A 52285-nucleotide genomic window follows, 5' to 3' on the forward strand; every position below is an offset into this window, starting at 1 on the left:
CAAATAAGGCCTTTGATCATGTGAAATTTCTCTGGGAGCCAGAAACAGTTCCAGAAAACCTCCATTTTTTGGTCTGAGATCTCTTGATGAAGCGCCTTTCTCAGTGACAAGGTGACAAGGATCTAATCTCTCCAGGCAACAGGCAGACATCTTTTCAATCTCTGGAACATCTCCAGTGTACATGAGATAATCTTACACCACCATGGGATTGCAATGAAAGCACTTTAATACAGCAAAATGAGGCCACTTCTGCAAAACAGTGTGTAGTACCCCACATATACAGTATTTTGGACAGAATTCTTCAAATTTCCAACTATCAAGGGAACTGCAGTTAAATAATTTGGTGGTGAATATAAAAAGAAAACAATACATTTCACTCTGATCAGAATGGAAGCACCTTTTTAATGATGCAATTTTACTTCACAAAACAATGAAAAAAAATGAAAGAGTAGCATTGCCTAAGTATAAGCAAGCACTGGTTTTGTAGTTGATATTGTCTTATCAGGTATGCTTGAGCATAAAAGAATTGATCCCACAGGGATAGCATGACAGCATTACACCAATAGGAATATAGTAGAGGCAACTTTGTAGTTATTTGGATAAACCTTTTGCCATTTAATAGATTTCTGCATTAAAACAAAGAATCTCAGAACAGAAAGCAACCTTCAAACGCCTTGTTTTGCATTCCTTCACATTTCTTTGAAAGTACTTTAATATAAAAAGCATAATTTTATAACATTATTAATAGGCACATTATCAAAAGTGCAGGAGAACCAAACAGAACATTTTTTAACCTGCTCTATTATATCTGCAGTAGACCTCTTTGCTCTGTTCCAAAACCCAGAAAACAATTATATGAAAAGAATCAATAAATCATTGTTGGTATCTTTCTACCTGCCGAGCAAAATATTGGTTTCTATAGATTGAACAAGCAGCTTTGTCATAAACAAGGAATCCATTTCATCTTTACCCACCTCCTCCCCATTAAGAAAAGCATGCACAGATCCTTTCCCAACCCCCAATGTAAAACCACCAGTGGGAAAACATCTCCTTTTTAAAAGAAACATCTATGCTGTTCATTCATGTTCGGATATATTGGCATATGGGATTATCTCTTAAAGATCAAGCCCTTCAAAGCATTCATGATTCCAGAGGAAAAGTCAAGATTTCCTTAAGATCAAAAGTCCTACAGGTCAGCCACAGTAGTCTGGAAACCAGAACCATAAGCCTGTCTGTACATTCCTGCATTCTTCACATTGTGTTCACGGACAAAGTCATTGCAGTGTCTATCCACTGTGTGGGCCGAGGGCGTGGACCACATGTTCCATGCATTTCCACCACGTTGACAGCAGTCGCGAGCATCACGGGGCCTAGATTGGTTTGGGAATGGGATGGGGCACAGTTAGTATCTAGGTATAAATAAAGGGAGAGAATGGAAGGTGGAAGATGCAGTTGAGGAAGTCAGGCTAGCAAGCGCAAACTTCTTGAAGAGCAAGCACAGGTTTAGGAAATGGACTTACAATTTAAACCCTTCATGCTGCTATCAGGATGCACTGGCTTTGAAGTAATCTATACAAGAATTAACTTTGAATACTTCTCTATTTTCATCTAGCACTTTCTCTAACCAACAAATAAAGTAATAAATTAATATATAACATCTCCCATGGATTATCACATTCTACACTTAAAGCCTATGAAGTCAGTGTCTACAATATTTCCTTTGTGTATAAACACAGCAATATATTTGTGAACTAAATCAGGGATAGGCAGAAATACTCCCCAGCTGTCAATAAACTATATTCTCAGCATTGAACAAACTGGTTAGAGCTTCCAGAAATTAACCTTCAGCTTCAATGCTCATGAACAAAAGCGAGTGCATTATACATACATAGCAGCAATGAAGCATTTAAATCATATGATAAAATGTTCAGGATTTACAGAGTAGTATTAACACAATAACTATGTACTATTTTAAAAAAATCATTTTGAACCTAAAGCAAGGACACAAAATGAAGCAGTTCAACATAAAGATTGTGGTTATATTTGGTGAAGGATTAGAAAAAGTACTTCATGCACAACATGCTACTGAGAATGCACCGGTATAGATTTTGCTTGTCGAACATGGCTCCTTTTATTTTACTGTGCCTAAAGTCCATTTTAGGAACATGCAAAATTAAATTTCCAGAGCTGAATCAACCAGATAAACAAGATGGTATGTATACTTTACCTATGGTATTTCTCGTTCCAATGTAATACAATAAGACTTGTTGCCTGGTAGAAGTAACTTTAATGTACTTTAAAGCACAAAGCTATTGAAGATGTGCCAGTTTTTACTGATTAATAGATTTGGAGGGTATTATTAGCTACACTAATGACATTCAGATAAAAAAGAAGCAGGGCTGGGAGCTTTTCTTCAGCTTCCAATTTACTCTTCCCTTTTGAAACCTGATATTTGCATAAGAAACTTAATTGGAGTAACTCTGCCAAGCTATATTAAGCAGTCTGTATGTTTAGAATGAGGACTTCTCTAGAAACAAGGTGATTATCCAGTGCTTGGGTCCTTAAGGGACCTTTAGTATTATCACATGACCAAATGAAATTTTCAGTTTTATTATGTATGTATGTATGTATGTACCCTGTTTCTCCAACAATACGGCCTCCCCCAATAGGAAGCCACAGCATGTTTTATAGGCATGAAATGAAATTAAGCCCCTCCCCCCAAATTAAGGCCTATATTAAAACATGCGAAATGGGGGGAATGGTGGGGGCTTGCCGTTAGGAAGTACTTTTGTTGCACACCCGGATATGGTGCTGCCTGCGTTGACCCCGATATGAAGTGCCCCACGAACGCCGAGGTCAACATCCAAGCCGTTGCCACCCGCCCACCCAAAGATGCAAGGGGGGAAATTAAGTCACCCCCAAAAGACAGCCTAGCCATTTTTTCGGGGCTCAAAAAAAAATAAGACCCGGCCTTATTATATGAGAAACACGGTATGTATGTATAATATTATGTTTTTATTTGAAGTCATGCAATTTTCTAAATTAGAAAATCATATTTTAAAGCTAAACATATTAACACATGTATTGATCTGAGATTTTATGAGTCCTAATCACTAACATTTTATAACAGGAACTGAATGCATGTTTAAATTTGAGGTGCCTATTATGGTACATAACTAAGAGAGATCTATCATCCACCAGACTCTTTGAAATTACTGATTTTTTCAATTATAATTTAATTAGCAAATGAGGGTATAAATTTTTAAGTCAAAAAGTAAGTTCAAACTTCACATGTACTCTTGAAAATAGATGGTTGTGCATCCTGTAGAACAGGATCTCCAACCCCGGGCTATGGACTGGCACCAGGAAACAGCCCGTCAGGAACCAGGCATGCAAATGAGCGAAGCCCCATCTGTGCATGTGTGGGACCCAGAACATGCAAAACCAGTTGTCCCCACCCCTTGGTCTGTGGAAGAAGCTCCCTCCATGGAACCAGTCCCTGGTACCCAAAATATTGGGGGCCATTGCTGTAGAATGTATGAACCAGTTGATATGTATATCTGCCTGTGGGGGTTTAACCGTCTGATTTGTTTTAGATATGTGTAGTGTGAGTTCCTATCACCAAGACTGCAAAAGACAGGAAAGCTGAAGTAAGATCACAACATTGTTGTGATTTCATTTAGTGTTTCCTTTGCATAATAACCTAGTTGCTGGTCCCAACAGTGGTTGCTAAACAAGGACTACCTGTAAATTTTGGTATTTAATCCCTACCTATGTTTTGAGAAAATTATGTTATTATTTTTATCTTCATTTACTGAGTCTGATAAAAGGGTGTTTTGACACTAAAAATACAAAATATGATAACTCTTACTATTCTAGTAATGTTGGGAAAGATACATAACACTCCCAAAATCCCAATGTTCTAAAATGTTCACAAATGTTGACCATTGGTTAAGGGTATTCAAAGATAAGTAGAAAAAATAATTAGGGTTGTAAAGAAATGATATACTTTTTTATATTTAAGCCTCATACAGTCTGCTAAGCCACAAATGGTTTGTTTGTTTCATTATAATGTATAAAGTTAAACTTTTATAAAAAGATATGTAGACTAAGTTTATGGCTAATTATTTTGTGTAAACCAGGCAAAATTTGTAATTCCTAAATTACAACTGTTGGGTTTGTATTAGATTATTCAAAGTTATATAGTAGTCACCTACAATCTTAGTTCTGTTATGGATTGGGGAAATATTTCAAATAATTTTTCTATGGTGAAAGGAAGAGGTTCAAATGTAAGTATGCTAGATATGCTGGCATGCCACTGATGCTGTTTTTCATAAAAATGAGGGATTTAATTAAAGCCAAGTATCAGTAAGGTTAAATTCAGAACATCTAAGTTATACCACACGGGTGGTATACAAACCTAGAATATGGCAATAAAAGTAATGTAGATTAAAAAGCATGCAGAATGTTAAGGCATCTAGAAGTAGTCTTCTTTAGAAACAATTTTAATCAAGATCACACTTGTTTTATTTATGTTAAGGATCTGGTTCTTTATCATATTAATTCATATTTCACCAAGAGAATATTTATTTTATGAGAAGTTGATGATCATGACTGTTAATAAGACATCAACCGTGTTTTGAAATGATACAATTGCTGATCACCTGTTCAAGGTTTTCTTAAAGGTTTGAGGGTTAAGAGATATTCAAAATAGTCTATATATCAATTTTCCTTAGGCTCCAGATAAATATCATTCTGGATTTCTTTCAGAATAAATGGCATAGGCAGAAGAACAGGTAACTCTTTTGCTAACCTTTCTTGTCTGTTCCTATATAGATCCAATGGTTTTTTTTTAATCAACAAAAAAGCACTATATACCACATTTAAATGTGGAATTTGGAAGACAAAGACTTGGATAGGTTTCAGCTGTTTCTTGGGAAAACAAACTAACCTCAAAAAGTTGGTAGCATGAAATGTAAGTCAATGTTACAGCTTATGTACTTTGCTAAGAATAGGAAAAATGTTCATGGGAACTATCTGAATGGTAATGCAATACACTTTCTTAATAGGTCTGCAGCATTTTAGTTCAAATACTGGTGGTGTGGAGCCTAATTTCAAGATTCTAGCAATATAAAGAACCATTCCTTTAATAAATTGATATTTGCCCAATTAAAATGGTTTAAATTATTATAGTCTTTGGAGCACTGGGTTTGGAAAATGTTCTCTAAAGAAGACTGTTCATAAAGGAATGGCAGGAGGAAACCGAAAGCCCAATCATGGTCACGGCCCAATTAAAAGAGGCAGGAAAGAAGCTGATGTAAGAAAGCCCTTGTAAACAGCACCAAGACATTCAGGTCATTCTCCACTAAGCAGGCATCCATTCCACGTCAACACATTCTGCTTAACCTCATTCCAAACTTTGCAACTCAGCACACCCAACTGACTCTACAGCTCCAAACATATCTTTACTGCTTTCCCTTCCTCCACTGAACACAACAACTCAGCCTGTTAGAAGGATCACATCTACCATATAGATTTCTTAAAACGTAGGCCTATTAATCCGTTCCCTCTGTTAATAAAAAGAATGGCATGCTTTTCTATCAGCTTTGGTGGCAAAATCAACTATCTGTCGGCGGGAGAAATAGAATTGGAAGAGCTTTATAGCTCCCGCTGCCTTAATAAAGTTCAAAACATTCTCAAAGATCCATCTCATCCCTGGGAACCATTTTTTTGAACTATTACCATCCGGCAGACAGTACAGAATAATAAAAACAAGGACAAATAGGCTGAAAAATAGCTTCTACCCCAGGGCAGTAACCCCATTGAATTCTACTGTATAGTGCAATATTAATGCAGTATCAGGGGTTTTCAATTCAATGTATAGAATGTGAAGGATGTATGTTTGTGTTTATTTTCACAGCCATAATGTACACTGAAGATGGTATTTAATTTTGTTGTAGGAGGTGCAATGACAATAAAGTAAACTAAAAACTAAACTAATCGCCAGTCTATTCAGCACACCAGTTTGGGGGAGGGGCCGCTTTTCTATCAAGGTATAAAAAGGATTGCTTTGCACTTTATACACTGGCCTCCTACAGCAGCAATACCTTTTGAACACAGATCTCATCTATACTTTAGAAGAAAACTCAAGGCTCAACAGGGTTAGGAAAACACAGGCAACGCTTTAGGTGCTGTGTATAGACCTGCTATAGCTTAGGTTGTTCTTGTAATCATAAGGTCTAGAAGAGATCATTACAAAAGGAGAGCATAAACAGGGCGTGCCAGAAAATGACCACTATTCTGAGGCTCCCACTGCAACTTGCAAAGCTCGTTTTCAAAACCTAGGCTTTCTATGGGGTGGGTAAGTAATCATCTGCAAGCAATATGCATACCACATACTGGTAATCCTCGACTTACAACAGTCCATTTAGTGACCCTTCAAAGTTATGACGACACTGAAAAAAGGGACTTAAGACCTTTGCAACACCCCCCCTCCAATGGTCACATGATCACGACTCAGATGCTTGGCAAGTGGTTCATATTTATGATGGTTGCAGTGTCTCGGGGTCATGTGGTCAGCTTTGGCAAACTTCTGACAAGCAAAGCCAATGGGAAAGCCAGATTCATTTAACTACTATGTTACTAACTTAACAACTGCAATGATTCACTTAACAACTGTGGCAAGAAAAGTCGTAAAATGGGTTTAACTTAAGAAATGTTTCACTTAGCAACATAAATTTTCGGCTCAACTGTGGTCGTAACTCGAGGACTACCTGTATACCCTTTTCCAGCTATTCAGAGTGGGGAATCACACCCAATTCTGATGTGTTGACATGTTTAAGGAAAGAAACACTTAATAAGTATATTCATATTGTAGTCATATAGAGAATGTATATGGGATGTACGTATGTGTATGCATGTACTTTTGTGTGTATATAAGATGTGCATATATACACACACGAATACATGTATGTGGGGAAGGGAGAGACGGAAGCAAAACAAACTTTACTGAAAATCCCAATTTGTAGCACATATCTAAGTATGCAGGTTTTTAAATCACACTCTTACTTTTCTCAGAAATGATATGAGCTTGAGACTGCACAAAATTGTAAAAGCACAGCTAGAATTGTTTGGAGCTGGAGTCTTAAAAAGACAGGCAAGGATCAATAACCATGAGCACAGCAATTATATTGAGCTTATACAAGACAGGTTACCATACCAGTATGACAAATGAGAATAAAAATAAATAAATACCACCACCTTACACCACCACCATGAGAAGGAAGAAACTGATTGATCAAGATCTTAGAGAAAAACCTCCAATTTCAGACACTGGATAAATCAAGGGCAAAAAGAAGAGAGAAAGCATCTTATTGATTTCAGCTTTGGATTGCAGCTGCAAAAAAACAGCTTCAGATATAAAATTAAGGTCCTGACCTTGTTGAATTCAACAGATAGAATTGCTGGATTTGCATTAGACAATTTTCTGTGCTTTAGTATTTGGTATCACACGTTATTTAAATTTGTATTTTCAACATACCTCCAAGCGGTTTAAAACAAGACTAAGTCAAATTGTAATCATAAATAAAACGGAACCTCTTAAGATAACTTCAAGTCAAGGTATCTGCAATGCTCCAATATGCTTTTGAAGTCAAAAGGAAGTTTGTTTTCTTGAACGTAATGGATAGCTCAGGATTGAACCAAGAAATAGTAATTTAAGCCAAACTCAGGCTCTTATTTGTAGTTGTTACTGCATGCAAACTCTTCTTCATGCAGAATTTGGAACCTGCATGGGGAACCTATGCTACTGATCAGTTAGCTAGTTTTATAGTATTTTACAATGAAAAGAAGATAGGATGACATTCTACAAACATTACTTGATCGCTCACTGCTGTGAATATTCCCCGGATGATACTGTGCAAATGCTTTTATTCAATCTTCTCTGCAGCAAGAACATTTGTCATGAGTGCTGGCCTGCTGCCAAACTTAAAACTCAATTTTTATTTTTTGATGACACAGTATAAACAGTGTCCAAAATCAATCATGCAAAAGATATCTGAAGTGACCAGCAATAACCATTCTTTCCCAATGTAGAACAAGATGAGAGATCAGAGTAACATACCATTTCTTATCCTGTTGGTTTGTTCCAGAATTCCGGGAAATATTTTCTATTTCAACTAAGACTGGCCCAGAAGGAACTGGTGCTACAGAGGGAAATGCACTCCGGTTCTGGAAAAACAAAAGAGAAAAATGCTTTAGTTAGCAGGCTTTACAACGAATCCTTGATTTAATGGACCATTCAGGATGAGGGAGATGTCTACCTTTTCTGAAATGTCTGCAAATATACACATTCTTGCAAAGGGTGTAATCTGCATCACTTTCATAATAATATCAAAAAGAACATTCTCGTGAATAAAATGAATTTAGCAGGGTTTTTCCTGTTAAATCTTCTGCTAGTTTTTTTTTGTTTCTTTTTTTGATGCCATAGATGTGTGTCCTAATTTGGGAGTGTGATCTCCGTATAGTTTGCCCATAGAATCCAGTAAATGGGCTTTAATAAATTGAAGTTTCACCTGCTTTAAAAAGTACACTCTTTATACAGACTGAAGGAATGAAGTGAAATTTCCAAGAATGAATATTGTATCCCAGAGCATTCAATACTCGAGGGATACAACATTTGCACTACTTCAGTAACATTTAAAGATATTAGCAGTAGCAGTAGCACTTTAGACTTATATACTGCTTTACAATTCTCTCTAAGCAGCTTACAGATATTACTTATATTGCCCCCAACAATGTCTGGGTCCTCATTTTACCAACCTCAGAAGGATGGAAGGCTGTGTCAACTTTGAGCCGGTCAGAATCGAACTCCTGGCAATGGAATGGAGAGTTAGCCTGCAATACTGCATTCTAACCACTGCGCCATCATGGCTTTTAGCAGTAGTTTTCCCTTTATCATTTAGAGAAAAAGCTCTCTTTCTGGTCCAAGAAAATGGGTGAAGAAAAAGCTATTTCAGTCTACAAATGTTTGTTTTAACTTAAACTTCTAAAGGCATGTTATCAAATATTTCCACATGACACTTAGTAGCATTCAAAAACCATTTCTTAATTTTGGGGTTTAATAAGTTAAGTTCAATTCTCAGACAGACTTACTTGCTGTGGTCCATTGTTTTGAGCGAAAACATTGCCTGAATGGCTGAAAGAAAGAAAAAACAACAACAGTTTAATTTCCCAAAGACTGAACTGTTATATGAAGACGTATTTGCTCTCATATTCAAGAAGATGGAGGTTAAGTTTAGAAGTTTTCAAGGAGATGGTGCAAATACTTCAACTGAATTTCTGCACTGAATAAATGATTGAATGGCTCCTTTCAACCCATTCCAAGGCACTTTAAGGAGCATTTTGTGAGAAAACATAACACAGGCAGTTCTACTTCCAATTTCTTCCCTCTGTAAATCCCAAAATGTTCATTTTTAATACACGAACATTCAAAATCCCATGAGTTTAAAATGCTTAGTTTGCTTTTTCCATTAAAATTCTGACAAAGTTTTCTAAGATCTTTTGAGATGGCAGATTTAAAAAAGTCCATCAGCATTAGGAATATTTAAAAAATAATAATAGAGGCTGAGAAAAAAAATCAATTTTTCCATTACATATGAAGGATTCCCATAGGAAAAATTCATGGGATAAAATTAACTATAGGAGAACCCTAACATGTATAATTGATTATCTTACCTAATTCCTTCAGATGCATGAGGATTAGCTATAATAAAATATAAAACAAAAATGTTATTGAGTTTGTACAATTGATCAAATAGAACATTTTTTTTTAAAAAATAAACTTTTTCAAAATATTATGAGTGAAAAATATTTAAAAAGCGAATGCTGCGGAAAACTGATAATATAGTTTGCTGGATAGCACCGGAGGTGGTATTCAGCAGGTTCTGACCAGTTCTGGAGAACCAGTAGCAGAAATTTTGAATAGTTCGGAGAACTGGTGGTAGCCTTCCTCCAGGGGTGGGGAGGGAAGAGAGATTTTACAGGATCCTTCCCCTGCCACGCCCACCAAGCCACACCCACCAAGCCATGCCACGCCCACCAAGCTACACCCACAGAACCGGTAGTAAAAATTTTTGAATCCCACCACTGGATAGCACTACAGGTAGTTGTGAACTTACGATTGGTCACTTAACTGTTCACTGTCAGAATGGCCTTGGAACACGTGCTTTATTGTTCTAAAGCACTTTTGATCATTGTAAAACTGGTATGGTGGGTGGGCCAGATGGCCCTCTCCCTGCCCCACCATGCCTGGGAAGCCCAAACTCCCTCCCTCTCTCTCTCCTTCCTTCCTTTCTTTCTTTCTTCCTTTCTTTCTCTGTTTGTTTCTTTCCATCCATCTTATCACAGGGTTACCCTACGTGACTTATATTATTATCAAGATAAACTATATCAATAACATACTACAAAAATGCAATACTCTTGGCTCAAAATGTTGCTATTCACTAACATTTTAGCCAGATTTGAGGCTTGTTCCTCCAGGGCATGGGAGGATTTCCCCTCCCTGCATAGACATAAGGTGAAATCCTTTACTGTACAGGACCTCTCAAGTCTTCCATCTGCTTGCAACATGCATAGTCACTTAACAGCCCTAATTGGGAGAAATGGGATTGCAGTTGTTGAGAGAACCATGGCGTCTTGCTTAATGATCACGTCCCTCAACAACTAAGATGCCGAGCCCAATTTTGGTTGTAAGTGGAGGACTACCTATGTGTAATCTATTATTTTACCCAGATATTACCAATAACTAAGGAAGTACTATTTAAAATAAATGCTGAGGAAAATATATGTTCACAGTCATTAGTATGATTCAAAAATGATGATCACAGTTCAGTAATCCAAAGAAGGATATGTCTTGTTTCTTCCATGTCAACCACCCAGCAAACTGTTTCAAAACTGTCATGGAGATCAGAAGTTGAAAGAAAATGTAATAATTTCTACCGAGGTAACTTGAGCAAAGAAAGATGTGCCTTAAAAATAAAAGTCTGGTTACCTCTCATTTGTAGTGTCCTCCTTGAATATCGTTTACTAGGTCTTCTCTCAAAAGATGCTGATCTTCTGGCTTTATTAGTCTTTGTAGTCTGATACTCTGTTTTCCCACTACATGAAGGATACAATGAACAAGAAGATATAAGATTTATATAGCTAAGTTGCTCCAACAGACAACACATAATTGTTTTGCATGTATATTTAAGCCAGCCATGAATAGTTACAAGGTTCCATAAGTATATGAAATTGTAGAACTTTAAAAATTATCTAGGAGAAGTATTTTGGACTTGTCACCAAGCATACAACTCCCATCCTATTCATTAAAGTAGAAACAATTTTTTTCAAGTCTATATGCCAGCTGGAAAAAAAATTGCCACCATGCCAGTGAGGTCAAAAATAATGTACGTTTTGTAGCAAAATTAAAAACAATTGCATATAGCTGGGCTTTGCATAGAATCACAGTGTTTCAAGGGATTGGTTAAATAATCTTAATTAGTTTAAATGTAATTTAACTAATTAATTCCTAGTAAAGTCAGGAAAACACCTTATAGCATCCCTCAGAAATGTTTATACAGGTTTTGCTTGAAAACACCTAGAAAAAGCAAAACCACTGCCTCCCAAGTTCATTGCTTTTGCTGTTAATCCATTTCTGTAGTTCACATTTTTAAATGATACGTTCATTTAAAGAAGTTGAAGTTGGTTGGGGTTAGACCTCCTACTTTCAAGGTTCAATTCCAGAAAGGCAATGGGACACATTTATTTGCTTTCTATTATTTGAGAAACAAGCAAAAGGGAGATATGGTTAACCTGTATCTGAATCGGGACCCCAGCCGAATGAAGCTTGATCGACTTGAGCCTTTTTGAACAGGTCCACGGAGGCGGAAGAAAGCATGATGCTCAACAGCACACTTCCACAAATGTTTGCAGGCTTTTGGATGCTCCAGCCTAAAGACAAAAGTATGTTCCTGCTCTTTACCCTTAAAGAAAGATAAACATCAGAGAAATGTTGTGGAACAGAAGGCACATAAACATTGGCTTCACTGCTTAGGACAAATATAATACCATTCACTGAAATAAAAGATGGTTTGTTCCAAACACATATCCTGAGTAATTAAAGTGATGTTTACCACCATTACAAAAGATTGAAGTGAATATTTACTGATTTAAGAACAACATTGCCTTTGATATTTTATAAGGCTGACAGTGCAACGGTTTCGTTTTGCTGTTTTGACACAAATAAACTGACAAGATAATGGATTCCCTTTTTCTTGTGCAGCAAGACCAAAAAATAATTGCAACTGTTAACACTGTTGCTTAAAATGAATAATCACCCATATCATTTTAAAAATTCCATGCTTCCACAGAATGTAATAAAGTGCTTTTGTATTTTACCGACAGATTTAAACAACCTAATTAATACATGCTGATTTAAACACTGGTGTATCAGTGTTTTAATAGCTTTGTTACCCATGGGCAATTATTGACTTTCATTACTATATCAGAACATTGTTTTGTACACATCTGCAACAATCGGTATGTGCCCACTCACTAGCATTTTATAATATAGATAACAATATAATATATAGATACGATATAGATTATATAGTTATAATATAATGATCCCTCATACACTTTTATTATAGGGAGCATGTTCTCTGGTGTACATACAGTTACACATATTTTATAAAGGGGTAATGCAAAGCAATTTTAAATACTTCCAAATCTATCACCATCACCTGTTCATGAGCTGTCCCTAGTTAAGCTTAGCAATAAGATTCTAGTTCTGCCCACAATGCAGAAGACAATTGTAATAAAATAAGAAAGGAAAAGAAAAAAGAATCATTTCTGGACTCTTCTGAAGAAAAAGCCAGAGAGTGCCTGCATCAATACATTTGTTTTTAACATCCTGCTTTTTCTCTTGAGAGCTCACAGTAGCACCCATGGGATTCCACCAGCAATGAGATCGTCTGGGTTGAGACCAACTGACTGGTCAAATGTAATACAGCGAACACTACTTGAGTGAGAACTTTTTTTCTGCATATCCCCAATCCAGGTCCAAAAACTTAACCACTACACTATACAGGCTTTCTGCCAGCGCTTACGGCTTAATGTAATATATAAATACAGACACATTATTAAGTCCTTTATGAAATAAGCTTCCTAAGCACTGTGCAGGATCACTTAAAAATACAATAGACTTGCACATTAGAAATAGATTAACATGCTGATCTAATACATATAAAATAAAGCAAATATGAAATTAAAACATCAACAGGCATAACAATTAAATACCGTGCTAGAGGAAACAAAATAAATCATAAATTACTTTTAAAATCTGAAAGGTTTAAAATACCGTATTTATCGGGCGTATAACACGCACAGGCGTATAACACGCATCTTCATTTTAAGGGGGAAATTTCAGGAAAAAAAAATTTAAAAAAAATTCTGCCTGCCTGCCTTAGTTTCTGGTTGTTTGGGAGCAGCTTCGGCTGAGAATAATAACTATTCGCCTCTTTTACTCAGCCGAAGCTGTTCCGATTCAACCATTAACGAAGGCAGGCAGGCAGGCAGAACGGAGCACTGCGGGCGGGCGGGCGGACGGGGTGGGGGTGGGGGGAGAGGCGACAGGAAAAGCCCCCCGGCTTCTTTGAAGCAGTTTCTTCCTGTGCTGGTGGAGGAGCGAGAGAGCAACTGAGAGAGCTGACCCAGAGAGAAGGACAGGCTTCGGTTGCTTCCTCCCTCCCCTTCTTTCATTTGTGTCCTTGATCCCCATCCCAGCAGCATTCACGAAGGCTTCTTAACATTATATCGGCGTATAACACGCATACATCATTTGCCCCCTATTTTCAGGGGGAAAAAGTGCGTGTTATACGCCGATAAATACGTAAGTAGAGATGTATGTATGACACACATGCCCCCTTGAAAATATCCAAGAACAAGGGGGCAACACCAAAAATATCTTTCTTATCATCCAATCCTCAGAATGAGGCAATATTTTAAAAAGGTTCCCATAGATTAGTCTTAGATACAGAAAAATATGAGAACTTTCAACTCTCCATTCAGAAGAGAGAGCAAACCTATGGTGTTGATTCAACTGATTCAGTGACCATAAGGTACATACATCTGGCATAACATTAATACAATAAAAATAAGTTTAAAATAAGTTTAATTTCAGAGACATTACTTTCCATAGAAGATCAGGGGAGGAAGATTTTTTTCTTTTACCTGTTCATCATCTTCAACCACCACTAGTGTTAATTTATTCTTTTTGAAGTCCAATCTAGTAATCTTTGGCCTGCAATAGGGAAAATAGTGTGTATATTTTTACTACAATTTATTCATAGAGTAAAAAGAAAAAAAGTTGGAAGAAGTATTTGTAATAGAAAGAACATTTCCTTGAGATAATGTAAGAGTTAAAAAAAATCTTACACTTACAATTAAAAGATGCTTTAAATCTAAATACCAGTGTTAACCAATGTTAAAGGTTAACTATTAGATGTATTTATTCATTTTATTCATTCACTTGAAGCTGTAAACCATTTTATGCAAATAATGCCACAATTACCACATATATCCCAGTTTTCCATGATAATAAACCCAAATAATATCTATCCTAATGTGCCCTAGTTTTCCCCCCAACATTTACATCAATTCTGCACAATCCAAATGAGATGCAGTTATGTCAAATAAATTATTTAAACACACACATCGATACTTATTTCTCAAATTTGCTATTTGATATATTCCTTTGTAAATGTCATCCTGATTATGTCATACAGGATACCAATATAAAATGTTTTAGTTGCTATAAACTTCACCAAAAGCCTTACTCAGAGTTAAGACTATATAAACTCTAAAGTAATGTATGCAAGTTGATTCCATCAAATTGATTTCAACTTAGATATGGATATTATGCACTTCAAGGCTGAAGAAATGCCCCCTTTCTCCTGTAGTTTTTACTACTAACTGTCCCTCATATCCTTCTCCCCTCTATGCTTATTAACTCTTATTTCTGTTGATTTACAGATCAGAGCATTCTGTGGTTGATAGGCCTATTTACTGTTCATATATTTAGGCTAAGTGTAGTACTTTAGTAAGGATTGTGTTGTCTCCCACTGACTTCCCCCATGATAGATATATCTTGAAGTTACTTTTCAAGGTTTCCCCAAAGGTTTCATGATCCTGGCACTGTGACTTTCGGACTGCTCAAGTTTTCCTTGGCAGTCTAGCCATAGATATATAGGTTATCCAACTTACCAAAAGAACAATCCAATCTTGGTATCTCCTTCAAATACAAGGACACCTGTTGGTGTTAATCCAAGGCTATAATCGTTGCCATCTCTTGCCTAATAATAATTAAAATTAGGTTGAAATATTCTTTCAGGTATGATTTTAACAGATTTTCTTAATATAATAATTCTTCTATTTATTGCTATGATTTTGCAGCAAAATGAGTCACACACACTGTATCTAAATTAAAACATGACCTAGTGAGTGAACAATCTGTTCCACTAAATTCCCTGCTTTCCAACAGAACATTTAGGGATGATCTGTACTTTTCATAATATTTTATCTTTGCATTTTAAATTATTTATTACAATGGTATTACCACTGAAATCTTTCCGTAACTATGTTGCAGAGAATGGAATGGGGAAGAAAACAATGTAAATAGCAATAGCACTTAGACTTCTATAACACTTCACAGTTCTTTACAGCCCTCTCTTAAGTGATTTACTGAGTCAGCACATTTCCCTCAACAATATGGGTCCTCATTTTACTGACCTTGGAAGAATGGAGGGCCGAGTCAAGCTTGAGCTAGTCAGAATTGAACTCCTGGCAGTTGGCAGAATTAGCCTGCAATACTGCATTCTAAGCACCATGCCACCATGGCGCCATATTACTTATGTGGAGAGATTCTAGCTAGCTTTGTGATTTGTCCTTCCTTTAAAATGGTTACCAGTTAGATATTATTTCTTAAAAGAAAACCCCTATGGATTCCATCATATTTTCCATCAAACCCTTACAACATTAAGTGTTGGTTTATACTAATACATTCATTATGTGTGCTTTCAGAGTCAGAAACAAATAAACAGCTTTTAGGCACAGATGATTGTATTAAATGTACTGTTATAACCAACAATACAATAGTACATTCTATTGGGATACATTAGAAAGAGCCTTAACTGGTAGTTACATGGCTTTTTTCCTTTGTGCAACATCCCACCAAATCTATTCTGGAGAGCCTCCTAACATTCAGAGATTTGTGATGTCTTGTGAGACAGATAATCTGATATAGCAATAGTATCATGATGGAACAAACCCCCCACCCCAATTTTCTTACACCTGAATTGTGTTTTTTCAATATTAACAATATAACCCATTTCTCAAAAGATTTGTTACCACAATTTTACCTTTACTATATGCATGTCTACTCCATACATTTCGAGCCATTTTGCTTTGTTCAAATAGTTTGTTTCTGCCTGAGCTGGTGACTGACCCCTGAAATAATATATGTTAACATAAAAATTACAGCAAAACTATAAAATCCTTACAGAGAAAACTGATGACACATAATTTCAAAAGTGCCCAGGAGGACAAACTAAAGAATACCTTCTAATTCAAATGTTAATCATATTCCAGGGCTGTAGATGCTTATTTTGCTTAGAAATGTAAGGACTGGGAAAGTATTACATTGCATAATTAATCTGTGGAAACCTGTCCAGTTGTTCTGATAAATTCAGATATGTTAAATTTGTGGACTGGTGTTTAAAAAATACCAGATGGTTTTAAGATCGTTGGTATTTGCTCCATAGAGAAATGTAAATGGCATAAGATCGAAAAACAGCTTCTTCTTTATCTGGCTTTTAAGTACAGACCCTAACTACTCTGTATTTTGGGGCCATTCAGATTCTTGATCCCTATCCTGGGGAAACTCTGGTGAAAACTGAAAAGAAATTAAAGATAAAGCTAGTAAACATACTACTGTGACATAAATATTATCACAAAAAGACATTATATTCTATGTAATTGTCTAAATGATATTTGAAATAATTATTAACTCATTATGGTCTCTCTTGTAGGGATCAATTACAGATCTACAAATTTTGACGAAATCCCAGTTTAACCTAAATATTAAAATAAATCTCAATAGCACGCCACAATGGATAGAAAATAATACATACAAGTACAAAGATTATACAGGAGGGGCAATTTGTGGATATTTGTAGTCCAGGACTTAAGTTACCTGTATTCCTTCCACTTCTCAAAAATGGCCAGTTCCATCTCCTCAGTTTGGCTGGGCACAAATCTGAATTCTGACACTATCTCCGGGATGTGCTCAATGGGATCATAATCCCCAAGTTCAGCTGCAAAATAGCAGGGTATCTCAGTCACTCACTCAATAAAAATAGTCTCCCTCTCTGTTAGATTGGTTGGAACTGTTAATATCCAAAATGCTCAGGTAATGGAATCTTTCACTCTCTAGAGGAGGGGTGTCCAACCTTGGCAACTTTAAGACTTGTGGACTTCAATTCCCAGAATTCCTCAGCCAGCTTTGCTGGCTGAGGAATTCTGGGAATTGAAGTCCACAAGTCTTAAAGTTGCCAAGGTTGGACACCCCTGCTCTAGAGGGTTACAACTGTTAACTTGCTGTGTCTGGGCTATCATGAAACGAGAGAACATTTAGCGTTGATAAACATGTTTATCTCCTACACTGGTCTCTTCCAATGTCATGCAAATGGAATTTTGCTTGTCCAATAGGGATGCTCCATATTCTTATTTTTCCTGTACTCTCCCACACACATGCTCTAAATCTGCTGAAGAGAAGAAAATCTGTTTAATTAGAAATGCCTCTTTCTCTTGAGGACAGCCAGTGCAGCCACTGTCTCAAAGGAGTATCACCAGTTTTTTGTGTCTTGCTATTGTTATTTGTGTTAAAGGTATCTTGTAATAAGGGATACACTTCTATAAACCTAATCTACAGAATTAGGCTGGAATATGGGATACATTTCTCCCAAATTAAGGCAATTTTATTTAAATTCTAATCGGTATTTTCAAAAATGAAAAGTTTTACATTGGTATGTGTGAAACAGAATATACGTCTATGTAATTAATTTTTTCAATGTTTTCTGGTGTAAGTTGGCATCCTAAGACCATCCTTGCACATTAGCAGTGATTCAGAAACTCTGGAACCACCACTTCTTCATAACTTTTCTGAAATACTGAGGATGATCTTGGCTACGTAAACATAATTTTTATTGCCTTCCCCTTCTTGCATTTGGGCTCATTCTCCTCTCAGCTTAATGTACATGCCATGCAGTTAAATATGGCTTGGTTACACATAATTCTAATAAAAAGAGCTCTGCAGTTTGCATAAAGAACAAAAAAATAAAAGAACATATAGGGAGGTTTATTCAAACTAGTAGCAAATAACGGAAACAACAGCACTTATGTAACTTAAAAAGGAATGTAGTACATTTTAATGTCATATATAATGAATTATGCAAGCAAAAAAATCAACTTTTGCATTTATAAGCAGCTTAACTTATTTATAACTTAATTGATTTATAAGGTTTTGTGCAGGTAAAAATCTTTGCCCTTTGCAGTTTTGATTTTATACATGGGGAAAAAATTACACACATACAAGCAATTCCTGAACTCTCTTTAATCCTAGACAAAAATTCAATTATAAATCAGTTATCTACACTGAGAACTATCTAAATCCAAAAAGCACTTTACTAGCACTAAAGCCTCCAAAACTGCTGCCCTATAAACATTCCACTGACTTTTGTAGAAATTATTTCTGCATAAATTTTAAAGACTTAAAACAGGAACAAGATTAGGTGAATTATATATATAAATATTAAGTAAATATTATTATGTGAATGATAAAGATGAGGCAAAATGATTTAAGGACACCATATGACAAAAATCACACATAAAATTGTACACATTTCTTAAAATTCAAGAAGCTAATTAAAGCTAAATCAAGAAAATGACTTTTATATTTATGAGAAACAATAAAAAATAAGTAAAATTCTGGCAGTTTCAAAAGAGGGCTTGGGGAACATGGCAAAAACCTTGCCATACTCAGTACAGGACTCCAACTGTCAGCCAGGTTTGTAGTTGGCTTTGTTAGAGCAATCAAAGTTGCATTTTGCGATTCACTTGAGTTTTTCAGAACAAAATTCAAATAACAAAAATAAATAACCAGACACTGGGTTCATATTACCATATGTGGTGGACTTGCACAAAGGCAAAAAAATAAAAAATAAAAAAAATCAACATTAAAGATAAAGAAGAAAGAAGACACAGAACATTTTTATCTTGGGATTTGTTTTACCAATGGTTAGATAATAAATATAGAAATTAGAAGTTGGAAGAGTATTATTATATACAAGTAAAGACTATTATTACTATTATTATATATTATTATATATATGTAAAATCGCCCAGATAATACACTGTCTATTAAATACCTATGTATGTTAAAGAAAAATATGTGTGTGTGTGTGTGTGTGTGTGTGTGTGTGTGTATGTATATATATATATATATATATATATATATATATATATATATATATATATATATATGTATATATATATGTATATGTATATACATATACATATACATATACATATACATACATACGTATACATATACATATACATATACATATACATATACATATATATATACATATATATATATATATATATATATATATATATATATATATATATATATATATTCATATTCTTAAGTTTTGGTATTTATATGCATGGTATTCAGCTTTGTTCAGGTATTTTCCACGCATTATAGTTGTGCTTTTTGTTAGCAGCACGTTATGGCACAACTCATCTGCCATCATCAGGCTTCAGATGAACACAATACAGAAGCCTGATGATGGCAGATGAGATTCTGCCGAAACGTTGCTACAACTTTAAAGCACAACTTGACGTAAAACATACAACTCAAAGCATACTACTCTAATGACGTGGGAAAATACATACATACATACATACATACATACATATATTACTGAAGAAAGCTTTCTATTCCTATTTAATTCCCCACCTAAGATAAAGATCACAGCTCTGCGAGCCTCAGAATTCCATTCATACTTCTTAAACATGATGGGTTGCAAAACAGTTGTTCAAAGCTGGGATCTTGGTGGTTAACATTAGTTGACATTGCCTTATCATCTTTATAATCCTGCAGTTGGACTGAACATGAAATAGATCCTTCACATATAAAAGTGACCAAGTATGTAGATGCGGTTTGCTACTGGCAAAAGAAACCTGTTTGGCTTGAAGAAGTCCTTGGTCTTAAGCAACACACCCACATAAAGTTCTCCAGTCAACTTACCCTGTAATATGTAAGCTGCTAATTGTACCGCTGTTTCAAAGGGACATTCCAACCTATAACAAGAAAAAAAATGTATCAGGCAAATTGTTCTAATATTCTCTTTCTTTTGGGCATTTATCAGTAACCTTAATCCCAAAGGACTGGGCTGTAGACTGTGTAGAAATATAATTAGATTTTAAAGGAAGGGAGAAGGGAGGAAGGGAATAATTAGTTCCAATAAATTGGCTAAGCAAGTTTACATATGGTGATCAGAAACCAAACTAAAACAAACTTAGTACAATGAGAGCTACAATAAGAAGAAAGGATGGTAGGTTGTGTAAATTCAGAAAAGCATTCAAAAAGTCATGATTAAATGCAATACCATATCTTTCTTTGTGGTCTGTCTTGATAGCAAGGTAATGTACTATGACTGAGGTTTTTGCATGACTCAGGAAAGTAGAAAGTACTCTCTTCCAAAGCATGCATTCAATGGCTATTCTTGCTTGAATATTCAAATTGTAATGTATGACCAATGTAGATGGCCAAGACAACACAGACTGTCTACCCAGGTCTAGCAGGCTACAGATATACAAGAGCACAAGGGAAATGATCAAGGAGCTGAACTACCTGATAACAATGTGTCACTGCAGAATAGCATTTGGTTCACAAAGGAAAATTGTTCCTAAGGCCTTGACTGTAAACAGAAGCTCTTTGGGTTCCACAAAAGACAGCAGTCCCAGCTAAGAGTCTACTACTAATATCTACAAATTTTAACAATGGACAGCTTTTTCCAGTTTGGGGTAGGGTTAGGAAATAAAAATGGTAATCCAAAATGGGATAGTGAGTTAGCTTTAGAAATAAAACCTGGAATAAAAGGATGTCCCTGACTCCCAGAGATCTGGGTGCCTCCTACTACTCTGATGACAGTCAGGAAGCTATTAAAGTTGTGACTAAACAATTTACATATAGATCAGGTATGTACACTGCAGTAAGTCCAACTCAAGATTCAGCAAGCTGTGTGAACTAAATAGTCAGTATAATTATGAATCGTACTTACTTGCCACTCAGAATGTCCTGCTTTAGCTGAAGAACAAATAAATATCTGTTTTAAAAGGGAAAAGCAAGAAAAATATTACTGAGAAAGCAAGGATTGTTTGAATATAAATATTTAAGGCTTTGAACAGTTTAGGACTTTAATGCTTCTTAAAAATGTTTTAGGAATAAATGTTCTTAAGAGGTACCGAAAAGGATTAATTTATATATTCTAAGAATGAAACTGTATAATGGAATGGAGCAGTACTAATATTCCAAAAAGAACATCATTATTTAGCTTTATCACAACCAACATAGAATCTATTAGAATTAATGCATATCAACTGAACATCATTGTTTTGATTATATTCACCCTAGCTAGAAATGCAACATGATACAACACTGGAAAAATTCTATACCAAACTGCAAATATATGTCAAAAGCATCACCTAGAAGTAAGGATTACTATTCATGCATGATTGGAATACAAATATTGGGGGAATAAATGAATCTGAAATTGCAAAAAATCCAAGTGGCATTCAGAACAAGATATTGTAATAACCAGAGAAAACAAGAGGATGAAAGTTTTCATCAGTAAGGAAGATCTGGAATGACTGAACACAACTTCCAATGAAGCAAGAATGGAAAAAGAAAGATATATCTATCCCAAATAGTAATAACTAAAAGGAAATAATAACAAAAAGAACAAGATATTTTTAAGAAGACTTCTTCTAGTGAAGAAAAGGCTGGATTTGGGATGTACCACTAAGCTGAGTGAGAATGGAAAGAATGTTGTATCTGAAATTCGTGTGAGTAGATTTTAAGGTAACAACAGAACCAGAAACAAGCGGTTACAATGGTAAGTGCAGGGGAAATTGTGATGACTTTAACCTGTTTCCATAGAGATGCATAGAGATTGGAAAAGAAGATGCTAGAAAATGTGAAACTTCCATTAATTCTTCCTGCGAACAAAATTTTATTTAAGACCTTACATAATGATAAAACTATACATGAAGAGTAAAACACCAAACAAACAGGAAGACTTCACAAAGGCAAAGGATTATCAATCAGATAGCAAACACAAAACAGATAATAGAGAGAGCAAGGACTTTTTAAAAGGAATTTTATTTCTATCTCTGCTTTACTGACTATAGCAAGGCTTTTGATTGCATAGATAGTGGCCGAATATATTGGGCTAATGGGTGAACCAGAACAATTAATTACTCCTCAAAAGAACAAGAAGCTACTGTCAGAACTGAGCGTGAAGAAGCAGAGTGGTTCAGAATAGGGAAGGGAATGAGACAAGGATGCATATTGTCCCTCCATCTGTTGAAATTACACAGGGAACATATTATGTCAATGGCAAAGTTGGAAGAGATGGCAACTGGAATCAAAACTGAAGGTTGAAGCTCTAACAATCTGTGATATGCAGACAATACCACATTGTTAGTTAAAACAAAACAAAATAAGCTGACACAAAGACAAAATGGAGAGCTCATTATGAAAATAAAAATGGAAGCTGAAAAGTCTGGGTTAATGCCAATCAGTATGTTCAACACACTTGCTGTTTATGGCAAAGTAATAGCAGTACATTAGATAGCCTATGACCCAATGGGTCATTGTATCAGAGATATCTCCTTACTTAAGCAGATAAAATTATAATGGGTGGGCAAAAGAGCAGGGGTGGGGGCAGTGTGCAATGTCTGACTTCCTTATTGACTTTCCTGGTGAGAAGCTGGTAGGGACCTTGGAAATAATAGTCATGTGATTGTGGCAACACGGTAACACTGAAGCAGCCACAAAATTGCCAAAATTTAATCCTATGATGGTAACGGGTCCAAAATTTTAGACACATTCTTTAATTTAGTCCATTTGAAGGATGTTGATTCAAAAAACTTTCCCTAAGATTTCACCCAAATGATGTTATAAAGAATCACAGGAGTTTTAGTAGTATATACATAGTTTCACGTTCTTAATTTCAAGGGACAGACAGTATGCTGTAGATAGGTATGAAGATAATGATCTTATCTGATCATGATAGATTATTGTCATATCTCTATGACAATACAGATTAGAATAGTTAATGCAAGAGTTTACCAGTGTTGAAGTATGGTTGTGACAACTGATCACTGAAAAAGAGTGACAGAAAGAAGACAGATGCATTCAGTGTATGGATCTGGAGATGATTACTAGCAACTGCAAGAAGAGTCAATCAATTATTTCTGGATAAAAAAGACTGGCAGATTGCTTGAGGTCAGCAAGCAGAAATTAACATCTTGGGAGAAGCACACACACACAAAACAGAACTAGCTTAGAAAGGTTGAGATATTTTAAAAGGGGGGGGGTGTAAGAATGAAGGTTGATAAAGGAGGGTCACCATGACCTTGAAAAAGCTAGGAATTGTTGCCAAGGTCAGGTCAAGACAGCCAAAATTTATCCATAATGATACCAGGCGCCATGACCAAGTTGATCTAACTAGTTTTCTGCAAATTCTCTGGATACTAGATAGACTATAAATATTTTAAAATGAATCAGGAAAATAAACAAACTAATGCTATACATATAATATTTATAAAGATCAGATAAAGCAGGAAGGATTCTCAGTGAAATCACAGAAACAAGGAACAGACTAATTCTGTTTTATCACAGAATAAAATTCTGACTGAGGAATACTCATTTTCTAATTTCAGTTTCCTATTTTCCTGGGATGTAATACTGAAATGGGAGAATAGGAAGAAGTGATTATTTTTAATTCCCCTCCCCCTACTTTTTCATCATTCAAAGCAATCCCAAAGCAGAGTTCTTGGAAAAGTTCCAAAATCTTTTATAAAATATTCATTCGGTAGAACTTCATTTCATACATTTTTCTCAATAGAATGGGAATGCTATGAGGACTGGATACAAAACTGAATACATTTCACTGATATTTAACGTATGTATTTGTTCCTACCTTTTCACTGTATTCTAGTCCCTGGTCTGGGGGCATAATATGAGTATCCAACTTTTATTTAACTATTCAAAAACTAGGAACCTTGCAACATTCATATTCAGATTAGAATGTTATATACTGAGCTACAAATACAGATTATCAAAGTTTTTCTATATGATTTATAATTTTCCTCCTTGCATACAACGTACCTTGTGAGCTCTTCACGTAAGTTGTTTGGTTCGGAAGAGTAAAATTTTACACGAAGATGAAGACAGTACGGTGGACCAACTACAGAAAGGAATATATATTACTGATAGCAAGTACAATATTTTGCAAAGATATTCACAGAGGCACACACACCAGTTACAAATTGTTCTCAAAATGAAATTAATTTAAAAAAATCTAAATTTAAAATATACCAGCAATAAAGGGTTAAAAAAAGCCAAAGATAATTTTATATTAAGTATTAGAAGCCATCTAATACATTATATTAAGTTGATTTGGCTTGCCAAGAACAGACAAATCTAGGTTAATCCCAGTATTACCAAGCTCTGTTCTATGAAGTGAGAAATCCATAGATTTTGGCTGTGGGAGCCTGTATCAGCACACATTCTACAGATTTAAAGCTGAAACAAGAAGCATTTTTGGAGAGTAAAAGCATTGCAAAGCTATCTAGATAAGTTTATCTGGTATTTGCAAAGCACAAATGAAAGAGGCATACTGTTACGGTACTTTCCTAGGGAAAAAAAAATTTGCTACCTATCTAGGTCTTCTAATCCTGGAACCTCTCTGAACTTTTAATTTACACTCTTCCAAAAAAACTTTTATTACTTCTCAGTTTTGCATCTCACATACACTTGGGTTTATTGAAAGCTTTGATCAAATGTTCTTTTGGTAGCAAAAAATGCAACCATTTTGCAGTAGATTGTATACATTTTGCCATTTACATTTTACCCATATTACTACTTAATTTTTGTTCCGTTGATAAGTTCCGTTCTGTTTGTTCCATTTGTCATTATCTTTCAATAAGATAAATTTAAACTATTCCGATCCTAATGACAACAAGTTATCAGGTACTGTAAATCAGCCTCTACTACCGATGGGAAATATAACAATAAATGCAAGTTTCACCCTCACGTTAAAATTAAAAATGTTCATTCAGGGTACTTGTTAAAAAAATTAAATTTCTAAATAAAAACTTTGAAGCAAAATAAGGGTAGCTCAGAACTTTTTTTTTAATATTATTACCACTTATAAGGTAAATCAGTGGTCCCCAACTCTCGATTTTACTACCAAGAGTATAATTTGAAAGAGCGAGAAATATAAACAATACACCAAAGATACAAAGTGGCTGGCTAGAAAATACTCCCACCTTTCACATTCTGTCCCTTTAGTTTTGGTGAACAATCACGAAGCGATTTCCTTAAAAAATCGCGGTGAGAGTCCACCCGGCTTGAGGACCCTGTTAAAATAATTATATGCCCCCCCCCCCCCCCCCCCCCCCCCCCCCCCCCCCCCCCCCCCCCCCCCCCCCCCCCCCCCCCCCACCCCCCCCCCCCCCCCCCCCCGCTTCTTACTTAGACGGTTAACCCCCAACAATCCAATTTTCCATGCAGTGTAATTAATCAAATAAGTTGAGTCAAAAGGCAATATAATGCCTGATTTTCTGTTCTGTTATTTCATTTCGTCAAAATATATCCTAGTGGAACAGTATCCCAAAATATGTACCCAACACTTCAATGAAAAATATATAAAAACTCAACCACTTACTTTTCACTTGCTTTTTTATACTCTTTGTGTTGTCCAACCAATGCTGAAAAAAGAAGAAGAATCGGATGAAAACTAAAAAAGATCGATGTAAGGAAAAATTATAAAAGGCATAAAAATGGGAAGATGCTAACTTATAAAGAAAATTATCACAGGGAGACACAAGCAAAATCATTTTTATTAGAATGGTTACCTTTAGACATAGCTGAGACTAATAAATGCTGTCAAAATATCTGAAGGGTATCAGTTAGGACACACTTATCTGGTTAATAGCGTACTGGTTGATATGTGAGACAGGAGAGGTTTCAGCTTTCATAATAGTGAAAATTGACAGTACCCTGATTGCCACTGTCTGATTTGTCTGACTTAAAGTGACACATACAGTTCTCTGCTACATATAGGCTCATTCTCATCTCTAAAACTATGCATACAAGTCACATAATGATAGCTTGTAGGTAGACTGATTATAGTTTCTTCTACAGTACATAGGCTATTACATCAATTACTAAGCATATACTGAATATAGGAGGTTCCTGTAATGTAAATTATCCAAATGAACTGTTTCTAGTAGGGATGTGAAGAGCATTTTGAATTTGAAGCATTCTTATCAAGTTCGGAATAACCAATCTATTCAAAGTGGGAAACTTCAATTGTTTTGAACCTGTTTCAGTGTAAAAATGATTGAAGCAACCAGTTCTGTTTAGTTTACACCTGAAATAAGGGATTTCAGATTTGACAAGCTGAATCAGAAACGTTCTGTATACCATTGGTTTCGAGACTGCATCAGCTCAAATGCAGATTGAAAAATGTCTTCCAAATCTCATTTAGGTTTCTCACCCTAGCCTACCTCACAGGAGTGCTGTGAATATAAACTGAGATAAAAATGTGTATGTATGTATGTATGTATGTATGTATGTATGTATGTATGTATGTATGGTATTCAGCTTTGTTCGGGTATTTTCCCACGTCATTGTAGTTGTAGTCAGGATGAGGAAAAAATCATTCTGGCGCAGCAGTAGGCTAGCACCAAATTTAAAACTGAAACGGATGTGAAAGCCTGACTCACAGACGAACACAATACACAAGCCTGATGATGGCAGATGACATTCTGCTGAAACGTCGCTACAACTTTAAAAGCACAACTATAATGACGTGGGAAAATACCCGAACAAAGCTGAATACCATACATATAAATACCTGCGAAAACTTAAGAAAACAAATATATATACATACATATACAGAGAGAGAGAGAGAGAGAGAGAGAGAGAGAGGGAGGGAGAGAGAGTGATAGTCTAATGACCATTCAATAGCAATTGGTCAAAGCATTGGCATGGTGCTGAACAGAACAGTATTTAAGCTTAGATCTTCAAGTTACAGCCATTGGAATGCAATGACACCTCCCCACCGCCCGGTCGATTTTCAGTTCTGAGGCACTTGATAGCCCACTCACATTTATGAGCACAGCATGTGCTTCAGCGCACTTCCCCCCCAACTACCTCCCCCACTATACCTTTTAGCCACCCTGCACTGTGCTGCCCATTGCCCTGCCTCTGCTGCCCCTAACTAACCTTTGCCACCTTCACACTCTTGCTGTTGACAAGACAAGACACCCAGCCTGGCTCTTCCTGGCTCAGCCTGGCAGTTGCTGCTCTGTGAGACTGTGAAGTCATGTGTGGCCTTCTCAAGGTCAAATAGAAGGCCTTCTGAAATCTCCTGAGAGAGTCACCTGCAGCCAGTCGCTGGCTTGCGAAAGGCCAGGCCGAGTATTCCTTGTCAACAATGGGAGTTAGAAGATGGTAAAATAGTTCTCAGGGGTGGTGGAATCCAGTGTAGCTTTTGTGCCCCACTGCCATCAGCAGCATCCACATCCAGCCCAGCACATTTGCATACCCTTCCACTCCTGTTTTGCAGATGTTTCTTGTTGTTTCTCATAGTTCCAAATCTCCATTTCTAAGAATTGAAAAACGAAGCCAAAAGAACCCCCCCCTTCTTGTGCATCTTCTTTGTACTTAAGTTCCATTTTCAATTCATCCAGAAGTTGTGCCATTGTATAAATTTTTAAATAACCACCCGATTAATTTTAGTCATTCAAATGCAATAACCAAGAATCCAAAGATCACCAAGAAATCCAAATACACGCAAGCTGTTTCTTTTTGCTCTTTTTTTTTCACTTTCTCTTCCTGGGGTTCTACTGTTTAGTTACAAAGTTTCAGTTAAAATGTATCTTTTTACTGTAGATTCTTTTTAATTCCAGGCAGTCTCCTCCCTCTTTCCAGATCCTGCCCTTTTATTCTTTTTCTCTCCCTTCCTGCTAATGAAAAAAATGTTTAGTGTCCAGAAATCTTTATTATCCCTTAGAATTTTGTTTTATTTTCAGCTTAATTGCCTATTGATGTCAAAGCGGATTTTTCCGATTTCTTATTTAAGTCTCTTAGTTGTCAGTATAGGGAAGGAGAGAGAAGGAAAAAAAAAGCCAAACCTTTCCCTTTTCACTTTTCTTCGCTGCTTCTGACTCTTCTTTGGGAGCGATGTTATTTTTTTGTAAGTTTAAATTCCAGGGTACCTTAGTTGTTGCTTTTGCAATTTAACCCGGTCAGCCAAAACTTTCACTTCTTATCTTCCTCCTCACATTCTTTTCCGGTTGAGTTCTTCTTTGAGGTGGCATTTCTGACCACCGCTGCAACCGCCTTTGGGAAAGGGAGTAATGGCCAGCTGAGGAGGAGAGATGTGGCTCTCCTCAATCCTGCTGGCAGTCTCCCCCCTCTTCACCACCTCTATGGGGTGGCTTAGCCCCAAAACCAGCCGGCTCGGGTCGCTCCAGTGGCAAGCCCAGACTGAAACCGCACACGATCGTGGATTTCTGTCTGTCGCCGAAGGAACTCCCATACTCTTCCACTCCTGTGGTCCAACTGTGCTTGTGCCTTGCCACAGCAGCCAATTACCTGCCCACCACTCAACCTGCAAGCTATGCAGGACTTCCTGCTGGCTCCTTCACTGACTTACTTTGTTGGAAGCCAGCAGAAAATCACAAGGATTTTAACATTTTTAACATTTAACATTTCGCCATCTTCATTTAATGACAGCAGTAGGACCACCATCTCTAAGGGATACAGCCACATGACATTGTAATTTACAACTGCATTGCTTAGTGATGGAAATTCTGGCCCCAATTACTGCTGTCAGACTGTACTGCCTTGAGCTAATAGCAGGAAAGGTGGAATACAAGGTAAGAAAACTAGGCAATCAGAAAAAGTTCTTTTACTTTTCCCGATATTAATTTAAACTTCTGTGAGTGAGTGGGAAGCAATCAGACATGCTGCCTCCTCCCTCTTTCAGCCTGGTGGCCTAAATAGCCCATCGTTTTTGTCAGCCTTCAGGCCTGACTATAGGTTGCCATTCAAATAATGGCAACGAGAAAACAGTGCAGAGTGAAAGTGCTTGCAATTCATTTTAATGATTATCATTGTAAATTATTTTTTCTAACAACAGCGAAAGATGAAGGCAAAGAAAACCAAGACAAGTGCAGTTCCAGTTTTCAAAACCATGATTTTAATGTATGCAACTAGTGCAAGAAACAGATCAAATTCCACATACACAGGAATCTTAGTGACTGAAATCATATGGGGAATTAAAGCAACTTGTTCTAGAATTGTTGGAATCTAACTGCTGTCCACCAAATCAGACAGTCCGATTTGTTCTCGCTGTACACTGGTTGCCTCAGCAACGAGCAACAATCACAGGTAATCAGTTACCCTTCACTTATAGTCTCTCCAGCTTTAAACCCTAGCAATCTGTTTTCAATTAATTTTTGATTCACGTGTCCTTTTATGAACTGAGCAAGGGATCATATTTACAATGGGTTTTTTTTTCTTTCCATTACATCCCTAAGCAAATACTTCCCCATTTCTGAAAAAGATTGAGTGATGTCATAGGAAAAAATGTTAGGGATTAGTGTATTTGATACTTATACAATCCCATGGTACCTTAAACTCCAATCAAACCTTCATTCTTCAGCCAAAGAAATCAGTACAACAACAACATCAACAGCCGTATTAACGAACTGAGAAATTTACACACAGAATTATACCAGAATTAAACAATGATTTAAAGCTGGAGAGCACTTTAAGTAGTTAAAAGAGGCTGGCTTCATTATCCATGAAGCCAGCTGGTTCTTGGTGCAGAAGGAAGTGGATTATGTAATTTTCCTAGACACCCGGGCAATAAATCAGCAATAGGAAATTACATCATGGACATTTTGGGGGATAGTGATCCATCAGCAGCTGGTGTTCTCCAATTTAAACTTGCTTTGCTGAGAACAATTCAGCAGACCTGAGCACTCCAGGTGCTATGAAAGCACAAGCTAGGATGAACTGAGAGAGGCAGGACATTCCCACACTTCAGGGGAGAGAATATGTTTGCTTCAGCTCCAGTCTATTTTCTTTCACCTCCTCCACATTCCAAAAGGGGGCCATTAACAGATCCGAGACAGGCACCAACACCACTTAGTTCAACTCAGCTCCTAACACCACCACTACCACCAAGAATTCAGCTTCAGTGGCACACACAGGAGGGGGAGGCAATGGGACACACACTGCAAAAGGGTGAGACACATAAGCCTGGTGGACCAGCACACTTTTCTCGCCAAGGTTAGCAGCCAAGCCAGCTCATGATAATGCACGAAATACGCTACTTTCCCTATTCCAATTCATTTAACATAAATTAGACTCTGGCAAATTTAATTCAGCAGAACCGAGCAAAAAACAACAACGTCAACACAAATTGATATATAAATTAAAATAAAACAACTTCAAGTGGCTGAAGGCGTACAGCAATTTGGGCCCAAATAGCCCACTGTTCTGTTAACTGACAGCCACTCTGATAATCCCTGAACATTGACTAAGAATTCAAATTCATAGATGCAACAATTATCAAAGTGATTTTCTTCCAGTATGACAATGCTGGAAACATTAAAGGAAACATTATTTGATGGTTTTCCAAGTCCAAAAATGTTGTTCTATGATTCTTGCATTTATATCTGTAGCCAATCCCAAGAGCTTAGTATGACATATTTACTTCCATCAAGAACTATCTTTCCTAAAAACACAACCCGGGGGGGAGGGGGACGGCAAAAATAAATAAAAATCAGCCGCATTCTGGAAAGAGGATGCAATATTTCAAATTCAAAAATTAAAATGACAATAAACACAATTACACAGAATAAAGGGCAGGGAATAATTTACTGTAACCCTGACATTTAATACCATTATAATACTCTTCTGTTAACACAGAATTTCCTGTAGATAAGAAAGCAGGTTGGCCAAAGAGGGAAAGCCTGTTTTTCCCACAAGTCCACAACACTGCCTTAGCTAGAGAAAATAAAATTCTCCCATAGCCAGACTCAGAAAGACCATGCCAATGGTAGAGTGATAGTATGATCTCTATTTCCTCTGTAAGCATGGGCAGTAATGTTTTAATTCTTATTTTTTAAAAAAAACAGGTAGGAAATCAACAGTCTGTAAGTAGCCACTGGCTTCCATTAAGTCACTATTAGCAAAGTGGCCAATTTTTCAAAATAATTTTTAGCAACGTTCTTAATAAAATGTAAGTCAAAGTGCATGTATTCATCTCACCCCTAAAATTTGTCAATTGTTCAGATTGACCAACTTTTGACACTACAACACACAAACTTTGTGGTCCCTAACAGCCAAATTAACTGTTTAAAAATGCATCTCTATGACAGTGGATCGCAAAATGTGGTCAATCTGAAAAAAATAATTAATTCATTTTTCATCTGTTTGGAGAATACATTTTTTTAAAAAGGATTTTGACCTCTAACACTTGCACAGTTTTATTTATTTACTTGGCATCCTAGCTCTCTTGTACTAGGAAAGTATACAATGGCAAGATTCAATAAATCCTTAAAGTGCTATATTAAACAATGAGACAAACAAACATTTAAAAAAAACACAAGAACTCGTATATATATTGGAAACTAGTAAAAATCATTACAGGAGACAAAATAGAACTCTGGTGGATTGCCCTAATCCAGAAGTAGTGATCACCTTGTGACTGAAAAACTATTTAAAATGGCATCATCAAGGTCACAAGGTTAGTGCTGTGATGACAATAATGGAATGAATTAGGTGATATTTTTTTTAGTAATAGGAGGGATTAAGAGGCAAAACTGGTGCCTTAAATCCACTCTTGCCATAAATCAGTGGCAAAGACATTGAATAAGATGCATTTTCTTACATTGATTGAAGGTCCCCTGGTAATATTGTAGTTTCAGTCCCAAATTAGCAAGGTTCAGAAATGTTCAACAACTGCAGGGAAGTTCAACAGAACTAACAGGAATGCATACCCCTATCTAACATCAATCATCCATACTGTATGACTAATCAGGGATGCTTCTGAACCAAAACCAGCTGTAAAACAAGCTTAAATTCAATTCAAATAAACTGTATCATTCAATTAACTAGAGAGGAGGAATCTGTTTTCCCACTTGGATTTTAGCCTCTGTGGGGCTGAGGTACATTCGATATCTATTCTATGACATTGATTGATTGAAACACATTCCTTATGGTGCTTCCTTCATTTCTGATCACTACATTTGATCACAGAAACAAGAAATGTTCCATGCTGAACTTTCAGTAGATCAAGAGCAATGAAATGTAATTAGCAATATTTGGGGGCGCACAGCTTTCCTACTCCCGAGTTAGGAAGTTCAGCAAAACTGAACCTATATATTCATTGAACCATGAATAATATAGCAGCAGATCAGAACCAAATTCAACTACATCTTTTTGTCTACTACAAAAATAACAAATCCAAGAGCTATTCAAATGGAACCAGAATTCATCAACAAGAAATCCAACTATGCCCCAATTGTAACTTTTGAAGTCTTTTCAATCACTGGAATCTTAGGACAGACAGATGGATGCATGGATAGAGGGACAGGGATAGAGAAAAACCTTAAAATATTCAGGGGAATTCTGACATCACTCTGACTGTAAACCAATCCAATTGTTAAGCTTATTTTAATATTACTGTATTATTCATTTTACTTTTATAGTCTACTTTTCTTTAAATTTGAGTGTTTACAGAGAAGAAAGCAGGGCTACAGACCAAGTTCATATTTCCTAACTTAGCTAATAAAGAAGAGAAATGTTAGATATTGGGATGAACAGTAAAGAGCACAAAACTTTTAACATAGGCATCGCTCACAGAACAAAGTAAGCATTTTTTCTCCCTTGGATACTATATATCCCATTATGATTTGCATAAAACAAACTTCAGATTAAAACAAGCTTTCCAACATTTTTTCAAAGGATTGATAAAAATTACCTACCAACACATAAAAATCATAAATGCCTTCAGACTACAAATAAGGGGAAATGACTGAACACAAACTGATTTGTTACCTTAGATAAGTATGATACCCAGTACTGACAATAACCTGAGGGTATATGGGCAAACTTTATAAGAAAATAAGCCATAAGCAGCAAGTTTTTTAATGTGGGCTGGCAGAAGCACATGAAAGAACAGCAAATGAAAGATGTCAACCCTTTAGGAGAACTACATTACCTATGATGGCAAAAAATAAAAAGGTATCTGAAAGCGTATGCCTTTTAATAAAATGTGTTAGTGAGAAAAATATTACCAGACTCTTCCAAAAGATGTTAAATGAACATTTACCAAATTTGAGTACTCTACATATATGTTGAACAATTCCAGCTGGTATGACTAAGAGCAGCCTCTGAAGTAACAGTACTGATGTATTGTTTTATCATGAAAATATGTTTATAACACACTATATAATACATAAATCTCAAATTCCACTTAATCTGATTTAATTTGCTAGAACAGGGGTGTCAAACTCACATCGTCATGGTGGCGTCACGTGATGTATTGGGACCTTTTCCTTCTTCGCTAAGCCGGGAGGGGCGGGGCCAACATATGACACATCCAGTCCACAGGTCGCGAGTTTGACACCCCTGTACTAGAAGATCACATCGAAAAATACTATGATACTCACAGCCACTTGTGCTGAATCCATGAATCGTAGACCAAAGTAATCATTTTCAATAAGGTCCAGATGGTACATTATCTGCTCAAACAGATGTTGTCCTTTGGCTTTTTTCTGAAATTGCAAGAGGAATCGAGTTAGGAAGATATAGCTTAGTTACAGAATAACTCTACTTCTGAGGCCAGAAGCTGCCAATAAGTATTCCAGGTCTCTTGACATTACAGGTACAAACTCTGGCTGTAAAACTATTCCAGAGACCAAACAAAGAATAGCAGTGAACATATTGACCCCGATAATTGAACTGATAATGATTCATTGAGATGTTTATTCCACCTTTCCTGCAGGAGTACAAGATGGCATGTGTAACACGTCTTCTTCCAGTTTTTCCCTGGCATCAATAATCCTGCAAGGTGCATTGGGCTGAGAAAGCACGATCCAGTGTGGGCAAGAAACTGTCATGGCAGGAATTCCAAAAACGTTCTTTATTGCAGAGTAACAGAATCTTGAAAAACCCCTCAGGGTTTCACTCTGCCCCATTTGGGGTTATTCTGATTTTCTTCCCCCATACGTTCCTCTTTCTCAAGACTGACCAATCTTTTCTGAAAAGTTCCCCTTAAGTGTTCACTCATTCCTTCTCAGCTCCTAAATCCAAGCCTATATTTACAGCCAGTGAGTTTTTGTATGGCTTTTTCAACTGTGAGGAAAGTTAAATATTCAAATATAAGAGGTAAAAGCAGGGACAAGAAGACGTGCATATTTGTAAGCTTTCCTATCCCAAAGGAGGAGACAAAAATGTTCGCCTTCCAAAATTATAAATTAGAACAAGTCTAATGGAGAATGACAAAAATAATCCGAAAAATTGAGGACCTCTCTTATGAGAACAGGCTGAACAATGGGGTGAAATTCAGTCTTTGGAAAAGAAGACTGAGGAGACACATATATCAACATTCAGGTATCTAAAAGTATTCCAGAATACCTGAAAAGGAAGATGATCAGGAACAAGTTTCCATTCCATATAAAAGTAGGACCAAAACAACAGATATAAGTTGCACTTATCTAGATTTCCTTTAGGTCAGGGGTCCCCAACCGCCGGTCCGCGGACCGGTACCGGGCCGCGGAACAAGCCTTACCGGGCCGCTGGTTGCTGGGCGCCGCCATCTTTTTGGTAAAAAAGCAATTTTTCGTCAAAAGATGGCGGCGCCAGCGCTCGATGAGCTTTTCCGGTAGAAAGCCATTTCTACCCGAAAAAGCTCACGAAGCGCTAGCGCCGCATTTTTGACGAAAAAATCGCTTCCGGTGACATCACCGGAAGTGATTTTTCGTAAAAAAAAAATGGCGGCGCCCAGCTGACGCCGGAACCGGGCCGCGGCGCCCAGCTGACGCCGGAACCGGGCCGCGGCGCCCAGCTGACGCCGGAACCGGGCCGCGGCGTCGAAAAGGTTGGGGATCCCTGCTTTAGGTATATGGATAAACTTTCCGATGATAAGATCTTTCTAACAGAAGGAAATATTTATGGAGATCATGGGTTCTGTGTCTCCAGGATTTAAAAAAAATGATGTAATTGATTTTCCTATATATATTAAAGGTTTGATAAAATATTGCTCCTTCCAACTCCACTATTTCATAATTTTATAAATAACTACCTGTTTTTTTGGCTTCCAATTATAATAGTCATTTTTTTACTAAATAAACCAGAAACTTTTAGTAGTTCTGGAACTCAAACTTCTGATTGTATTATGATAGTAGATCCTATTATTTTATCTCCAATTATCTATGCAGTTCCCAAAAGAACTTTGAATTGGTTACCGAAGCCAAAACTATTAAGAAATTCAGATTTATTGTTAATAGAAATTTTCCAGAAACATTTCAAAAGTCTTTAGGATAATATATCATTTGGTAATCCAAGATAGTTATTCCTAAAGCATTTGTTACTAATCATTTCTATTCCAGGAATCCTGTATCCCTAAAGTATCTGGTATTAAAAAGAATTCAGCTTCTTTTCTTATTATATTAGAAAATCCAGAACAAGCCTTTTTGTCCATATGATGATTTTTTTTACTTATTAAATGCAAAATTCAATTTCAAAAGTTGCAAAAAACTAAAAGTAATCCCTTAAAATGTTTCCATTGTTTCAATTTATGAATGGTATGCATTTTGAATAATTTTAAAAAATAAATACCACTTATGTACTTTTTATAAAATCTAACAAGTGACTGGGAAGCATAATTACTATCATTCTCTTAAAGGAAGAAATATACCATATAGTAAATCTTAATGCCATCTCAGCTAATCATAAATATGTGAACTATTATTCAATACAAAACAAGTGGACAATGTCCAAGGGTTTGGGGATAGTAATTCAATCTCATGACATTCCAGATTGTGAATAGGAGAAACGCTGCTAAAAGAAAAATCCATCCATTTTTAGCCTACTGAAAAGAAATGACAACAACTAACTTTTGAAATTTCTTATGTGCCTAGTTCTACACAGAGAAAATCAGAACAAATCTCTTTTATGGAAAATCATGAATGCCCCTAAAGCAGTTACCATAAATTGTCAACCTAAATTCCTGCTTGCTTTTCTCCCATACCCAACATTCATAAAAGGTTAAAGTGCACACAATACTGAAGCTTGAAATAATATCTACTAACAGAATTTTGAGGCAATTCATACTGAGAAAAAGCTGCTTGTTTTTAAAAATAAAAAAGTAAGGAGTAATTCATAAGTCTGCATTTGTTGCAAGACTGAATAAAGCCATTTCATTGTGAAAGCCATTTTTTCAATCAATCTTGCTGATCCCATAAGATATTCTTTTTTTCCCCTTCCTATCAAGCAATACCTCTTCCGTAAATGAAAAAGATATAGGCTTTTGCAGAGATTCATGTGATGTGCCAATTATGATCTTCCCAGAATCTGGAGGGATCTTCAGATTATAATCTTTATGCAGTTACCCCACATAAAGACTACTGCAGTGCATTCTATATATATGGCTGCCCCTGAAGAACACTCAGAAGCTAGAGCTGATCCAAAATGCAACAGCATGAATCATTATGAGTTTACCTCATTTGCCTATGTAACACTATTATATAAGCTGCTTTGACTAAAATTCAAAGTAGATCCTTCATGGTTTAGGTCCTAAATACCTATGGGACCAGTTGTTTCTGCCCATCCTGTAAGATCTAGAAGGCTCAGCTTGCTCCATCAATAGAGCAGTGAAATCTGTAGGTCCTTAAGAGATTAATCTTCTTTGAGACCACTCCTGCCTTCTGGACCGGAATTCCTCCTGAAATCTGCATGGCCCCAAACCCTTTTATGTTTACATAAGGCCCTTAAACTTGGCTTTTTCAGCAAATCTTCAGCACAATGGTTTGTGATCCCACCGACCGATGTATGTTTTAATATGTTGTGCTGTTTTCCCAATGTAATGTTAGTAACATTACTATTATTTGTTATGAATAGTTTTTCTGTTACTTGTTTTAACCCTTAAATATGCACATTTTGTACGTTGTCAGGTTACTGTTGTGATTGAGGCAATACATTGATGAAATATTTTTTTCAATGAAATGCAGCATATTCCATGAGATACTAAAAAGCAAGAATACTTTAATTTCTAAAAAGTTGTATCTTAATAACTAGATGGTAACAGAACTCTTAAAATAGACATTGTCTCAATCTACTGACTTTTGACCTAATTAGTTACACAATTTATATGTTCAACTTCATTTAATTTCTTGGCTCCTGGCTTTTAGTATTTGATCTACAGTAAAGAATAAAGTAAATGTAATTATTTACGAATACAGTGAGTGGAATAACAACCCATCCGTTTATAGATTAATATACAGTATTTAGGTTTCAAAATTTTATCCTTTTCCAATTATGAGTATTGCTCAAAAAGAAGTAAAGGACAAAACTTTATATTCTTTTCATCTTTAACTGAACTATAAATCAGCCAGAAACAGTGAACAGAGCATCTGGCTAAAAAAGGTCAGCTCTAGTTAATTGGGCTAAACAACATAGGAATGCTGGAGTGTTGGCTAGACAGAAAAGTTGAAAAAAAAAGTATCCTAAAATCATACAAATTGTTGCCAAGAGAAGTTCACAGATTCATTCATGAAGACTCTAAGAGTCATATTTAACTCATACAAGTCTTTTTCTTTTACAAAGTATTCCTGGGCTTCTGGGAAAAAAAAACACAGAAAACCAAAGCCTTGTCAAAGCAGCTTTCTTTAACTGCTCTTTAATCTGAAACACACTGGAAGAAAAATATTCTCACACAACCCAAATCTGCTTTGAAGAGTTCCCCAACTCTCTCTAGAAAATTTGGATAGCATGCGAGGGGCTACAGAAAAAGAGAGTCCATTACCTCAGTAGTTTTTGTTCCTAATACTTCTAAAGTCCTTGTTGGAAGATGTATGACCAACATCTTTAAATAACCTTTTAACATATCACCACTCATTAGTAATTTTTGCATCCTTGACCAAATCACACGAACACAATGTATTCCATTCAACTGAGAGATAAAGGAGGACACGTTTTCTCAAACATTTGCCAAGATTCTTGATGAAATAAATTAAAATGTATCATACCGGTAAGTCCACACTGACATCCGTTCCATCCAGCAAAGAGACCCTGCAGGTAATTATAGATTTCTCATCTCCAGCTGCAGGGATGTGAGTTGCAGCTCGTTGAGCTTCTCTTAGCCGCTCTTTCTCAGCATGTTTATGCATAGACTTACGTCCAAGTGTTCGGCGAAAGAAACTTATCATTGTTCCTAAATAAGACCAGAAAAAGAAGGTGTGAATGTTTCAAGAGAAATCAAGACTGCACTGTTTCTCGCTAAAGCAGATACATGTTTACATTTCACAAAGTTTCTAAATGTGCCTGTGCTATGGAAAAATTTTTTGCAAAACAGATATACATACAATAATGTTACATCCCTCTTATCAGTACCAGGAGCTATCAGAAGGACTAATTGTAGAAGTAGAATCGACATATCACAACAATTCAGGAAGTAGCTTGTAGATGCTAATATCCTTCTCAATCTGGAAGTGTTCCAGACAGTTTGCTGATATTAAACATATAAAATAATAAATAATACAGTTTCCTTAAAACATTAGACTAACATAGGCACCAAAGCTACACAGCTAACACCTGAAGGTAAAAACCATGAAAGTGGAGACCATTCTTGCCTAAGAAACAAACTGTTCCAAAGGAGAGAGCTCCCATAGACAATGCCTATTGTTAGGTCTTTGTCTGCCACACCTCCCTACAAGCCTTGCCTAATCGAATGGGATGGGCAAAACCTATCTGGGGAAGGAAGGCTATTAGGTACCCTGTCCTTGAGACATATAGGACTGTAAAGCATCTTGAATTGGAAATACACCAGTAATCAGTGAAGCACTGATAGCAACAATGCAACATGGTAGAGCAATGGCCGAGTAAGCACATATACTGAGACATCCTGGATCAGGTGAAGTTTCTGGCTGGTCTACAGGGGCAGACCCATCTGGAACGACTTCTAGTTATCTAATCAAGAGATGATAAGAGCACACATGACCATCTTCAGAGCGCCCTGTTCCAGGGTAAGGCTGCAACTAAAATACTAGCCATAGCTTTTACCTGTTCTTCAAGCAGGAACTGCAGGTCCGTGGGGACTACCCACTTAAGAGATAGCTCTTCCTGGGAAAGTGCAATCTCCTTGAGAATTAAAAATGGTCAGTTGGCTTTTAAATTAACACCCACTCCATTTTGTTCGGATTGAGTCCGAGTCTTTTTTTTTTCCTATAATCAGAATTTCAATTGCATCTCCAAATGAGCCATAGGTGGAAATGTACAACTATCACCCCAAAATGATGAGTGATTTCTCCCAAAACTTTTATGTAGGTATTAAAAAAGATAGGGGAAAAGCATAAAGGCTTGGGACACCCTTTTCTCCCTTAGCCACAACTGGGTCAATAAAACAATATTCAAAAATCCCAACTTCTGTAGATGGACACAACATGGTGCGGACAGCTTTGAAAACCACTGGAATATCTAGGACAGGATTGGTTGTGCTCTCCATTCAAGTCACAGGGTCACCTATGAGAGGGACTCATGTCTCTCCTGTCCCTGTGCCTTCTATCTTCTATGCCTGAAGACCCCCATGAATTCAGATAATCCATACTGCCTCCTCCAACCCCCCAGGTTTCTGTAAGTACAAATCAATCACTTTTTCAGCAACTTCCCAACCCTCTAAATAGTTCATGATCACAGTGTTTATGTTCATATCTAAAGTAGAAACACTATAGTTATTCTTGTAATCTCCATTCCTTGGACAGGCAAGCATGGCATGACATGACAATGTCTCCCAAAAAGACACAGCTGCACTATATAGAATAAAAACAATATTTTATTTGTATGCTGATGGTGCAATTATTGAACTATATTCAATAATTATTTAAAAGTACTCTGGGGTTCATACATTATTAGATCCAGGTACCAGCAGACAAAAGAAGCCTTTCAGCTAACTTTCCTATGATAAGAAGAGATTATCATAAATCCTGGTATTATGCAAAATGATGATTTTGACTACAGATAGAGACTTTTTTGAGCTAGAGTAGGGGAAGCCAGCCTACTCACACAAAATACACACTAAGAGCATTCCTGGAGTTTCTACCCTGCATGACTAATAGATGAATCCAAATGATGGCAGAAGTTTTATCTTCCACCAGTACTAGAGAGAATAAACTGGCATAAATACCTTCTACTTTGTTTGCCTGGACTTGCCTTCACATGTTGTCCTTATAAAAGCCTGACATTCTTCAAAGGTCAAGTTAGCACAACTAGGAGATTTAAATTTTAATCTTCAACTATACTTTTTATAATTAAAACCTTAAACATGTAAATATAATCCAATTGTTTCTGCTCTCATTAACAATGGTTAATTCAAAGCTGGTTTGTTTTTTAACTTTAAAAAATTGAGTATGAAATTTAAATGTGTTGCACTTTTTGGATATATATATATCTAAAGCTGCTTTGGCAGGTTGGTTTAGCTATATAATATTGGTTCCTTTAACTATGATTCTGTGAGATACAGAACAAATCTTTACAAATCTTTTATTCCAATTTTTTTAACATGATATGGAATTGAACCTGGTTGTATACAACCCAGCTACCATTGGTAGTTTCACACAAGATAACGCATATAAGTATCAGGTCTGTTTTCTAAAAGGCTATTTTCTTAATACCAATATAGCACAGCTGCATAAATTATTATTGGGCTGGGAACCTGGAAAGGAGGTGTTGTGAATTTTGTCTCTTTGTTTAATTAATTTCAGATAATACCGTGTTTCTCACATAATAAGGCCGGGCCTTATTTTTTGATTGACCCAAAAAACGGCTAGGACGTCTTTTGGGGTGACTTAATTTCCCCCCTTGCATCCTCGGGTGGGCGGGCGGCGACAGCTTGGATGTTGGTGAGACCTTCCGCCACCGTATAATTTCCCTTCTCCTTGCTGCCGTGGCGTTACAGCAACGCGCCGCGGCGTTTGGCGCAGCCACGTGCAGCCAGTCAGGGCTCCTCCCTGCAACCGGAGCCCTGAGGAGACACTTGGCTCCAGGCGCTCCTGTGGCCGCCTTCCCTTTGCCTTCGATGGTAAAGTGAATTATTTTAAAACCTCCGCTCATCCTACCAGGGCCGTGCAAGCTGAGCAGAGCCGGAAAGCAAGCACGGGTGTTTCCTGGTTCTGCCCAGCCGTGCGCTCTCTGCGCGTGACCTGGCGGGATGAGCGGAGGTTTTAAAATAATTCACTTACCTTCTAACAAGGGAAAAAGCGGCCACAAGCCTGAAGCCAAGTATACCAACAACAAAGGCAAATCCTCAAGGTGGGCTGGAGGGAGGTGGCTCGTGCCCCCGGGCTGCTTCAATGCAAGGTCCTGACTTGCAGCATCCTGCCGTTGCCGCCGCGTCCTTTCCCACCTGCCCGCCCCAGATGGCCTCAGGAGCTGCCGACCCCTTTTCTCTAGCCGATTCTGACTGAATCTCTATCCCGCTCCTTTATCCTCACGACGGGTCGGCAGTGACGCTCTCTGGTGCGGCCACCTCAGCTTGCCAGCCTTGCCCGCTATGAGACGATACTGTGACAGCCGCTGCTGCCGCACTCCCTTCTCTTTCCTCGCCTCTCCTCCCTTCGCCGGCAGGAGTGTGCGCGCCTGCTGCCACTGCCGCCGCTCCTGAGGCCATCTGGGGCGGGCAGGTGGGAAAGCAAGCAAGGTGGCTGCGCTGTCTTTTTCCCTCAGCGAGAGCACCGCCGCTTGCCGCCGCCGCCACCACCACCTGCGATGGGCGAGGAGGCGGCGGAGGCACCAATGTCACCAAGGCAACGAGTGCCTCCCCGCCGGGCCCTCCGCTCATCCCGCCAGGGCCGTGGCAGAGCCGCGCGCTGGGGAGAACCAGGAAACACCCGCGGCTTGCCTGCCATGGCCCTGGAGGCACTTCCTGTCAGCCTCGGCTAGAGAAAAGAGCCAGCCTCTCGGAGCACGCCGGCCTCTTTCCCTCTCTCTCTATGTATGAAAGAGCTCGCCTCGCTCGGAGCGTTTGGCGAAGCACACGAGTTTTGCAGTCGGAGAGGGAGGACGCGGCGGCAACGGCAGGATGCTGCAAGTCAGGACCTTGCATTGAAGCAGCCCGGGGCACGTAGCCACCTCCCTCCAGCCCACCTTGAGGATTTGCCTTTTGTTGTTGGTATACTTGGCTTCAGGCGCTCCTGTGTCGCCTTCCCTTTGCCTTAGAAGGTAAAGTGAATTATTTTAAAAACCTCCGCTCATCCCGCCAGGGCAGCAGAGCCGTACGGGCTGGGCAGAACCAGGAAACACCCGCGCTTGCTTTCCTGGCTCTGCTCAGCTCGCACGGCCCTGGTAGGATGAGCGGAGGTTTTTAAAATAATTCACTTTACCATCGAAGGCAAAGGGAAGGCGACCACAGGAGCGCCTGGAGCCAAATGTCTCCTCAGGGCTCGGTTGCGGGAGGAGCCCTGACTGGCTGCACGTGGCTGCGCCAAACGCCCAGCGGCGTTGCTGTAACGCTACGGCAGCAAGTGAGAAGGGAAATTAATGGTGGCGGAAGGTCTCCGATATGAAGTGCTCCACCAACGCAGGCAGCACCATATCCGGGCATGCAACAAAGTACTTCCAAACGGCAAGCCCCCCGCCATTCCCCCATTTTGCATGTTTAATATGGGCCTTAATTTGGGGGGAGGGGCTTAATTTGATTTTATGCCAATAAATCATGCTGGGGCTTCCTATTGGTGGAGGCCGTATTGTTGGAGAAACACGGTAATAAGTCTTTATTGATTAGCCCTTAGGCCATATCAAAGTGCAAAGTTCCAGCAACAATTTTTTAAATAGTATTTTACCAAATTTCATTTTGAATTGCTTTTATTAAATTAATTGCAGTTGGTATGCCTTCTCCAAATAATCATTTACAGGTCTATGAAAGGACTAATTTCATAGTCTGAGAACTAAGTAGGAACAAGTAGAAATATTGGCTATGGTAAAGGGAAAATACTCATAGGAAAAAGGGTGGGTAATTTCACAATGAGAATATATTGCACACACTCTTACACACACATTAAGAAATAAGGCAGAGGGGTGTGTAGCAGGTGTATATGCATATGGAAGCATTCATTTGTTTGGTAAAGAATATAAAAATGCTCATTAAGTACATAGACAGTAGACAAAACCCAAAAAGAGTATTTGTCCATTCTGCCTTAAATTGCCACAGGAATATGGAATTTATAGTGATTTTTCTAACCACATAAACATCTTGTTCTAATATGGTACCTCTATCACAGCAATTCCTATCAATGCAGTAGCTCAAATTCTCTGCTAGCATGCAACAAGAACTGATGTACATGGCACATTGCTGAATATACATGTATAATCTCATAGAGCACTCATGATAGGATTACAAACATATTTAGAAAAATAAAACAGGAGAAACATTATATACAGAATGCACCTACCCCATTCCACCAAGATAAAAGTGGGAATTGCATTAAAATCCAATTTTAGAACAGGTTAACAAAATAATATATGGGCCAAAGACTTACAATATCCTCATCATAATTTAATAAGCAGATCAAGTTTGTCCATACATATGGAGGATCAAGGCCTCCCAGCAAAATCTGGGAAAACGAAGGTTTAGCTAACCTCCTCTACCGTTAAAAGAAGCGATTAAAAAAATAAATAAAACAAAACATAGATGCCATGGAAATATGGAAACAGGTGGGGAGGGACCAATGATTCAAGTACTTCCCCTTTTCCATATTGGCCGGATTTCGGAAGAAATGGGAAATTTACAAGGACTGCCTGAGGAGAGACTATTTCAGAAACACCATAAAATTGAGCCTGACTCCAGGGCAGCGGGAGACGACTTCTTACTCTCGTGGGTGAAAAGATCAAGGCCGTTCGAGGCAGAAAGCCACGGCCTGAATCCTCTATTTTAAAAATCACTTTTTTTGTGTGGTTATTCCTGCCCCGACGCACTTTGGACTCACTTCGCTCCCACCTCAAGCGCGCTTTTGTCACAGGGAGCGCGACACCTTTTGGGGCCGCCCGACAGGAGCAACCGGATAGATCCGGGGAGCAGGGTGGGGAGAAAAAGGTTTACACGGCCATCTGAACAAGGCGTGACGCGCGTGTCTCTCTGTATGTGTGTGTGTGTGGGGGGGGAGCGGTGGCGAAGGGAGGTGGCCACCCCGGAGGCATCCAAAAAAGGCTGAAGTGGCTCCGACTCCCCCCACACGCTCGCCCACCTCCAGCGGATCTACCCAACCTCGCTGGCCACAGAGAAGAGGGAAGAGAGACGAAACTTAAGATCTCTGGCGAGTTTCGAAACCTTCCCCAAGGGCGACAAAGGGAAAAGGACGGAGGAAGCAAAGGAAAGAAGCAACAACCTGGTTGCGGTTCTTCGCTGAAACTTCACCTTGCTTTTACTACAACAACCACCACCACCACACCCCACCTCCTCCCCAACTTACCGGCCCAGCCGCCTTCGCTTCCAAAGGGCGCTCCTCCGCGACCCGGCCGCCGGCGCTAAAAAGCAGCTCTGGCGGGATCGGATCCCGGTGGCGACGAGGGGCGGAGGCAAATGGCCGCCGAGTGAGACTAGGGAGCCGCCTCTCTCCTCCTCCTCCTCCTTTTCCCTCACCCGCTAGGGCCTCCCCTGCGAGAGCTGGTCGCACGTTTCGAGGCGAAACAGGTCGCCAAAAGGAAACGCGCGCGTGTTTTTCTGCGTGCGTGTGTTTTGGCGAGATGTGTGGGAAGGAAGGTGCCCGGGTTTTCGGAGATTCCCACGCCACGTTTCAAACTCGTTTCGGATAAAAAAAAGGTTGCTACCCCTTTAAAAGCAACACTTGCGATTCCTTAAAACCCTATACGAATCGTTTTAGTAGGTTACCGACTGGGTCTTTAAGGCTTTTAAAGTCAACCCTGTTTTTGAACGTTATTCTCAAAACACCGTTTTCAGTTTATGGAAAAGGATAATACGACGGCTTCTATATCCGCGCTACCCAAATCCGGACTATCCTATGCGGACTCTGTAAAACCGCTTAGAGAGGACTGTAAAGCACCGTGAAGCGGTATATAAGTCTTAAGTGCTATTGCTACCATGATAGGAGCCAAGTGTTAAAAAGAGTTTTCTGTACTTGAACTGGCAACTCGCGGTCCTGCAGATATTATATTTTTAAAAAATAAATAAAGCCAAAATATGGCAAACTTTATCATAGGCAATCTTTAAAAACCATCTAATCCTAGAGTAGTTATTAGGAAAGTATAACCAAACAGGCATGCGTTCACCTATTTACCAAACGGATGTTTCAACAAGTGATCCAAATCCTATTTCGGGGGAGGAGTAACATACTGTTACTATCTCTACAGGTATAGGAAGCCATTCATATATTTTGGATTAATTCCACTGGTGGGATTCAAATTTTTTTACTACCGGTTCTGTGGGCAAGGCCTGGTGGGTGTGGCATGGCCTGGTGGGCGTGGCAGGGAAAGGATACTGCAAAATCTCCATTTCTACCCCACTCCAGAGGAAGGCTACTGCAAAATCTCATTCCCTCCCCACCCCACTAACCTGCTTTCCAGCTCCTTCTCTTGTGCAGGGCAACAAAAGAAGACCCAGCCGATGAGATGAACTGGGACTTGGGAGGCAGAAAATTTCTGCTACTGGTTTTCCAAACTACTCAAAATTTCCACTACAGGTTCTCCAGAACTGGTCAGAACCTGCTGAATACCATCTCTGATTAATTCATCCTAAAATCCTCAGGTTCAGCTGGTATTTAAATCTGGAGAGTCACAAACTCTGATCCCACTCCCCATTCTAAACTTTAGTTAGCCATCAAAAATATGCTAAGCAAATTTGGACCAAAATTTTTGCAAATAATGGGTCTTTTCATTTTACATCAGACCAAATGTAACCAGGTGGGAGTCTAGAGTTGCAATTCATCAATGATAGTGAATTGGACTATTATGATGTCCTCCAACTTGATCTACCTTTATGGTGAATACAAATCCTGATAGAAAATACAGTCAGTTGTAGTGGTGTTTTGAACTTTGAAGCCATATCCTTATCTACTTGCAGAAAATAAATGAACTTGTGGTTTATGGTTTTGGTGATTAGGTAGGATAAATTTTAGAAAGAAAAGTAATGTAACTTTAGGGAGAGAGGTTAAAATGTATTTGTACTTTTAGTGCTGTGAATATTGGAAGTTACTTATCCCCCCACCATTTTTCCTCAACCTTTTGTTGCTTTTTCTTTGGTTTTGTTTTCTCTTCCAGCTTTTCTGGTGACAGGATCCATTATCAACAACTTATTCTATGCAATGTTAAAATAACCTACTGCATAGAATAAAACAGCAAGTAATCGACATATTGAATTAATTTGGCATTGTTTTCATTTTGAGATTTTAGGAGTTGCTCTTCTGTATCACTTGTATATTGACAATATCATTAGAAAAGTTAGGGATTGAAACTGGTCTTTCTCACAGCAAAAGAAACAATGTGTGTCTGTTTTGAACAAAAAATATTTCAAATGCAAGGTTAGAGGGCTTCAGGAAACTTGTCTCCGCCTGCTGCTTCACAGATTCAAATAAGTATCTGCTTATGTAACAAATATGTAAATATACATGACACACACGCACATACACACACACACACACACAGATCACTATTGGAAAATGGGAATTAAGAATGGGTGTGACACTAAGATTTATATTATCCAAGTTATTACAGTTAGACAATAGCCCTATCCAAAAGATAAGACAGTAAATATTGTGAATAGTCTTATATAAATGCCAGCAATTATGGACCTTTCCTTCTTCCAAAGTAGGACTTAGGGCTTTTTCCTTTGAGAAAATATGAAACTTTGGGGGTTGTTCAGAATTTGGGATTCCCGAGAAAACAATCTCAATCTTATACTTTATTTTTCTGTTGACAGACAAAACAGTTGCCTGGCCTTTGATATGTCAATGTACTACTACTGTATTTTGGCAGTTAAAGTTATATGTAGTTCTGTATTTAATCAATTTATTAGCTGCTTCAAATTGTTGAAGCTACTCAAAGCAATGCTACATAAGAGATTAAAAACAGAAATGCAGTAATAAGCAGTGGAAGTTAGAAGTGTAGTATGAGTGTTTGTCTTATAAATGGGCTAAATTCACCATTTGTTTCTAAATATGTATTAATTACACTGTTTATATTTTCTGGTTTCTTAGCTGGCTCAAGCATTATCTATTGGTCTAAAATGGGATGCAAACAAATAAATACACCTGAAAACATAAGTTAAACACCTATTACAAGACTCTCTTCATCATTTTCATCTCAAAGTCGAATTGGCTTCTGAATAAGTTGCTGGGAAATATAATCCAAAAAGCAATGGGTGGGTCCAGAATAAAACATCTCATTTGTAATTGTTAATATAAGTAGGATTAAACAGTTTCAGTGCTGGTTGGGGGCAAGTATATGCAAACTTACAGAGTATGAATTCCTATTTGTAAGTAATAAATACCTAGGATTTCCAAAAAAGTATACAAATGCTAGGGAGTAATATAGCATAATTAAAGCAGTTTTTCATAATAAAAAATCCTTATTTTTTTTTTACTAAAGCACATCTTTATTTTGCAATTAAACAATTAAGATTCACAAGTAAACTATATATTTTTCAAGTTTGTACCTAGACAACTATTTGTCAATCGAAATTAAATATATCCACAAAATATGTATAACAGCATATGTTTCACATAATTGAAGGAATTTGCTCTTAAGACTAAAACAAGGTTTGTTAAATGTTAAATATTTATTTTCTTCTGGGAGCTGCTGGTATTGTATATCATTAGTGTACCTTATTAATGATGAAGACTTTCCTTATACCCCAATGCAGGCAAAATATATAAGGCCTTTTTAACACATACAGTAGCTGCAGTGATGAATGAATTCTTTCCACATTGTCCAGTGTTAAACAAATCCAAGTGCATGTTAAACAGAGCACATTTCCTGCTATTTAATATACAGGCTCTTAGTTGAATAATCTTGGTTTCTAAAAAATGAAAACACGCAAGTTCAAAGACAATCTCTGAGGACAAACTTGCACAATGAACAAAAGATGGACAGTTATCTTGGCTTTATATATAAATGAGATGGTCAAAACCCATTCACTGAGCAGTGTAAATCCAGGTAGACTGGACAACGCAAAATCACAAAAAACATGCAAATTCATTCCAACAAAAAATAAATATGGCCACCCATAGAACAGTGGATATGATCCAGACACTAGATTTTATATTCTTTATTATTTACATACAGAATAGCACCTGTGCCAGAAAAAAAGGAAATAAAGAAATCCTACATTTAAATACAAAATTGTTTTAGAATTTGCTAGGAGAATCGCATCATTAGTTAGTATCCATATTAACATTACACTTTAAACCAGCCTCTAATGTGTGGAAATAATCATACTGGTTAGTTTATTAAACAATAGAATACAATATAACTTAGTGCTAATTGTTTTAGAACCTCCAATTCTATCATAGAATTTACCTACATAAATTGCAACTTTCCCCTCTTAAAATTATTTTTGTGCACTACCTACTCTTTATAAAGTTATGCAAACAACTCTTGCTGATTTATAGATTTTAAAACATGTAAAAATGCTAAACAGGAATCGAAGCATTCTGTGGGCATGTAAATCCTTCCCACATTTATATTAAAGTTTCAATAATTTTTGTTTCCATAATTAAGCTGCATTTCAGGTTTTCCTCCAAGGTCTCCCCAAGTCTGAAAATGTCTAAACTAGACATCGAATTGTACACTACTGGATCCAAGGCCATTGTAAATTTTTTCTTTATGGCAAATATCAGATACTGAGAAAATTAAATATAAAAAGAACTGATAACTATTTGTGGGAATATTTTAATCTCACTGCTGATTATTACAATTTTGAAACTAAATTTGAAAAAAGGTGTTGCGATTCAGAACTGCATTGTTTTATCATGAAATACACTGTCTTAGCACTATAATGGATACAAAAGCATTAACATTAAGCATTCATCTGGAAGATGGCAGGATTAAGAATTTGGAATTAATCAATTTTAACATGGATGGAAGGAAACTGGAAAGGTAAGCTTTAAAGCATTCACATTAGGAATCACCCCAATAAACTCTCATTAAGTTAAACATCTCTCTAATCATATAATTTGTTTTATCTAAAAAGTTTTTCAGTAGTAAAGCATTACATAAAGTGCTACTATTTTGAACTTTTAAGAAATTTAGATAAAAATGAAATACACTTAAAATGATGTTAAGTAAATAATAAGTAAGCAAATATTGTCAAACTCTTATTTTCCAAAGTATCCACTTTTGTTTCCCAGGGGAATAATTTCCAAATAATTAGTATAGTGGTCTTCAAAGTTTTGTGTAGGAATTATCATGCAATAGTAACATTTTACTTAAGGCAATATTTTACCATATATCCAGTGAAATTATTTGCTTAAATATTCTAATGACCCAGATTGCAGCTGATATGAAGGAATATTTAAAATTAGGGAATGAAACTTTTAAAGCTCCAGATAGGCAATTATCCAAACCAAGATGATTTTTTTCCCCTATTGGTTAGCATGCCACTCAGAAAGATTGAGAAACAAATATTTTAGCTTTGGTTTGCATTTCTAGCTTAGCCATTATAACTAAATTAAATTAAAACAAATATATTAGTTTGTCCCTTCTAGCAATTCCTGTATGTTTTAAATGTCTCTCCATTTTTAAAATAAGCTATTTAAATGTTACAGTGAACTAGATCAGGGGTCTCCAACCTTGGCAACTTTAAGACTTGTGGACTTCAATTCCCAGAGTTCCTCAGCGAGCAAAGCTGGCTGAGGAACTCTGGGAGTTGAAGTCCACAAGTCTTAAAGTTGCCAAGGTTGGAGACCCTGAACTAGATGATTTAGGTCTGTACCCAGTGTTCCTTATTTTGCAGCATGTGACAATGGCACTAACTGAAAAAGTTAATTTTCCATGTTTATGAAAACATGGCAGCTACATATTAAAATTAACCAGTCCACACACAATCACTACAAACAGGTTTGTAACAAATGCGGAGCATATCAGAAAAATGAAATTATCATCTCCCCAAAATATAAAACACAAGACGACTTAGCTAATAGACTGAGTAAAAAAAACCCTGCACTTTTACACCTCTTTCTGAATTTAAATTCCATTCTGAATAGTAGGAACCAATGGCATGTGTTGTGGCACAGATCTGTAATAACAGTAAACAGAAATTGTTAGGCAGCCTTTCCCAATCTGGGAATCCGTTGGCTGTATGGATTTTAGCTTCCAGAATTCCACATTAATTTGGAAGATACCCAGATTGGGGAAGGCCATTGCAGGAATCCCCTTCTGTAATCCAGAAACCTCTCACAAATACAAGAGTATTTTTAGATCCAAGTCACTGTATTTGCAGTTAAGGCATCTCTCTCAAAAGGTATTTCTCAACTCATTTGCTTGGAAGCAAATCCAACTTGCAAAATGTTTTATGTTCAGTTGGATATACTATAAATCACTACCATGGCTATTTTAATTCATCCGAGGATCTGCTTCTATGCCCACAATATTCAGCTATAAGCAAATGGTGAATGGCTACATACAGAGGGGGAAATATTTTTGCTGGAACTTTTCTTCAGTGAAAAGCCTTATTGTAAAATTCATAGGGATTCTGGAAGAAGAAAAATAATTCTTCTGGTCCTCTACTCTTTTATAACAGCTAGAAATTTATTAATAACTAGGGCAAGATGAGTTCTTTCCTGCCACTTTATACACTATCGTATGGGTGAAATACACATGCAGACAATATTCTGGCCAATATGCTTTACATCATGTGGAGATGTATGGATACATCTAGAAACATGTAGAAATCAAAATAATTTGAGATTGTTGTCAACTATACATTAATTTAAGATTACTACTATCAGATGTCTCCATTCCTTGTAGACAGCTTAGTCACAGTGAAGAGGGACACTTGAATGGAACATATATGGCTTAATACAGTATCTGGGGCAGACATGCTATAGGACCTGGGAATCATCCATTGCCAACTGAAGGCCTGCATAGTTGTAATCTTTGTCCATCAAGCAGAACCCTTCTAAAAATATAAGGGAATTCTGCCTCCACGAGATGTAAAAATTTCTGATATCCCACTTTCTCTCTACTACTTATCCTCCCTACACAGCTGCAACTGAAGCAAATCATTGCACCTCCCATATATGTTACTTTGTAATCTGTACTTTGCTTCCAACAAAGTGCCATCTATACTAGTTCTATCAAAAAACCCTCTCTCCAGCTCTCTTCACTTGCATTTTGGGCCTTCTGATTAGAGGAGAGCAGCATTTCTAAATAATTAATTGCAGGATACTACAACACTTGAAGATATTAGAATTAATGTGTATTTTACAAGTAGAAAAGATTTGTGAAATCTTTATATAAAGCTGTTGATGAAAGCTGCAGCATGATTTTAGGGGGAGGGGAATTAAAATAGTAAAATATTTTGGCCTGCAGAGTACATGGTGGACTTTATTGTTTCTATAATGGCAGATAATGCTGTAA

At 37.4% G+C, this 52285-nt stretch overlaps 1 protein-coding gene across 3 annotated transcripts; it reads right to left on the reverse strand.

The window, feature by feature from the left end:
• Positions 1-382: 382 nt before the first annotated feature.
• Positions 383-45506, reverse strand: LOC113410771 (band 4.1-like protein 5). Of its 3 annotated transcripts, XR_015746569.1 has the most exons (18): positions 45166-45298; positions 38734-38918; positions 34156-34260; positions 26124-26166; positions 24563-24641; positions 21450-21494; positions 20414-20466; positions 17291-17411; positions 16458-16545; positions 15304-15392; positions 14272-14341; positions 11854-12023; positions 11051-11157; positions 9736-9763; positions 9154-9196; positions 8123-8229; positions 7261-7332; positions 383-1370 (listed from the first exon to the last, which is right to left on the reverse strand). XR_015746569.1 is itself a non-coding variant. In XM_087950279.1 (17 exons), exons 2-17 carry the CDS (start codon positions 38911-38913, stop codon positions 1187-1189), a joined length of 1512 nt encoding a protein of 503 aa, XP_087806405.1. In that variant the 5' UTR covers positions 38914-38918; positions 45166-45506; the 3' UTR covers positions 383-1186. The 3 variants fall into 3 exon arrangements, 2 of the variants coding, with proteins under 2 accessions (XP_087806405.1, XP_087806406.1); XM_087950279.1 differs by lacking the exon at positions 7261-7332 and having other exon boundaries at positions 45166-45506; XM_087950280.1 differs by lacking the exons at positions 7261-7332; positions 45166-45298 and adding an exon at positions 44149-44820.
• Positions 45507-52285: the final 6779 nt, after the last annotated feature.

The sequence above is a fragment of the Notechis scutatus genome, chromosome 1, assembly GCF_049901735.1.
Source record: "Notechis scutatus isolate UNSWTSFEM ecotype Mainland chromosome 1, rNotScu1.2, whole genome shotgun sequence".
Taxonomy (NCBI): Eukaryota; Metazoa; Chordata; class Lepidosauria; order Squamata; family Elapidae; genus Notechis; species Notechis scutatus.

Excerpts from the sequence above, each read along its gene's own strand:
- LOC113410771 (XM_087950279.1), bottom strand. The coding sequence starts at position 38,913 with ATGATAAGTTTCTTTCGCCGAACACTTGGACGTAAGTCTATGCATAAA. Across the intron at positions 9,764-11,050 it reads GAGGACACTACAAATGAGAG|CTAATCCTCATGCATCTGAA; the intron begins GTAACCAGACTT and ends ATTTTATTATAG. Across the intron at positions 1,371-8,122 it reads AACCAACAGGATAAGAAATG|GCCCCGTGATGCTCGCGACT; the intron begins GTATGTTACTCT and ends AAACCAATCTAG.